This window comes from Aplidium turbinatum, chromosome 7 (assembly GCF_918807975.1).
Source record: "Aplidium turbinatum chromosome 7, kaAplTurb1.1, whole genome shotgun sequence".
In the NCBI taxonomy this organism is placed as follows: Eukaryota; Metazoa; Chordata; class Ascidiacea; order Aplousobranchia; family Polyclinidae; genus Aplidium; species Aplidium turbinatum.
The window spans coordinates 18121227-18180189 of record NC_137478.1 but is presented as its reverse complement, the minus strand read 5'-3'; the positions used below and the strand labels follow the sequence as shown (position 1 = coordinate 18180189).

General features: G+C 38.1%; 1 protein-coding gene across 1 annotated transcript; it reads left to right on the top strand.

Annotated features, from left to right (window-relative positions):
- Positions 1 to 2245: 2245 nt before the first annotated feature.
- Positions 2246 to 49541, top strand: LOC145774800 (POU domain, class 2, transcription factor 3S-like). The gene is made up of 8 exons (XM_082586113.1): positions 2246 to 2475; positions 26277 to 26338; positions 26711 to 26770; positions 27233 to 27399; positions 30779 to 30861; positions 40823 to 40953; positions 44007 to 44144; positions 45374 to 49541. Exons 1-8 carry the CDS (start codon positions 2457 to 2459, stop codon positions 45653 to 45655), a joined length of 942 nt encoding a protein of 313 aa, XP_082442239.1. The 5' UTR covers positions 2246 to 2456; the 3' UTR covers positions 45656 to 49541.
- The last annotated feature ends 9422 nt before the right edge of the window (positions 49542 to 58963 follow it).

Below are 58963 nucleotides of genomic sequence, written 5' to 3'. Positions count from 1 at the left end.
ATGGGTTAAGGTTAGGGCAAAGGAATAGTCATTTCGATTGCGTGGGTTCGATTCCCACCCTCTGCTAATGTTCTTTTTTCTTCTGCAACTGAACTGAGTGCAAGAAGGATGTTAATGACTGTACATAATCAATTGAGTTTATAAGGAAAATTGTCCTACCTTTCTTAACCAATGCGCCGCGGCGCAATGGTGGTAGCTGGTTCGCACGGAAAACTGTCCTATGTTAAAGTGCCTACCCAGCAATTTTGTGAAAAGAGAACATATACAGAGATGCCAGGTTGGCATTTTTAATAATTTGGCTTTTTTTATGTTGTTTGGCATGAAAAAATCCTGTTTGGCATTTTTTCAGAACTTTTTTTTCTGAAGAATACGACACTCTCTCTCAAGAATGAAGATAGCTAGTTTGTGCAATAGCAGAAAGTGTAGACTGAGCTTTGTTGCAGTTTTATCCATTTTTTACTAAATCCATTACTTAATATTAAAGAAACCTTCGATTTTGCAGCGTTTTGCCTATGGCATTTTTTTAGGTCATTTGGCATTTTTTGACCAGTTGTTTGGCATTTTTTCCATAAATGGACCTGGCAACCCTAAACATATAATATACATAAAACAATACAAACTATTAATACCGTACTACAAAAAGTGCTCAACGTTAAGCAAAAAAGCAAAGCAGAGCAAATTCTATTTGAATAAGATACTTCTGATCATCCGTTAAAGGTGAAACAGGCTGTTAAGGAATCAGATAGTAATAACTATATTTGATTTAATATACATAAAATACATTTTGGGCAGAAGAAACGCTAAGATATTGGCAGTGGCTATTCGACCGGCTCCGGTGTTTGAATCTGAAACACTATTTGACCGGTCATGACTGAGATGAAACATTTAATAACCAATTGAGGCTTTTATTCACTGAAATATATAAATACAAAACAATAAGAACTAAAGACAAACTGATAGCATTAGCTAACGTAGTAGGCATACAGCACAAACTTCTACTGTAACATATAGTTTCAAACATAAGACTGCGACGCTCTGGCAAAGCAGTTGAAAGGAAAGGTTGCTTGTGGTGCCAGAGGCGTCGCGCTTCTCAAGCAGCAGATGGCATAACTACCAAACACAAATTGCAGACGTTGTCAAGACGTAAATACCACAATGACGTTTATTTTTTCTTTTTCTTTTTTAAAGCAAAAGACGAGAGGAAAAACAAAAAGTGCCTATATAAGTTCTAAATTCAACAATTTTATTCAACTGAGTTCATGGTGCGTGCAATTTTTCTCGGGCTGGTGTTCACGAGTGATCGGGTTCGATACCATCCCAAAGCGTCTTTTTTTTTTTAAATTAAATTTTGACCCAAAGTGAGCTCAATCGTTAGGCTGCTGCATTTTTGTAGTCAATTTTTAATTCGAGTAGCTTTTTTACGTCTTTTCAAATATAAGTAATAAAGTTAGAGTATTTTTAATTTGCTGAATTTGAGAATTTCTCTGGGTAAGTTTCCGTTCATCGTAAGAGGATGTGACCGTGTTTGCCGAAAGGCGCATTACATTTTTGCTCTCAACAGGTTAGTTTGGTGGCTGTAAAAAGTAATTACTTGAAGTTTAAGAGCAAAAACCAAACTAACTTGTTGAGAGCAAAAATGTAATACGTAGTTCGGCAAACAGTCACATCTTCTTACGACGAACGGAAACTTACCCAGAGAAATTCTCAAATTCAGCAAATTAAAAATACTCTAACTTTATTACTTCAATTCAATTGAATATTACTTATATTGGAAAAGACGTAAAAAAGCTACTCGAATTAAAAATTGACAACAAAAATGCAGCAGCCTAACGATTGAGTTCACTTCGGGTCAAAACTTAATTTAAAAAAAAAGGGCGCTTCGGGATAGTATCGAACTCATTCACTCGTGAACACCAGCCCAAGAAAAATCGCACATGCCACGGACTCAGTTGAATGAAATTGTTGAATTTAGAACTTATATAGGCACTTTTTTCTTCTCCTCTCGTCTTTTACTTTGAAAAAGAAAAAAGAAACATCATGACCGGTCAAATAGTGTTTCAGATTCAAAGACTAGAACCGGTCAAATAGCCATTGCCTAAATGTTTAAACTGTAGAAATTAATGTAGAATATCCCTGATTATTATGATGCGTGACTTCTCTTCTTTACGTTGCTTGTAGTGCTTAAATGAGGTTGTTGTTGCTTCATGGATACAACTACAATTGTCTTTCAGGTTTATATGAGATTTCTCATGTGTTAAATTATTTGATTTTCACATTATTATAGGCTACTTGTTCAATTATCTTCAGCAACATGTTGCTGTCAAACAAGCTATCACCCAAGTTAGCTCTATGAAATTGTCACTTGTATTTGATGGGTGAAAAGAGTTAGTATTTCTTTTATTTCTGGTGTACTATTTTCCACAAATAGATAAAATCCAAGTGTACTTTCAACCAACATGATGGAGCACAAGATTGGTAAGTTAATTTTGTTATTTGTGTACTATTGTAGTGATATAATTATCTAAAGTAGGGGTTTTTAAACTTTTTGGGCTGTGTCCTTTCTTGATGTTACTTGTAAAACTTTGTACCCCATTTTTCATCTACCTTACAAATAAAAGCTAAACTGGATAAATTTTTGTTTAAGATTTGAAGACAAAGTTTATTTTTTGTTGTACAAAAGTCAAAATATTGAACAGATCACAATCTACTTTTCCTTGCTTTAATGAGAAAGATCTGCTTTTTTGAAACCAGTTTAAATTGTGGCTTGCTAGTTGAACACAATTCACATTGCATGTCAGGTTCAGTCAAGTTTGTTGTAATAAACTTGTGGCTTCATTTGCAAGTGCATGAGAAATTAAAGCGGATATATACAATAGCATGGCTTACCACTACAACCATAGGCGCCGGGTTTTGAAAATTGCCGGGGGGCAAACTTTCTAGCCGACTGATTGCTTACATTCAAAATGCTGATGTTTGTTTGTCGGCATTGATGTTTGTTTGCGTCTATCTGCCATTGTATATCGCCAAGCTTTATAATGTAGGCTCAGGCCTCGAAATTCACGGCGGACATGTCCGTCGTCACAGCATGTGATGTCTGCGGGAAGTACCATCTAGATCGGTCATATTTGTCCGGCGTCCGCTGAGAAATAACACAGGAACTAGCGATACAAATCGTCATTGCATAGCACGAACAATTGTTGCAATATTATATTTTCCAGAGCATTGTAGCGCGCATCTTGAAAATTTGAATACTGTATTCCTTAGCTTCCATTCAAGGAGGAAAACTTTCGATTTTTACGTTGCTTCAATGATTGATGACGTTGAATCAGCGTAACAAAGGTGAATTCTTTGCTAAGAATCGATAGGAGTACAGGTGCTTCTACACTAATCACGCGCAATTTAGTTCAAGTTTTACGTCACAATGTCTGGCTTTGATCTCAGAGTGATAATGATACAGCAAGGTTGGTTACTAAATTAGATTATACAAGTCACAGCAAGATGCAGCAAAATTTGTTAAGTTTTGCTATTACAGTAAGAAAGAAAAGACCCAAGGAAAATTTACTTTTGCTCACATGACACTCAAAAATAAACTTAAAGAAAAAAGCCTGTGAAACTTTGCACAGCAGAAAATAGTAGCGTTGATGTAGAAATTTTCCGACTCCTGCCCAGAGTATTGTGACGCAATAAGCCACACGACCTTGTTCGGGGGAAGTTAATCAGTTATGTGACGTATTGACCAGCTACACGGCGCTTTGACTCTTCAAGCGCAAGTCGTTGGTCTGATGAAAGCCTTTCAGAGTGACTTTACTGATTTTTTAAAAAGCCTTCTAAAACCGTAGTTATAGTTCTGAAATGGCAAAGAATTATTATTAAGATAAAGTGATTAAGCATGACGATCGACGGCTAAAACTGGTGTGTTCGCCGTGAGACTTGATTTGTCCGCCGAGATAGCTGCTCAGACCGGACATGTTTGTCCGCCGTCGACAAAAACGAATTTCGAGGCCTGTAGGCTACTTCGAATTATATGCTAGTCACTTTGAACTTTAGTTCTTAATACGCGTAGATACTAAACTGAGCAAACTGCACCTCGTTATTGACACTCCCAAGAAAAAACAAAGCAGTAGAAATCAAGAAAAACGTTTTTCAATCATTGTTACTATGCTTCAACGGCACCATGCTGGCGTTTATCATCTTCCGTACTTCTGTTTCTTTTGTTATCTTAGGAGCAGCGCTCTTGTTGCAACGAGTAGGCTAGATCTATTAATTGAGATCGATCCGCAATGAAGGTCAAACTAACGCAAATTTGAACTTACAAACATTTTCTTTAGAATTTTTTAAAAATAATTTGCGGGGTGCAGCCACCCCGAGCTAAATTCACGGGGTGACGCCGCCCCTCTGCCCCCCCGGAGTCGGCGCCTATGACTACAACAGCATCATTTTTATGCCCCCCCCCTAAAGAATCTTCAGTACCCCCAAGGGGAGCGAGTCTCCCATTTTAAGAACCACTGGTCTAAAGCAACAACTCGCTCACTAAAATTACTTCTCTCAAATAGTTGTAGCCTGACACTGAAGTTGTCATATAAAATTCTGGGTTTTCTTTTTCGCTGAGACTTTTCGGTCATTTATCCAAAATGACTTGAAAAAATTTGGTCATTTTTTATTTATTTCGGTCATTTTTAGTCATTTTTGGTCATATATAGTCTTTTGACTATATATTTTTTCGGTCATTTTGACCGAATTGACTATATTTTTTTCGGACATTTTTCTAAAAAATTGGTCAATGACCGATGAATGACCGAAAAAAAAACCCAGGATATAAATACAGTAGCAAAAATACCAAATGTGATGAAACAAAATTCTTTTGACACTTTCATCAGGCGATCATTCATTGTTTATTAAATCCCTTTGGTGTGACTGTGCCCATAGGCGCCGGGTTTTGAAAATTGCCGGGGGGGCAAACTTTCTAGCCAACTGATTGCTTACATTCAAAATGCTGATGTTTGTTTGTTGGCATTGATGTTTGTTTGCGTCTATCTGCCATTGTATATCGCCAAGCTTTATAATGTAGGTTCAGGCCTCGAAATTCACGGCGGACATGTCCGTCGTCACAGCATGTGATGTCCGCGGGAAGTACCATCTGGATCGGTCATATTTGTCCGCCGAGAAATAACACAGGAACTAGCGATACAAATCGTCATTGCATAGCACAAACAATATTTGTTGCAATAATATATTTTCCAGCGCATTCTAGCGCGCATCTAGAAAATGTGAATACTGTATCCCTTAGCTTCCATTCAAGGAGGAAAACTTTCGATTTTTACGTTGCTTCAACGATTGATGACATCGAATCAGCGTAACAAAGGTGAATTCTTCGCTAAGAATCGATAGGAGTACAGGTACTTCTACACTAATCACCCGCAATTTATTTAAGTTTTACGTCACAATGTTTGGCTTTGATCTCCGAGTAATATAATGATACGGCAAGGTTGGTTACTAAATTAGATTATACGAGTAGGCTATTACAGCAAGATGCAACAAAATTTGTTAAGTTTTGCTATTACAGTAAGAAAGAAAAGACCCAAGGAAAATTCACTTTCGCTCACATGACACGCAAAAATAAACTTAAAGAAAAAAGCCTGTGAAACTTTGCACAGCAGAAAATAGTAGCGTTGATGTAGAAATTTTCCGACTCCTGCCCAGAGTATTGTGACGCACCTCGTTATTGACACTCCCAAGAAAAAACAAAGCAGTAGAAATCAAGAAAAACGTTTTTCAATCATTGTTACTATGCTTCAACGGCACCATGCTGGCGTTTATCAGCTTCCGTACTTCTGTTTCTTTTGTTATCTTAGGAGCAGCGCTCTTGTTGCAAAAAGTAGATCTTTTAATTGAGATCGATCCGCTATGAAGGTCAAACTAACGCAAATTTGAACTTACAAACATTTTCTTTAGGATTTTTTTAAAAATAATTTGCGGGGGGTCAGCCACCCCGAGCTAAATTCACGAGGGGGCGCCGCCCCCCTGGAGTCGGCGCCAATGACTGTGCCAGTGTGCCTTTTTGATGACTCACACCAGGGTTTTAATAGTGGAAGCAGGAATTTTTGTGCTTTAATGACTTCTTCAGTTTCTTGCATCTTGGTATAACAAAGAAAAATTTTAGAGTTTCGAGAGTTGTCTAATTTTAGCACTAACATTAAGATGTTTTTGCAAAGAGAATGGTTATTATTTTTGCTAGCAAACATTGTAAGAATAAAACTTAAAATAAACCCCAAGGTCACTGTTCATTGATCATTTATACCATAGGCGCCGAGTTTTCAAAATAGCTTGGCGGGCGAACACATACTGTCACGTCATAAAGGTTATTTTGTGCGTTTTTCAAAAGGGCGATTTTGCTGGGTTGTTGGGCTAGCCTAGTTTTACATTTAAGTTCATGTCTCCTCTAACACGATTTGGAAACAAGTAATAAATGTAATTGCAGGTTTCGATCTTAGCGGTAGTCCGCTAGCCAATGGCTAGTGAAAATTTGCGCAGACTAGTAAAAATGTTGCAGTACTAGTCCGATTGGCTAGTGAAAATATTCGCCGGGTGAAAAGTTTTGGTTTACAAAATGGCAATTGGCGACCTCACTCTAAAATACTGCAAAAATTTGCTTGCCAGAGGCGAAATTGCACGAAGAAGGCTGCAAAGTCGATCAACTGAGCACGTGACTACTTTTTTCTTGCATTTTCGATAGACACGACACATGTTCTGGGGTTTTTTTTTTCGGTCATTTATCGGTCAATGACCGATTTTTTAGCAAAATGTCCGAAAAAAATATAGTCAATTCGGTCAAAATGTCTGAAAAAATATATAGTCAATTCGGTCAAGGTGACAATTGGCGGAAAGTTTTAACCCTTTGCGGTCGTCTACAAATTTCCCTATGTGCGTTTGTTAGTCGTTTTCGAAATAACTAGCAAATAACTCGATTATTGCATATTTGAAGTACAAAAGTACATAATGACTGTAAGCAAATGATATGAGCCAGGTTCGGAAACTTGTGTAATTTATTGATCAAGTTTTCACCACAATAAAAACGGCTTCTTCAGTTTCTTATTCAAATAGAATTCAAATAACTCGATTATTGCATATGTGAAGTAGCCTATATACAAAAGTACATAATGACTGTAAGCAAATGATATGAGCCAGGTTTGATAACTTGTGTAATAATTTATTGATCAAGTTTTCACCACAATAAAAACGGCTTCTTCAGTTTCTTATTCAAATACAATTTATTAGTTTCAAAGAGAGTCATTTGTATTTTTTTCTGTGTGGTATTTTTTGAAGCATTTTTCTGGATGTAACCCAGGTTGTCTCGAACATGTTTCACAGTGGTAGCCGGTCTGAATTTGTTTCGTCTTTCTATCACTGCACAATCCTTTTGCTCTTCCATTGGGAATTTTTGCAATAAAATGCCGCCCAGAAAGTCGTTCAGTTTTCTGCTCGTCGAAATGCTTTCCGTGTCTTCTTGAATTTTTGTTTCGGACACTTCCTACCAGCTGTGTAACAAGGTTTTTACGGAAAGTCTGGTGTCTTGCAGCATTCAAACCTTGCTGTTCCTTGTTGATGTTATACAATAAAAAGCCATTGGCAATAGGCTACCCACTTTAAGTAACCAAAAAAACATCTTACGCCACCACTTAGCTGATTTTCTCAAAAACGCATAAACTTCCACAGTAGTGATCGGCTCTGTCCACTCCACCCATATATTTTGTGTACTGTGATATTACCACCGGTTTTGAAATTGTTGTTGAATTTTCATTGCCCAAGATTCGTTGCACATTCTGTATTATATACGGATGATAACATTGTCATGAGGATGCGCATTGACATGGTGCGCGAAACGTCGGTGAAGCAATAAACCATGCTGTTTGGTGTTCCTTTTACTTTCAATTTCATCAGATGAACGTTGCAACTAGTGCTAGAAACGAAACGTAATTCAATGAGTATTCCAAGTTGTGCTAAAGCTACAATGACCGTCTTCAGCCTGAACAAGTAGCCACAATATGTTTGTGCAAGCTTGCAGCAGCCTACCCCAGGCCCGGATTTAGGGGGAGCAGGTGCCCCGCCCCGCCCCCCCCGACTTTTGAAGGCCCCCCTACGTGAAAAAATGTGATTTTGTGTTATTTTTTCTTCCTTTCAGCCTTTGAAGTTTCTGCAAAATGCTGTGCATTGTGCAGAGGTAGTTTTTCTCGCCGTAGGCGCGAAAAAACTTTTTGCAGGGGGGCCTCCAATCTAAAAGTGCCCCGGGCCCCCCATCAGCTAAATCCGGCCCTGGCCTACCCTACGGTATGCCACTGCCAACTAAGGCACACGTGGTTTCCACTTTATTCAGTTTCGCAGCCTAACAATGCCTTGTTATCACGTGGTATTACGCAACGTGAAATTCTGCACAGTTATCACTTTCAACACAACTAGGTTTTCTGACAACTAGATTTGCTTGGTTGACCAACCACAACTACTTTTATTTCGCATGCTTTGATCCTCTAAGAGAAGTAATAGCAACATATTTTCATAGCAAGTATGCTTGTTTGCCGAAAATTTACGTTTGGCAAGAAACGGTCGCCTTACGAGTGTGCAAAGTGGAATTTTAGGAAAAGGCGAGCTATACTCGCCTTACGACTAAATCGGCAATTTTGAAAAGGCGAGCCAGACTCGCCTGTTGACCGCAAAGGGTTAACAATAGCTGCGAAGCGTCGCATAGATTGGCCAAGTTTGGCAGCTAACGCTAATGCTTTGCTGACTTCTAATGCAGAGAATGCAACCGTACAACGTGAATTCAGTTTGCTATCTCGGTTGCGAATTCCAACAAGAAATCGCTTGCGTTGTTCAACTGCAGATAAACTTATGCATTTGAGGTTAAATGCTGCATCATACAAAACATTCAATTATGACGTGGCATACGCGCACTGGCACATTAACGCGAAGCGAGCACGCTACAACGTGAGCGGTGAAATCATTGAGGAGTTAAATCACTTTGTAATTGCGAACCATTAGAGCGTAACGTGCTTTTTTTATTTGGTCATTCCTACTTCTTTTTATTCCTTTTCGTTGTACTGTATTTTTGTTTTGCATTATTTTTGAACCTGTGTTAGTGTGCAATAAAAGATGTCTGCGGCCGGGCGTTGCAAGGTTGAGTTTCGCTGATGAACGTTGAAGAAACGTTTGTCTGTTCTAACTTTTCTGAGATAAAACACAACAAAGTTTCTCAGCGAAACTTAATGTTGTAGCTAGTCAGGAAGTGCAAATTTTGGTTTGTACCAGCTACTTGAAAGGAAATATTTTCATTAGAAAAAATGACCGAAATAAATAAAAAATGACATAATATTTTCAAATCATTTCGGACAAATGACCGAAAAGTCTCAGCAAAAAAAAAAACAGCATGGTAGTAGTGAGCACGCCAGCACGGAGAAGCCAGCATCCCAGCAAGCTTTTGATTTTGACATGTCTTCTGATTCTGACAGCGAAGAAGAGCTTGTTGTTACTGTGTAATATTAATACGTCCCCAAGCCTGAACATTTTTACAAACAATATTTTATTTGACTTTTATTTCGTTTTTTTCCCTCTTCTTTGGATTGCTACCTTGTTGTAGTTGAAGAACTCGTGTGCCTCCATGACCCAGAAGGTGTTTTTGTGCGTATTGTTGCTCTCTTGTGCGTACTGAAATCTGAAAGCCTTTAGTTAGTTTCAGTCAAAGCCAAAACACTTATCTTAATACGTCATCAGACAAGTGAAAAGTCAGTAAACTGGTCAGAATAGTGAAAAATCGTGCGGGCTAGTGAAAACGGGGAGCAACTAGTCCGGTGGGCTAGTGAAAACAAAAGTTAAAATCGACCCCTGAATTGGTACGCAACAACGTCTGGTCCTGGTAATTCAGTTCAGCATATTTTTGTGATTGGTATGTGCAGGTTGCGGGACGAAAACTGCAATACTGTATAGTTCCATAATTACATTACTATTGTTAATACAACACGATAACACACACACACAATACATTGGTGGGTTCATACGATAAGTCGCTCCTAGCGTGCGCACAGATAAGATACAAGATGCAGTAATGCAACGCAGAAGTAATTTTACGGCAATTCAGCTCCCGAGAAGCCATCTACCGATAAACTGCGCTATTGAACCGAGTTTACATTGAATCTACAATTAGAACAATTATAAAACGAAGGAGCTGAATTGCAACTAATGACAACCAATAGTTTCATCCGGCCAATCTAACAGGTACACAGTTTAATATCAGTGACGTAACAAACGAAACTGTGATGATTGAGACGACAAAATAGAGCATTTTGGCAGCAGAGTTAATTGATAACCTCGTTTGAGAGAAAATTACTCCTTTGAAAACAATGCTACAGTTTTTACACTGATTTAACATCTGGCGATGTTAATTTAACATCGCCAGATTTAACATCTGGCGATATTAAAACGATGTAAAAGCAGTGGAAATTGCGGTCAGACTTTTGCCACGAATGAAGTTCCTCACAGGTTTGCGCAATTTACTTGATTTATAGCACTGGGCTACGAGTGGCAGAGTGGAGACAAACGGCTGGACACTTTTGCTCGCTTAACAGCGAATCAATGTTGTTTAACGTTGCATGAATGTAACAATGGCAATAATTGACGAAAACGAATCCCTTAATTAGTAGGTCTAGTAGGGCCTATCATATGGCGACAAAACCCTGCGAAAAATGTAAGTAGGCTGGTATCAGAAGGTGGCACAGATGGTTACAGAAATTTTGAGACTTAAAATTGCATTAAATTTTTTTTTTTAATTCCTGAAATGTCCGGCGGGCGTGGCCCGCCCGCCCGCCTGGGACTCGGCGCCGGTGATTTATACTGTTGTCTTTGTGTAGCCAAATGGTTCTTAACCCCTAGGTCGTGACTAGAGATGTAAATGTTTTTTTTTATTCATTTTTTTTTTTATGATTTTCTGGAAAAGTTGCAAATTTTTTACAATTTGCAGCTTAGTTTCATTATAGTGCTCTTAAAAAACATTAAACTAGTAAAAATGGTTTTGTAGTTGTGCTGAAATTCCTAAGTGTTTGTGCTTGGCAGCAGCATATGAAGAGCTTGTTTCCAAAACCGCTTTCATCCACTTTCGGTGATTTCGAGAAAACCACGAAAAACGTTTATGACAGTTTCGCTTGGTAAATGTAATGCGCTTTTGATTTCTGACGATGTATAACTACCTACTGAATTGAGCCATGACGTTTGTCCAGATCTAAGGAATATTAGAATGCTTAGAATCGCCTTTTTATAAAATTAGAAATGTGGATATAAGCGGTTTTGGAAATAAACTGGAGAATAAAAATTGCCAGAATGAAAGAAACCAATTTTTGAAACCATTTTTCCAAGCTGACCACCACTAATTCATCACCACAACCCAAATCCACTTTAAACAAAGCAAAAAAACACAGTTATAAAGCTCAAGTAGGCTACTAAGCACCGTTGGTAACTGCAACAATAGGCTGCAAGCCTACAACACTGCTTATCAGTGTTGCCAGATAGTAGATGCTTCAAACTACCAAACACATTTCTAATTTTTCCAAACTGACCAGAGACTGACTGTCAACTCACCAAAAATGTTTTCCAAAATTCTGCCAACTCAAAATTTTACTGCCAAACAACGTAAAATTCTGCCAAATCTCGAATTTGGTAGTGAAATTTACCAAATGGTAACACTGCTGCTTATCACGAAACGATGACGAAAACGGTTTAACAATCAGCGATATGTCACGTGATACAATGGCTTAATATGATTGGTTAATTGTGGATACAAGTGGTTTTGGAAACAAAGTGTGATGGCGCGTAAGCGGTTTTGGAAGAAAACGCAATATTTAGTGTCGAATTTGAAGCAGAAAGAGAAGGTTTTGGAAAAAAAGGAATGGATAGTAGGTACCTATGGTAATACTCTACCTAATGACACTCTAAACTCAATTTTGGTAAAAGTGGCGCCTAAGCGGTTTTGGAACTGGGCTCTTCATATGTCTTTTGCATAGTCCTACGTTGTTTCGCTTTGTTCTTCATTCTCAGACATGTTTGTGGCAGGAGACCTGACAAACATTGAATTAATGCGATTTGATACATGACATAATGTAGAATTGTCGATGAGTTAATTTCTTTTTCCTTTTATGGAAGTTAGCCTATGATGTTAGTATACCGGGACTGGTTATTCTTGTACACACTCAATGGGTTGACAAAATTTTGGTAAAAACAAGATGGCAGTATTCAGAACACACATTACCTTGTTAGTGGTAATTTACTAATGCAAGCTATTGCCAATAGCTTGTTTAAACATGTTTTTTAACTGATAGCTTAACAACGATGTATAATTGTATATGCTTTATAAATGTTGAAACAGAAGTATATATTTATTTCGTGTGTTGTAACTTGTAAGGTCTTATACGCTTTGTCATTGATACTTCTTGCAGATCATTTGTGACATAATGCAAAAGATCTTATCACTGATATTTTTCGGAATGGCCCGTTTCGGTGAGTCCGATTCGGTGAGTCCGATCCCTTAACGGGGGATTTTTTCAATTTTTTTTTAAATGATGATGATGATGGCGTATGAGCGATCTTTCCAGGCTATATTGGAGGGCAGGAAATCTTCAGCCACTCAGCAGTCTCGTCGTCCAGGACCCTCAGACCATGCGCACCGTGAGGAGGCCGGTGGGTTAGGCAGTGGTGGATGACATGGTCTGCGGTCTGTTCCGTGGCACCACACTCGCATTCTGACGAAGGAACCAGGCCCCACTTGTGCATGTCCGAACAAAAGCGGCCGACGCCAGTTCGCAGGCGGTTTAGCCTGACCCATGCAAGCCTTGCGAGGGACATCCCTGGTGGACGGAGGTGTGATTTTGCCACTTCGTGTTCCACATGTGGTTTGTCCAGTATGCCGCACTTAAACCAAGTTCTTCTGCGTTCTTAAGGAGTTGTTGTGCGGCAGGCACAAAGGGGCGTCTTGATTTCAGCCGCTGCTTTATAGGTGGTGGTCTCTTGAATGTTGCATGGAGGAGATGGTCGGGGTCCAAAGCGCGGCGAGCGAGAGAAATCGTGGCTCCTTTACGGCGTAGTTCAGCGGGTTGGATGCCTGCTAGGATGGGTAGGCAGTCCGTTGGAGTGGGACGCAGGCATCCAGTCACAGTACGCAGTGCGTCGTTGATGGCGGTATCAATCTGGTGGGTGTGAGAACTATGACACCAGACCGGCGCGCAGTCTCAGCGGTGGAATGAACAAGGGCTAGGGTACCTGTACGAAGAGTTTTAGCACCAGCTCCCCAGCCGGAACCCGCCAATCGCCTCAAAAGTGCGACGCGTGTAGATAGTTTTTTGCGCAGTGACTTCAAGTGCCGGCGGTACGTGAGTGACCTGTCCAGGGTTATGCCGAGGTATGTATGTTCGGCACAGTAGGGCAGGCGTTCCCCATCAATCTTGATGTTTATCTCACGCTGTGCCTCCTGGTTGTTAAGGTGGAAGGCCGCCGACACTGTCTTTGACTTGCTGAGCTGTAGCTTCCATTTCTGGAGGTATGCTGATAGTGTTTGCATGTCTTGGCTGAGGTTCCTCTCCACTGACTGCCAGTTTCCTGCTGAGTGCAGGAGTGCCAGGTCGTCTGCGTAAGCATATTTCCTGGAGATGGTGGGGGGCAAGTCGTAGGTGTATATATTGAACAGGAGAGGAGCCAAGACTGAGCCCTGTGAGACGCCGTTTTTAAGCCGGCGTAGTCTGCTTCGACGACCGCTACCGGTTGTGAGGGTAAAACTGCGGTTTTGCACAAGTTCCATCATCATATGGACCATGTGTCTGTCAGGGAGCAGATGGAGTAACTTACTGGTAAGGCCGCTATGCCATACGGTATCATAGGCAGCCGTGAGATCAACAAACACGGCGCCAGCCTTCTTTTTAGCCGAGAAGCTGTCCTCAATGTCTTGGGTCATAAGTGTGACCTGATCTACGGTTGATCGTCCGTGTCGGAAACCAGCTTGTTCACGGGGGAGCTGCAGATCTATTATTGGTTCGACACGGGCGTAGATGAGTCCCTCGAGGATCTTGAAGGGGATGCAGAGCAGTGAGATTGGACGGTAACTCTTCGAGTCCCCTGGGGGCTTCTTCGGCTTAGGAACTGCAACCACAAGGGCTCTTCTCCAGATTCTGGGAATTTTCAGGTGGCGCGAACAGCAGGAAAGGAAGTCTTTTAACCAGGACTTTAAGGAGGCAGAAGCATGGAGTATCAACTTCGGACATAGGTGGTCAGGGCCCGGGGCTTTACCTGGCTTTATGTGCGATAATTTAAAAAAAAAAGATTCAAAAAAATCACTGAATAGGGATCAGACTCACCGAAACAGGCCATTCTGGGCACTACAGATTCAGTTACAATCTTTAGTATAGTTAACTATTTCAAAATTTGCTGAAGTCTACTTAGGACGGCATTTTCAACGAAAGCCAGGGGTAGCAGCATATGCTCCTACGCCACTTACTACCAACCCTGAATGAAGAAATTTTCCCTTTAAAGTGGAGTTTTTCAGCACTGCTAAGTATCCACATAGTGAATAAATGCTTCGTAATACTTTTCTTGACAAGTATAAAGTTTTACCCATATTCCCGCAATGCAGGATAAAAATACAAAACACAGATCAAAGATGAAAACTTATTTTATTTGGGAACTAGGCTTACTACTTTTTGAGATAAAAAGAAATTGACCTCTTGTCGTTACGCACTGATAAAACCATTTGTTTTCTTCTTCATTTGAACCTTCTTCGCCACTTCAAGGGTCGAGGGGCTCTGCCTTTTACCACCCTTGGGCAGTGGCGGCGACGCGGCCTAGATGTTTGGGCAGGTGTCGAGCAGCCATTTAATTAACCCTTTCAGTGCGTGTACCCGGTGTTACCGGGTATAGCAACATGTCGGTGAAATGCGTGTACCCGGTAATACCGGGTAGTCAGTTAAAACCTTGTTAAAGCTAGTTATTGACTTGCATGCGCCAGCTTGGCTTGTTTCTATGCACTAGAAGTTATTTATAGCTGTTTAAAAACGTCAAACTTTAAAATGTCGGGGAATAATGTGCAAGGTAGTCGATTCAATACGGAGGAAGCGGTAGGTCAGATTTTTGCTGACACAGACAGCGAGGACAATTTTGATATTGCTGATAGAGCAGTTTCGTTTCCGCATGTTGACTATGACAGCCCGGGGAGCAACTTTCCAAAAGGTACCATTAAAAAATCCCCTTTGAAGTTTGTTTGGTAATTACAGAAGAAAAAAGAGCAATAGCAATGGTGGAAATCACACCCACGTCAATGAAATGACTAGCCTATCACCGCCCTAACCCTCTGCGCCAAGTCAGCCGATGGAAAACAGATGACTTAATACTATGATTTGCGTTTTTCTTTTGTTTCTCAAAGGGGATTTTTTAATGGTACCTTTTGAAAAGTTGCGCCGGGGAGTGATTGGGAATGTGAGTTGAATGATTTTTATCATTAGCTTGGCGATAGATCCATGGATGTATCTCCCGATTATGATGAAAAGGGTGATCGACTGATCGTCGTCGTCGTGTGAGCCTCTGGGGCCGAGGGTTTATCCTTCTACCACCCCAGATTAACGATGTTCCCGGACTACACTGGAAGGCTACTAGAGAGCAGCCAGTCTTTGGTTTCATCATCCATGACACGAAGATGGAACAGTCATTGATGATGTGGTCTGCGGTCTGTTCCTCGGCACCACAGTCACAGGAGGAGGAAGATGCCATTCCCCGTTGGTGCATGGTTGAGCGGAAAAGCCCGATGCCCGTACGAAGACGGTTGAGCGAAAAAGCCCGATGCCCGTACGAAGACGGTTGAGGCGCACCCATGCCTGTCTTGGTAGCCTTAAGCCGATGGGGCGTGTGTTGGCGTCGGGGCTGAAAGAATAGAGTCTGGTGGCGCTTGACTTCCATTCAGAACTCCATTTATGGTCCGCCCAAGTAGCCGCATTTATGGTCCGCCCAAGTTTGCCCTGACTGTCCAAGCCATCCAGGCCTGCATGCAGATAAAGATTGTTTTAGGGTTTACCACATAAAATTGGATTATTCTGTAGCTGCACCCAGAGCCGGATTTAGCTAATGGGGGGCCGGGGGCACTTTTAGATCTGGGGCCCTCAGTGCAAAAATTTTTTTAGCTGCGTCAGCGCGAAAAACCACCTCTACGTGTACAGTAGCAGTAATCTAGCACTGCACAGCATTTTGCAGAAACTTCAAAGGCCGAAAAAAAAAATAATAACACAAAATTACATTTTTTCTACTTCGGGGGTCCCTTCAAAAGGGGAGCCCGGCACCCTCTGCCCCTCCATCAATCCAGGCCTGGCTGCACCTGATGAAAAAAACAGAGATTCATTAGACGTATAGCCTACGAGTAAATGTCCAAATTATGCTCTCACCAAACTCAACAGCCTGAAGTTTGTACTGTGAAAGAAAGCAAAAACATTTATTGAAAAGCATTGGCCTATGTGATAGAAGACTACCATCACTATGTAGCCTACAAACTATAACTATTTTTCAATGTATCTTTCATTTTTTACCTGGTATTCTATGGTTCTTTTTGTCCGTTTTGTGTATTTCTATCCATTTTCATTAAACGACAAGACATTCCAACAACATTTTACTAGAAAAAAACTTTTTTTTACAGATTTTCTAAAAATTGAAGCATCTAAAATGGCTGCCACGAAGTCACGTGACAATCTAGCTGAGTAGAATTTTAAAATTTTCCTTTTTTTATTAGTTCAACCTTTTTTTAAATCTAAAACACAAAAGAAATTTTCAAAAAGCTCTAATAGGAGCTTATTTTTTTCAGATTCATTATGAAATGCATATTTTTTTCTTTTAATTTATTACTTTTTTTACCAGTTTTATTTTTTAAATGTTATTCAGTAATTGATTTTGTTCGTTTTGTGTATCTTTATCCATATTTAGTAAGCAAAAAGACTTTCTAACTACATTTCATTACAAAAAAAACGTTTTCTTCACAAATTTCACAAAAATGAAAAAATCCAAAATGGCTGCCATGACGTCACGTGACAATCTAACTGCGCAAAACTCTAAAATTTTGCCTGTTTTTATTAGTCCAACCTTTTTTAAAATCTAATACGCAAAAGAAATTTTCAAAAAAGCTCTTGTAGTACTTGTTGCACATTCATTTGAAAATGCATATTTTTTCTTAAAAATGGGCTTAGCACAAGGACTAGACATACCTATAGCAGCAAAAGGGTTAATTGATTGATTTTTAATTAAATAATAAAACCATGATGCGTAACTTTAAAAAAAAAAATTTTGTAATTGGGTAGAGGAAAGATTGATGAAAAGTTTGGCAAAATCAGTCTAGTGCTAAAGTCCCAACATTTAGCCCAAATCACATTTAAATGTAGTGAAAGATAGAAACATTTTGATGTTTTTTATTTTCCCTGAAGAGGTTCAATACTCCTTTGTGATGTCATAGTCATGTTTGTTTTCTCTTAAAGGCCTACTAAATGAAATTTTCAAACAGGAATTAAGCATTTCAAAATGCGTAAACTGAACATTCAAGAATACATTTTAAAAAAATTACCGAATAAAAGTTGTTTTCAATGGCACTGGCAAGGCCTAAAGTCCAATGTTTTATTTATTTTTCATTTTTTCAAAACGACCAAAAAATGGAAAACTGCTCGAGAATACGTCACTATCGACAGCAATGACAAAAGCCACGTTACCACATCTGATGTTTTAACATCAGATTTGATGTTTTTTGAGTAAACTGTGTGATGTTTTGATGTTGAAATCTGATGTTTTGACGTACAGTTACATAGCCTACAGTTAAATCGCCCGCAGTAACAACTATTGTACGATCAGCTGATTGCCAGTCTATAGTGACATCGACTGTACAGTCGACTGTACGGTTGCAGTCGACATCGACTGTACGACTGTACAGCCAAAACTTGTTTTAATGTTCATAAACAGATAGCCAACCCAGAAAACATAGGGGTACAGCTAAAAATTATCCAAATATGTTGAGCGGTTTTTGAGATATTGCCGTTTTTCTATTGCTACTTATGAAGCCACCTAGTGGGTAAGGTTATCTCACTTATCTAGCTCGAGAAGCGCTTGTGTGGTTTTCATCAAGTATCAACTGGAACAACCTTTTGACGTTGTACTGGAAAAAGTGTGGTGTGCTGGTCAAAAGTGCCTTTGTGAAGCAGAGAAACAGGACACTGGCCACCTGGTCCTAACATGCCCATTAACCAAAATTACAGTGTGGTTTCGAAACTGTACATGAGTGTGGTACGCTACTGCATTTAACAACTGGCTGGACCAAATTACAGACAATACTGGAGATGTGCCAACCATAGGACACTGTTACTACTATTTGAGACGATGAGAAATCTTTATGGCTCGTATGTTGAGACTTGAGATCTACAAAACTGCAATGAAACAATATACCAGACATATAGTGTGATTTGAAATAAGTTATGCGAGTTATGAGACTGTTTGAGTGTTTGTTTGTTAAAGAGACGCTATTACAATGAGTTTACCCTAATTGCTGCATATTGTGACATTTAATGTCAAAATAGGTAAAAAAAAAAAAAAAAAAACGAGCTCGTTTTTTGTAAAAACAAAAAAAAAACGTTTTTTTTACATCTCTAGTCGTGACTCTTCAAAAATGGGTCACTAATGGGTTCTGGAAACGATCTCTGTTTCTACATCTGTGAAATTTCACAACTTTGTGCTCGTCATGTTCGCTTAGTCCAATTTAGTTAATCAAGTCGGTTCCATTGGGTATGAAGGGTTTTCGAAGTGAATTAAAGGGGAAGAAATTTTTATGTGCCTCTTAAGAACTAATGTAATATGTATTCCGAAATAAACACATTGCTTACTCAACGAGTCAAACAATTATATTTGCCTGTTTCAGTATATATATGAGTTGAGGTAAAATGTGCCTTATACATTAGGCTAGTGTATGAGGAAAGTTGGGGCCATATCGTCAATTTTTTTTCAAAAGTACGCAACACTATAGTATACATACAATTACAAACCTTCAACAAATATTACACTGGGGAACAATTTTGAAATTTTTTTTTGTTGACTTTGATTTTGCACTTGATTTAGGCTAATTCCGGCGTGCTGATTTCAAAAATGCCACCAGTTTTCTTCTATCACGTCAAGTTTTTGCTCTACAGTATACATCCAAAATATGCAACTTTTCACGAGTTTAGCCGTGTTGCTTTTCCATACGTAATAGGAATGCACAAGCTAATCATATAGTAAGTTATATACAAGTAGGGTCAACTGAATTATTAAGTAAAAAAGGCACATGCATCGATTTAGGTGGATGCTAGGCTATTTCCCCCATTTTTGGTAGGAGGATGCAATCATTCAACGAAACTAGATTACCATGGTAAAATTGAAGTTAGTTGCTTTCCACTTTCAACCATGTATGTACTACAATCTACATGTTTGTTTGTTAGAATACTATCTTGTCTGCGTCTGCTGTTTCTCGTCGTCAGTGTCCAAATAATCCGGATTCCTTTTGCTATATTTGCGGCAGTTTTACTATTCCTGGCCAAAGAAAATACGTCAGTGCATTTGTCAAACAAGCCTACTTTGCATATTTTAAAATAAAACTTGGTGATCAAAATAAGTCTTGGGCACCCCACAAGGTATGCAAGCAGTGTATCGAGAGTTTGCGGATGTAGACCAAGGGAACACGTGACAAATTTGTATTCGGTAGACCCATGGTTTGGCAAGAGCCCAAAGATCATTAGGCTACACAGTTACTTTTGCTTGGTGCAAACTTCAGGGTATAAAAAGAAAAACAAACGTAAAATTGAGTATTCAAGTCTTCCATCAGCTATATGTCCAGTGCCTCATTCAGCTGAAATCCTAGTTCCAGTTTTCGTTCAAACACCTACGCTCGAAGATTCTGATCATGATGAATGTTTTACTGATGAATCAATCATTCTTTATTACAAAAATATATGGAAAATCAGCAGAGCCCAATTGGCATATGCATTTCGCTCTAACTGTAGAGCATCATTATTCATTAGTGCCTTATTCAAATAGAAACTAAACTGTAACTGTAACTAATACAATATAAACAATAAATAATTTCATAATAATAATATGTAATAGAAACTAAACTAAACTCTAACTGTAGAGCATCATTAGTGCCTTATTCAAATAGAATCTATTTGAATAAGGCACTAATGATGTTCTACAGTTAGAGCGAAATGTATATGCCAATAGGGCTCTGCTGATTTTCCATGTATTTTTGTAATAAAGAATGATTAATTGATACTTGATAGAGAATCGCTGGCCTGCTGCTTCTTAGTCAGGAGATCCCCTAGCCCAGCGTTTCTTAACCGGGGGTGCTAGCACCCCTTGGGGGTGCTGGAATAGTCTGTAGGGGGTGCTAAATGCATGCAGTATAATATCAAAAATGCCATTTTACTTTTCTGCATTTTTTTGTCTTTCTGCCAGTATCAGCAGTTGTCATATCAATGGTTGCTGTTTCGAAGTAGCCTACATGATTTGCTGTTATTGTAGTCACTAGTCATCTCCCAGTCAAGTACGCAAATTGATCGTGACTAGTTTGTGCGACTGGTGGGTGCTTTGTTGTAATATTGTTGCTCACTTCTCGCTTCTAGAAACCACCATGGCAAAATACGTTCCCACAAATCACTCATATCCACTATCCAGAGTGGATACAGCAGCCCTTCTTGGCAGACATGAGTGATCTTCTTCGTCGTATGAGCTTTCTTCCGGACTATATGTTTGGGCATGAGGTCATCAGCCACTCGACTCTCATCATCCAGGGCCTTCAGTCCAAGCGTTCCATGTGGTGGTTGATGGATTGGGCAGTCATGGACGACATGGTCTACTGTCTGGTCTGTGGCACCACACCCGCATCCCGGTGAGGGAGCCAGGCCCCATCTGCACATGTCTGAACGAAAGCGACCGACGCCGGTTCGTAGGCGGTTAAGTCGGATCCACGTAAGTCTTGCGAGGGACATTCCATGCGAGTGATGATAATATATTAAAGGAGGAGCTGATTGACATCCAGGTGAATCAGAGTTGTCGGACAAAATTTCGTCCTTCCGCTTGCTGATTTCTGGTGTAATCAGTTGACAGCATATCCTGCATTGGCACGGGCAGCATTGGAATTGATCGTTCCATTTCCGACTACCTGCCTGTGTGAAAAGGCGTTCTCCACCATGCACCAAATCAAAACAATTGGCCGGAACCGCCTTCAACATGGGTTGCTCCACGATATGAGAGTGGCTTTGACCAACACGAAGCCTCGAATAGAGACATTGGTCACATATAAGCAACAACAGAAATCACATTGATTCATGTGTAACTAGTTACCCAGCTGAGTAACTTAAGTGTGCTAAAGTTTGCCCATGTTATTTCACTATTCTCTGGTTTTCCTACTTCTTTTATCACCAATGACAACAGTAGTTTTGAAGAATAAACAAAATGATCAATTTGTACATGGCTTTCCTTTCAATAGTGTAGGCCAAAGTTTAATGGCGGCGCTGAAATGTTGACATGCTTTTTGATCACTGGCGGTATATTTTGTATTTTTTGTCGCCTAACAAACTGTGCTGTTGTTTTAAGAGAGTTGATTCGCTTGCATATGGTTATAATTGAATTTCTGTTGGTGAATGAAAGTAAAATACCAAATCCTGAATCAAATTCGTTAAAACAACTGCACAGTTTGTTAAACAAGAGACTTCAATTCACTTCATTACAAAATATATTGCCAGCTATCTGAAGGCATGTCAAAATTTCGGCCTCTAGTAAACTTTTATCGGCACTATAGTAGTCGTATGTCAACGATAGTTAGGGGGTGCTAGACTGTTCACGCCTGTTTACAGGGGTGCTAGAGTCAGAAAAGGTTAAGAAACGCTGCGGCCTAGCCTATCCTAAATGGAAATGAATATATGTATTGCTTTAGTGATGGCAGGCCTAATGATGAAGATTTTGAAACTGAAGACGATTCAGAACGTGGTGTATTCCATCAACATGAGTTGAATGATTTGGCACGAGATTTAGAACTAGGAAAAAAGCTTTGGAACTCTTAGCATCCAGATTAAGTTAAATGAGAAAAATTTACTTTGAAAAAGAGCGAAGGTATCATACTTTCGATCGAAAGAAAGTGCGTTTTTACCGTACTTTCAAAGTGACAGCAGCTTTGTTACCGAGATCTGACCTTAAACCTGGTGATCTCAATATTCTACATGAGCCACTTGTTGACAGAGAGAAAATTATTTTCCCACCTTTCCATGTAAAGCTCGGCCTAATGAAGCGATTCGTTAAAGCATTGCCAACTGAAAGTGAAAGCAACTGTTTCAATTACCTCGTTTTGGCTTTTCCTGGCCTGTCAACACAAAAAATTAAGACTGGTGTATTTGATGGTCCACAAATTCGGCAACTGATCAAAGATGAACGTTTCAGTGGTTCAATGTCAGAATTGGAAGAAAATGCGTGGTTATCATTTAAAAACTTTGCCAAGGGATTTCTTGGGAATACACAAACACACAAATTATTCAGAAGCTATTGGAAAGCTACAAAGAACTCGGCTACAACATGAGCATCAAGATGCATTTTTTGCATAGCCATCTTGCTAATTTCCCGGAAAACCTTGGTGCGGTCAGCGATGGGCAAGGAAAAAGATTCCACCAAGATCTGAAGGTGATGGAGGAAAGATATCAGGAAAGATGAAACTTGCATATGCTGGCTGACTATTGCTGGAGTATTAAGCGAGACTGCCCATAGCTTGAACATGCCAGGAAAAGCTACAAGCGTAAATTTTGCCCTAAAACTCGCTCTTTATTTGTCCTGCAGAAGCAATATCCGTTTTAAGAAATAGAATATAGCTGTACAAATGTTTATTTGAAAACCATGGAGTTGCTTTCGGTTGCTTGTAGTTCTTAAAACGTTTTATACAATACACGCAGATGTCTTAAATGTTGTACTTTTTGTGGGTTATGAGACAAAGTAGTGGGTGCTTAGCTTAAAAACTTGACGTGATAGAAAAAAACTGATGTCATTTTTGGATTCAGCGCCCAAAAGTTAGTCAAAAACAATTGTTAGATCGAAGTCAACAAAAATTGTGTTCCCTTGTGTTATTATTGAAATCCTTCTGCTGTCATAAAATACAATAATTTAAAACGCAATTTCATTATTAAACCAAAACTTGTAACTCAACTTTTATGAAAGTACAGATTTGATCAATTTGGTCTAATACAAACTGTAGGTTTTCATCAAAAGACATACCTAGTTACATCTAAAAATGCACAAAAAAACTACCTAAACAAGTTTAATAAAAGTTAACAGTAACTTGTCAAGTACATGTAGCTCTACACAAAGTGAAAATTTCATGACTTTTGTCAGTTTTTTTATTTTATTAAAAATGAAGTCTAAAAAAGCATTGTTAACTACAAACAGCCAATGTTGTTAACTACAGACAGCCAATGTTTTTATCCTGTGGATCTATGTAGTGAAAACAGTTCAGAGTATTGAAATGAAAGTAATGAGACGTCTTGAAGTTTGAGATGAGATGATGGTTTCTAAGAGTGATTAACAAGACCAACGAGAATTAATTTAATGTTTAATTTCGGACTACAACAAAATGTGATTTTCCTGCCAATTAGAAAATATGATTTTTTTGAGAAAAGGTTGTGCTGACAAATGACTTGAATTTGTTAAAAATAAAACCTTTGAATAAACACAGGCACTTGTCTCTAAGCTAGAACATAGCAATCATCTGAGATGGATTCAAAATACAAGAAATACAACAAAGTAACCTGCTTGTTGCCACAAAAACAGGCTAGGAACCACTGGTTTAGCTTACTAAGTGTTTCCCACATTAGGAAAAAAATTTTTTTTAAAAGATTTATAAAAAATCCAAAAAATCAAAGCATCATTCCAAATTCTTTGCAACCATAGGGTATATTACATTGGTACCGCATCCTGTCTTGACCGGCCTATGCTTGGATGCACATTGCAAAAAAACGTAACATGCCCTTGAAACCTTATCAATGAACTGTCAAAAGAGTTTGGTTTCATCTTTGTGGATCTTTTCTTCAATTTTCCAGACGAAAATAATCATGAGCTAAATATTTTACAAAAATACTCAAAAAACACACTTTTTCAATTTTATGCCACAAAAACACGAGTTAGCTGCATGGTGTCAGTTTTGTACTTGTAGGCATTATTTTCACAGATCTTCCACTTAATGACAATATTTTTGACTAATATTTTTTGTACATTTCTATAAAGAGGGTGTATCAAATTACCTTCCCTTCCCATACTTGTCGAATAGTTTTTATATCACAAGAAGCGTAAAATTTACATTCGCTTTGATGTGGGCCGCATGATTGGAGGTCACCATGGACTGGGGTATTGCAGCGGATGACATCACAATAAAATAAATAGTTGAAGTTGAAATCATATAATTGCACTTTAAGAAGTTATGCTACGTTTCTTAATAATAAATGGGCTTGAAAGCACAGTTATTGTGTCATCAAATTGAAATCATAAAACCTTTCAAAACTTGTTGAAACTATGCAACAACCATTTAAATAGACTGCAAATTTAAAACCAAAATAGAAGCTGGTGATGGATGTGATTGGTGATGTAGAGCAACCAAAAGTCAATCAAGTCAAAGTTTTTCTGCCTTGTTCAAAGTTTATCAAACGTCCATAAACTAAATTCAGGCTGACAGGACCAGAGGTTTCAAAGTTATTAAGTAAAAAAAAAGTCAAATTTCATGGTTAGGTCAAAATTTTCTTTTAACGTAGTTTTTCTTCTCTATTGATATTAAACCTGCACAGACACTGATTTTTTGTTGCAATTTCTGTTGCTATTTTGACGTAATAATCGATTTGTTGCAATTTCTGAGGTAATAATCTTGTTTCGCCCACTACTGACGATTGAATATTAGCCAACTACCCTGCTGTTGATGAGTTGGTTGCCAGGGTAAAAGCAGGGATCATTAAAAACAGGTTACAAAGAGCTAGTTTTACTTCCATTGGCCAACCTCCACAGCCACTAACTAGATGGGACACTTGGGTGAAAGCTGCTTTCTATTATTCAAGAAGTCTACCAGAAGTAAGAAATATTGTGGAAGGCTTCCATGATGGTGATGTCTTGCTACGGCCTACTCAAAATGCTGTAAAAGCTCCCAATTTAGCTACTCAGTGAGTAGTACTCACCTTGTAGAAATAGAGGAGCTGTACAGTGCACTGTTTGATATAATTCAGAAGATGGAAGACAGCCGTTACACCATTCAAGAAGCTTACCAGAAAATGACGTCTTTTGACTTTGGTGTTGGTGGCTGCCAAATTGGAAAATATATTCAAGCAAGAATCTCAAGGAATGACATCAAATGCAATTGTGAAAATGAGACGAGATGATATTTCACTACATTTATATACGAGAGCCTACTGAGGAACTCCCAAGCAACTTTTGTATCAGCAGAGAGAAGCTTCTCCATTTTAGGAAAAATTTTAGCGAGAGACAGGAACTTCAAAGGCGATAATGTGAAACATTAAGATGTTTAAGTATAATACTGCAGAACCCTCTCAGTAATTTTGGGATATTTCAAGACACTCCATATTTATCTTTTGTAGTTTTTCGAGTGACTTTCATTACCTGTTCGTTAGCTGTGGTGTCATTGAGTCTTTCACATTTTTCTTTTTTTTCGTTATAAAAAGAAGATATTCTTACATAACGGTTTAATTTCTAATATGCTTGGTCAAAATTTGTAAATTATAAAACCAAAATTTCAAGTTTTTAGGTCAAAAAATTGGTTGCCCTACTCCTAGTGATAAGAGTAACTAAAAGGAAAACTGAAACGAAATATTTATTGAAAATCCATCAGTACAATAATTTATTTTTGAAGAATACTTTGATGATCTGTAGTGGTACGGTATCGGGATGAATTAGAACCTTGCACTTGCTACTACCTTTTTTGTCACAGCATCAATTTTTTTTTATTGCGTCTACATTGGTCGGTTGTCGAGCAACAGGCCGGCCTATACAGGATGTCCTGTTTTGCAACCCTTTTAAAGATTTCTATGGCTAGAATTACATAATAACATTTGCAATATCTTACAATGGTTTAACTTACTTATACCAAAAGAACATACCTGACTTAATCGTAGATATCTTTTTGCGTTAAATTTTTGGTATTGAAATCATAACCTATTTCTATCATTTGCGCTTAGAAAAGGAGACACCACTTCAAGCACTTCTTGCCAGTGACCCTGCTCTGGGATTACCAGAAGAGGTTGGTGAAAATGAATCACAAGCTCTGATGTTTATTACTGCTGTTATGAGTTTTTCTGGGGGAATAGGTGTAAAATGTGAAATTTTCCATGGAATTTGACATTAATTGTGTATAATATTATCGCATTCCTAACACCACTGTTAACTCTTTAAAACATAGATTTTTGGTTTGCATGCATTGAACTTGGTTGTGCTTCTTCATAAACTCTAGTTTCCCTGGGAGATTAAGCTGGAATATAGAAAAGAAAGTTGATCATTTGAGGAATTAGCAACTTCTATTGGAAATGCTATCACTATAAAAAGACTAACCGGGTGAAAAAATAACCCGCTGATGTGCTAAAATATTACTGGATATCTGTGTACTGCATTTCAGAATTTCACTGGGATTATGCAACAATATACTGTGGACGGACACGGACAGGCATACGAAATTGTAAGCAAACCAGCTTAATTATATTATTAAGAAACTACATACGGGTAATGGTATCATACTGTTTATTTTAGTTGTTTCCATATAGTGATTAGATGTTGTTCTCATAAGCGAACAGAATTACTTGCTTGTTTTGTTTATGACATTTTATGTCTGCACTAAAGTAGGCTACCAATTATCACATTTTTGTCTTTCTGATATGCAGAATTTTATATACGGTATGATACTGTAATTTCCTTTCAATATAAAGGCACATTGCACATGTCGACCAAGGCTTCCAAACTGTATCATAACGAAAACAAACCACTTTTGAAAAATACTAAATGTGTTACGGCACGTACTAATATTTAAAATATTGCATCTTGAGACCGAAGGTACAGCTAAAGAACATAACATCTGACAACGACCATGGCATCTGTTGTAAGCGTGAGGTATATATATAAACGTTTTGCTTTATTTTTTTAGGATGAAGCCAACCAGTTGGAAACTTTAGAAAGTTTTGCTAAAGAATTTAAGCAAAAGCGAATAAAGTTGGGCTTTACCCAAGGTGATGTTGGCATCGCTATAGGAAAGCTTTGTAACAATGATTTCAGCCAAACAACTATTTCAAGATTTGAAGCTTTAAATTTAAGGTTTGTTTTTTTTGGGGATTGGTTCATGCTATTTATTGTGATAAAGCTGTCCTACAGAGTTTGTCTTGTTAAACCATAGGCACACGAAACCGAGTAACGTAATCAGATTTAACACATTATCACATTCCCACTTGGTCAAGGCTAGGGTTGGGACCCCGGGAAATCCCGGGATTTTAGCCCATTTTTCCGATCCCGATCCCGGGATTAATATTATTAAAATCTCGGGATTTCCTGAAAACATTTACTAAAGCTGATGTAGCGCCTTATCGCTTGCCGCTTATATTATTTTGGTTGTAAAGCAGCTCTACAATATCAACTGGTTGTCTTGAACACTCAACATTAGTGTGATAATAATACCAACTATGGCAAAACAATGAACTACGCAATCGCTTCAGTCGTAGCATTAGTGCAACTGGGTATCGTTTCAGGCCTTAAAACTCGAGTTTTTCTCCGGCAGCCATCGTGGCCTACCAAGAGCTCCTTCTCGGCGGCCAAATCTGCATGCTTGGAGGCCAAAATACAAATAAGTATAACGATAACACAAGTAAATAGAATTAAACTTACAACAATGCTAAAATGATCACATAGCGTTGTTGAAGTCTGGGCGACGTCCTGCAACAGAATCGGTGTACCACGCAATAACTGCTTTATCGGGATTGTAATCCGGTATTGCGGGACCATCTAACGACACTAAATTGTTTCAACTATTTGCTGCTCAGTAAATTATTTCAACTGCATACCGCCTTTTATAAAACCTGACCATTTTTAACGTTATGATGTCACCATTGAGAGTGTGAAGTCACTAGCCCATAGCGGAAACATTTCTCAACTATGAAGACACGTGTTTTCCCCTCGGATTTCAACTAACCTAGTTCTCTTTTTTCAACTAGTTCTTAACAATTCAATGTTCGACAACATTGAATCGACGTAGAAACGACAATATTGCCACCGATATAAATTAGCACTATGGATTAACACTTCTGTTAAAATAAAGGTCGGGAATTACAAACAAGACTTACAGCGCTGGTGATCGCAGCTGGATATATTCTATATATACAATAGCAAATGTTCCGCACAACAGTGGTGATTATGACGCGCTGACCTAATTCTGTGTCACTCTTCGATACTACGTATTTTCAACAGTTAATCCACGATCATTCTATTGCAAAATTAAATAATTGGCTAGAAGAAACCGGCGGCCAAACTTGGCCGACTGAGGAGGTAACACCGGCGGTCATTCAAGCACTACTTAGCGGCCATGGCCGCCGGCTGCTTTAAGGTTTGTCGTTTGTAGCATTAGAAATACGGTTGTGCCATTGTGCTATCAGTACAGTTTCTGCTACTTCTGCCCTAGCTCTTTGTAAAGGAGAAATTAAAATATTTGTGTCAAATTAGGATTTGCCTTTGCGTAAAATTTTAAATGAGTCAGTAGAGAATTTTCGATCTGTGCAAAAAGAACAATCCATGATATGGTCTTTGAAAGGCACTTTTCTTTTCCGTTTGTGGAAAAAAAATCCAAAACGTTTGCTCGAAAAATCGGACAGTTTATGAAAAGTAAATTTGATGTGGACGTTTTTCTTATTTATAAAACATTTAAAATTAGTTTGTGTTTTCAACTAAAGTCCCAGACGCCTTCGTCTCTCTGCTCAAATGTCGTACATACAGTTTTACATGTCCGTGTGATTCCGCATTGACGTACATCGGTATGTCCACCAGACATTTGACCACGAGAGTACAGGAGCATCTGAACTTTAGAGACTTAAAGAAAAATGCCATCAAAGACCATCATGGATTGTTCTTGTGACACAGATCGAAAATTCTCTACTAACTCATTTAAAATTTTACACAAAGGCAAATCCCAATTTGACACAAAAATTCAGGAAGTGCTGTTAATCAATCACTATCATACAACCCAAATTAAAATTTAGCTCAAAATGGCGAATTTTGAAGATGTAAGTTCAAAGAGAAAATCTGAGGTGTGGCAAAACTTTTTGTATTGTAAATCTACAGAAAAAGCAAAATGTAACTTATGTCAAGCCGTTTTGAAAGCTTCATGCTCCAGTACAAAGGGACTAATAACTAAACTCGAAAATTAGCAAAACAAGCTTGGTTTCGAATCGACGAACGTCGGAATGTCCAACTGGTTCACCAGTTCACCTTTTTAGGTACCGGTACCTCAAGAAACCTTCCTACATTGATCAACCGCAGGATCAGCTTGGTCATAAAATAAAGCGTCAGAAAATCGCTGTTCTGGCCACGAACGTTCTTGAATTGAAATATTGTTCCCAAGCTCAATTGTTGAATTGGAGCGAGGCTCTACTAAACAGCATGAAGAGGCCAGTACAGAAAATAGTAGCCATGACACTGAAATAACTTATAGCTCAAAAGCAGGGATATCTATAACTACTATAGATATATAACTACTGTAGTTATAGATATCCCTGGCTCAAAAGCTGCATGCTTTCGTAGCAGAAGATGAAAGTGAAGAAGCACAAAACTGTGATGTCGGCGCTCAAATAATGCAAAAAGAAATGCTGCTATATGAAGCAAGCAAAAAAGGCCAGAAAACCTGAACGATTTATATGTAGCATTGTAAAGTATTAAGCCAACATCTGTTGAGGCTAAACGCGCATTTTCAGCTCTTGGATATTTTCCAGCAAAATCAGAAATCGTTTTTAACGATGATGCTCTCATGTTTTTGCGTCAGTATTACAATAAATAAATGTGGTTTGAGTAGCTTGCATGTGTATTTTCCTACTTTGCTCCCGATAAATCCCGGGATTAAGGAGTAAACATCCCGGGAAATCCCGATTTCAGGATTTCAAATTTGATCCCGAAATCCCAACCCTAGTCAAGGCCTTGTAGTTTCAATTTTAAACCTACTACAAATTTACTTTGTTGCTGATATGTTGCTAATGCTGATATCGAACACTTCAAACTGATAATTTGGAGTAAAGTACATTTTAAGAAACATCAAAGTGGTTTAAAACATCTTACTCTGCAAAAAATCTTATTTCAGAGATCAAAGAAGCTGTACATACCACACTTTTTGAAAAAAATAACAGAAGCCCCAAAGTGAACAAAACTGACTTCACTGACTGCATTTATTGTTATTGGTGGACTTGTATTTTGGTCTTTTTATTATGGAATCTCAACGCGCACCTGACTTTTCACTGCTTTAGGAAAATACCATGAATTAGTTTCATATCAAACTCAATTTCCTACAAAACTTCCATTTTGCCAATTTTTCTGCACAATTATATATATCAGCTTCAGGCATTCTTGGCAATGTGGTGTGCCGATTAATTGGGCCACTGTAGTTCAGCTTGCTTGATGTCAACCAAGTAAGTAAAACTATAATATCTTTATGTTCTTTCAGCTTTAAAAACATGTGTAAACTGCGACCATTGCTTGAAATGTGGTTGAATTATGCGCGTCGGATTGTGGAGCATGCAAACGATGGTGAGACTTGTTCGTAATTGTAGATCTATATTATATTGATGCTTAAGAATTCCTCATCAGTCCGTCACTAAAAAGCACAGGCTTCAGTTCCATAGTTGTCTACATCAACAGTACAATAGTAAAAATATCAGCAATCAACCGATATTGGAGATAAAATTTTAAGATTAGTTGTCTACATTGCTTTAAACCAGTGATTCTCAACCTTTTTGGCCCATGGACCATAGTTTTAAAAATAATATCCGATGGACCACTTTGCTATGTTGACGCCTCAAGAACGCCACTAGTCGAAACTGTACGGTATTGCACATAGGTCAGAAAACTCAAGGGTGTGTTCAGTCTTAGTCCGTAATAAAATAATACGTAATTAACTAATTTAGCAAACCCTCTTAATTTGCGGAATGGCCAGTTTCGGTGAGTCCGATTTGGTGAGTGAACTCCCTATTCGGTGAGAGCCTTTTTCGGAGAGTTTCCGCGCTTCTTCATGGTACAAAGTTTCTTTAGGGTAAGTAGAGCTATTCGCTGTTTCACTGAATGTTAATTTTAAAAATTATTTTATGAATGTCACATGTTATAGTTTTTCAAACGCTAAATCAAGTACTGTATTCCGCAGTGCTTTCAAATTAACAAAATGTCAGAAGCTCCTGTTGCTAAGAAGGCAAAACTGAGACATTACCATAACATTGCCATTCTATTGAAACAATATGTGCATGATGTTTTGTTAGAATAAAATTTGAAATTAAAATTATGTATATTCAAGTTGTTAAGGGTGAGTGTGCAAATTAAGGGGTCTGCTACTATTCGGTGAGTCCGATTTGGTGAGTTTCCTATTCGGTGAGAACCTTTTTTGAAGAGTTCCCTATTCGGCAATTTTTTGAATTTTTTTTTGAAAATTATTGGGTACCGTAGCCTAATTATCATTGCCGCTTTTACATCGTTTTAACGTCGCTAAACGTTGAAATCGTGCAGAAAAAAATAGAAAGAAAATGTTTGAACAATTAAATGAAAATTCGTCATGTCAGTTCAGTTGAGTTGTTTTAATTTGTGACCATCATATCAAAAACAATACACGTCAACATAGCAAAGTGGTAATGATTTATTGATTAGGCCTGCCAGCACTTCACTTATGCCTTGAACAGTTCATTTACCTACTCATCAACTAGTAAAATAGGCCTAAGTTAAAAAACTGCTGAGCTTATGCTTATCTAGCACTTCCAGAAAAATCGATCAAAAGTCACGAAGGAGGCTAAACAATGTAAACATGATTATTACTTCACGCTGACATACAATCATACATGGTACATAATTTTCTTTCACCTGTATGCAGTCCTTACATAATAATTTACTGTAGTAAATGATACAATTTTGAAGAACGTTTTATCAAGGATTTATAGAACTTTCTGTGGACCAACAGAAATTCCAGGTGGACCACCAGTCCACCACACCGGCAGTCGTTGAGAATCACTGCTTTAAACAAGCAGTTGTTCACAAGGCACAGCAAAACGAAAACACAAAGCTTTAAACCACGTGATGTAGATGGTGATCTGTGTTTGACTGCATCTTGATTGCTACTGATATGAGAATTTGTAAATTACAGGTGGATAGACATATGATGTTAAAACAATGTTCTGCTATCCGCTTTTTCTTATATATATGCTGATTGCTGAGCTAAATTTGTCTTCCAACTCTCTTTTGCAACTGTTATATCATGTCGTTGTAACGTTTCGCAACATCGAAACGATGTCAAAATAAAGTTTATCAACTTAAAGCAGTACTTTGAACATTTCTATGGTTTTCATTATAAACCGAGTAACAAAGCAATATCATTGAAACATTTGTAAAATTTGGAAAGTAAAACTCAAACATGTCATTCCCTTGTTATTGCATTTAGAGCATATCAACAAAAAACAACTCAAAACTGATCGTTCAGAATTTGAAATAGAAGTTTTTATTTTTACAGAAACGATGTCTGGTGTTTTACTACTTTTGTAGCAGTAATTTAAAGTTCCAAAGGTGAAACATGTCTAATTAAAATTGTGTGGAGTCAAGTTGATGGATAAAATTCCGCCAGAAGTACTCAAAGCAAGGCAACTTGTGCAGGCGATGAAAAAGATCATCGATTCAATCTGGATATCGGGAGGATGGCCGAATGAATGGACAGTTTCTGAACAAATTACTCTGCCCAAAACTCCTGTAACTCAAGACTGCACAAAGTTCAAAACGATAAGCTTGATAAGTAATGTTTCCAAAATATTGTTGGCAATAATCAAAAGACTACAGCAATTTCTAATACCGGAAATTGCAGAAGATCAGTTTGGGTTTACTCCAGGGAAGGGAGCACCAGATGCCATTCTCGCTATCAGAAACATAATTCAGAAAACAACAAAGAAGCAGGAGAATGAAGAACTGTGGCTGCTTTTGATTATTCAAAAGCATTCGATTCAGTTTTTCATTATAAACTATGGTCCACATTAGCGAAGTGGAGTGTCCTTCAACACTCAATCTGGCTTCCCAAAAAGCTGTATAACTAGGCAACAGGGATAGTGCGAGTTGATGATCAAAGAACAAAGTCCTTTCATTTCCAAAAGGGTGTCAGACAAGGCTGCTTGAATTGATATCACCGCTTTTCAATGCCATTGGAGAAGCGATGATGAGAAAGGTGCATCTCATTCTGGGTGAGAGGAGTGGAAAGGTAATAGGAGGAAGAACAGTTTGGAATGTGAGGGTCGCTGATGACACAACGCTCGTAACGAACAGCAGAGAAAAGATTGAGGTGATGGCAAAGAGTCTTAGACAAGTCAGCCAAGAGATGAGTCTTTCAATTAATAATGCCAAGACAGCTATAATGACAATTCATGGAAGTGGAGAAGTAAAGATTGGTGGTCAGAAAATTAAAAAGGTGGAAAAATTCGAGTACCTGGGATCGTATCACACCAGATGGATACAAACATCAAAACAAGACTGTCGGCTGCATAGCTGAGTGGTGAGAGCAGTGGCACTACGCTCGAAAGGGCGCCGGTTCGACCCCGCTCAAGAGCATGCAGCTGTGTCCTTGGCAGTACACTAAAAGGCATGCCTGAAGGTGGATGCAAAGATTGGCTTCCTTGGCTTCCCGTCCACTTAATCAAAATCTTCAACCAGTGGGCGAAAGTCTGGATACGACGACGAAAACAAGACTAAGACAAGCACGGAACATCGCAAATACAAGGTCATCAATAATTAACGTTATAATTTCAAACAACTGTATTTAACAAATGGTAGACAATTTTTGAGTAATAGACATATAATATTATTGTGAAATAAATAAATATTTAGGAAAACAAGTTTTACTCAGTGCGTCCACCATTTGCGTAATAACAAGTCGGAGACGCTTCAAAAAGGACCTGCAAGAGTCACGAATAACTTTTTGAGGTATTTTGGACCATTCTATTTTCAGATTAGCTTTCAGCGCTGCCAAATTTGGTGTTTAGTCGAAACCTTGCTCTCCAGGTAAGACCAGATGCCGAATCAATTCAGATCGCTACATCAACAATATGTTGGTTCCAGCCCTTCCTTGAAGAGACAAAGAAACACTACAACGACCAGCTCTTCACATTCTATCAAGATGGTGCACCATCCCACCCCTCAAGAAACTCAGGACTGGTGCTCAGTGCTCACATCAACTTCCAAGATTCTGGAACAAGGAAATGGGGCCTTCCTCATTGCCTGATTTTCATCTCATGGACTTTTGTGTGTGGTCGTTATTGGAGGCAAAGACCTGTTCCGTTGCTCACCCAAGTGTTGGTGCTCTGAAGCAATCACTCCTGCGTGAATGGGCCAAAATACCCAAGGATGAGCTACGTGCCTCCGTCATAATCCTCCAACAAAGAATTGAGAGAGTTATCCAAGTGAAGGGCGGTCACATTGCAAATAAATAAAGAAATTTACTCCTAGTATAGTAAACTTTTATTGTGATACCTTTGTGAAGGAATTTTATTATTTTTCTACTAATAAATCGTTTGCAAGTTAGTCCAAGGACTTTCTGTTTACCCTGTAGTTGCTTTGTGTGAATTATATTGGACGAAAAACGACTCAACAAAATTGTCGTCCAAGTCCCCATGCTGAGAGAACCAAGAACACTTTTCTTGGCTTACAGGCTCTGATGCATATTTATTTTGTGAAGACCATAAGCTTTACAATGTCTCCATGTGCAATTCCTACAAAAGATAAAATGTTTAAGGTAGATTTTGATCACATTCCATGGGGGATATTAACTTCACATTGTAGCACATTTTAGAATAGGCAATTTCATAATCCAATCTTTTTCCAACAACTTTCAATTGAACACTGAACAGTATACAAAAAATCGGTAGCCTGTAATTTATCTACAACGATGGTCGATGGTGCCTTCATTGAACTAACACGTATTTCTTAATTTTTCTTTAAAACAGTATTTGATGAAAGCTAATTAAGCATAAATTAAATTGTTGGTTCATTAATTTAGGTTATACTATTTCGTCATGTTAAGTCATTTTTTGATGTCCCGATGCCTCTTCTAAAATCTGTTTGTAAAATTTTAACTGAGAAGCAACATGACCAACAAATTAGTTCTGCAGAGGTTGAATCAACAACGATTGATTTGCTGGATGAGAAATAACCTAATAAATAACCTTCAAACCAAAATTTAGCCCATGTTATGTGCTAATGGTTATTTCAGCGCGTTCTTTGAAAAGCTTCTTTGAAAGATTTTAAAACGTTTTAATTAAAAATCTGCATCAAATTTTGATGTCATATATTTCCATAACTCTGTTTCCATACCTTTTCTAAGTAAAGAATCACTTGTATATGCGAAAAACTTATTGAAACTCTTTAAACATAAATTTAATATTGACGTTGTCCCCCTATAGGGCCTATACAAAGTACACCTTTAAGATTAGTAGATCTAGACATTTTTAACTAAAGTCTCTCGTTCCCCAGTTTCTTCGTTCCAACATTGTTTATCAATTCACTTGTTCGTGTAACATGAAATTGACATACATAGGTATTAGGGCGTGTCAATTATGGCAATAATTTTTTTATTGTATTTTTTTTTAGATGCTGGGGTCTGAAAACTTGTGTATGCTTGTAGTAAGATAGAATATGCAATTTTTTCAATAAATTTTAGTTGTTTAGCTTGGTAAATTAACAAAAAATTAAAATATTCTCAAAAAAACATTTTTTTTCAATTTATTTTAAGTTGATTCTTTCCCAGTTTAAAATATTCTTCGTCACTTTATTCTGTATTATATTTTTTGACATAGGCAACAATTATTTGTTCAATTTTTGTTCTTTCAAGTAAGAAAAACAAGTTTGTTTAGAAGAAATCTTGAAAATTTAGTGAAAAAATGCCTAAACCACCTAAGTTATATTTGCCAAAAATTGTGTATATTTTTCAAACTTTGCACATAAGAGGAAACAATTTACACTTTGCAAAATTGTCTGAAATGCTGTTCACAAATACAAAAATAGTTTTAAAAAGTTGCAGGCATTGTCATTGGAGCTAAACCCTGTTTCGATTCATTTTTACTCATAATTTGTCGACTCGCTTGTTGAACTCTAACAAAGCTATCTCTCTTTTCGTGGGTGTAAACTCGGCTTGCAGCTTCTGTCACCATCTTTACACATCTTTCTACAGCTTGGCCGTGGCAGGGCCATTCAGGGTCTTTCATTGACGTATCAACAAACTTTTTGATTTCTTCCAATGGTAGCATTACAGTTAAAGGAGGCTCATAGACTTCTGTTGACCAATCGATCAATTCAATCAAAGAAGTTGCATTAATGTTAATTGTGGGAGTCTTTCTAGGACGAACAGGGTCATCACCTAAACTGGATACTCTGTCACCGCCTCTTATTGCTGTTATTTTTTCCAGACCTTTTTTCCTCTCTTCCATATCTTCTGAGGACAACATAGTTTGAATTATCATCTCGCTAAATGCATACCACGCTGATCGTTTGATTGTCGGCAAAACTGCTTGTATGACAGATTTGTTTTGCTGTTGAAGTAGACGAAGCTGAAACAAAATATGCCGTGGTTCTTCAATCCAATTGTGCTTCACTTTAATTTGAAACCAACTAGGGTAATAGACACCAACAATATATTCAACAATCAATTTCAAATTTTTGAGATTTTTTTCCTTTTAGATTGTGCTTCGAAACGCGTATTCGACAATATCTGTTTGCTGTGGTCAACCCACTAGCATGATTAACAGGGCCAATGTGTAAGAGAGCCAAATCCGAGGGAAGATTTCCAGTTTTGATTGCCTGTGTCATCCTGAAACCATATGCTTGGTCAGTCGAAAGATTATCTACAACACTATCTTCAAGTTAAATAAGTGCTTCTCCAATAGATATCTTGGAAACGGATTGATGTATTTCCAAGCCAGTTGCGCTCTCCAGCATTTTCCCAAGGTTTCCAGCCCATTTGTTGTTAGATAAAGTTTTTCCATCCAAGCAGGTTATCAAATGCCGGAGTGGCAATTCGTTTGTGTGAAGTGCACAACTGCACAAACTAACCGGTTTAGTTTTCGACCAAGCTTAACTTCAACCCAGTGCATTGAACCCCCCTCCCAACCAGTACTGACATTTGTAGAGTCACCACCAGTTGCTTGCAGGGTTTTGTCACTTCCAGTCTCCTTCAAAAAATTAACCAGATGATCAGCAATAACTTCGGCATGTTTTTTTGTATAAATTTTTACTGGGGTAAAATGGCAGACATAGTTTCCACCAGGCTCATTGCATACCGTATAATGCTCTTCTTTGATCATACTGGAAAATCGTCGATTCGAGTTGTCGGCATGCAACATAATCTTTGTTATATCTTGTCTACCATCATATAAAATGCATTCAATTGAGCGAACTGCCGATGCGTCGTGAAGTGTCCGGCTCATGAAATCGGATACTCTTTCTTGAGCCCTTTTGACTTTATTATGATCCACAACAAAAGTGTGATCATTCCCAGTAACTAAACCAGCATCAATATATGCTGCTGTAGTAATAGCAGCTGTTGCGCGCAAGCCAACTCCGTACCGAATACTTTGCATAGCAACGTGAGGAATTTCTAGTCGATTATACTGTAATCGTTGTGGTTGTTGAGCAGCAGATGAAGACATTCTTGGTGCCTGCATTTCAATATCGTAGCTTGGATCTTTTTCAACGCATGCATCACTTTGAAAGTCTTCTGTGACTGCTACTTTCATCACTGAAGATTGTGGTTTCAATCTTCATTTCTTGCTGTTTGCTAAACTTAAATAGATTATTTTTATCCTCTTCTTGTCGTTTTAGTTTTTTTATTAGTCTGCTATGCTCCGGATAATCTGGTAAGCCAATTTGATATAGTCCCAAAGATCCATTTTTTTCTCTTTGACTTTTGATAAATGCAAGTTCTTTGACAGGGATTTTTACATCTTTGTTACACTTGCAGTGTATGTGAATTTTTTTTTTTGCAAATACCATTGACACTATGCTGTGATTATGGGTGAGGCAGGGGTGCATTGTATGGGTGCACTGTCAAATTGACAGTGCACCCATAATCAGAGCATAACACAATTCGGCATTTGCAAGTAAGAATGTCAAACAGCTTGTCCAATTTGTTAATAAATGCTTCTTTCTGATGTAGTTTTCCTCTCCCTAAAGATATTTTTTTGGCTTGCTCCCAATTTTCTTGAATCTTCTGTGTAATGTTTACCCTAGAGTTTATTACTGGGGGTATGAAACAACAGTTAGCAAGCTTCCATTTGTCAATCACTTTTGAGTAGATATCTTTAGCAAGGCTTGTTGATGGATAGTTTCTAACATCTTCACTACACTCTTCTCTCAGCAGAATGCCACACCTCAACACATCACGTAGAGTAGGCAATTCAGATGGCAGCAGCTCTCTTCCAGTTCCAATCAGATTGTTGATATGTGTAAATGTACTACTCCTGGTTTTTCGCTTTAAATCCATATCAATCACCGTTTGAAATTACAGTAAATCAAATCACACAAAAGATTTTGATATCATAATTAGCTCTAGATGTTAATCAGAAAATATATTTCGCACTTGCTAATGCATCTTCAGTTCTGATCTGAAGATGCACTAACAAGTGCGAAATATATTTTCTGATTAACATCTACTGTTAACTGATAGTTTGGCATGCGTTGAAATAAAAATTGTCATACAGCAATAGTATTTACTGTTACAAAAGTTAGTTGATCAACAACTACTGGTACTAAGTTTAATTGATTCTAAGTTTAGTTTACTTACAGTAATTGAATTAAATCGAATTAACCTACTTTAATTGCAGTCATCGCAGGCAAAAGTTGCTGGTTAATGAGAGTTTTTTTCCTAGCATTTTCGCACTTTATGATATCATAGTACTTCATTTGATATCTCACACCTCCTTAGCAAGCTTCAAAAGGAAGCAAACTATGACGTCACAGAACCTACAAGTTGTAAATGAAAATTTCTAGAGGTCGGTAAAATTAAAAAAATTGTCAAAGATTTGAATTTTTAGGGAAGGATTTACCAAGCAAGACGTCCCTTATTTTTGAAAAAAAATATATTTAGCAAAGTTTCTAGTCCAACTACAACTTTTTAACACCCGTCATTTTGAATTAAAAAATTTTGAGTAAATTGACACGCCCTAAGTATGCCCACAAGACATTTGGCTACAAGAATAAAAGAACAGCCGTGGCCGAGTGGTTAGCGCGTTGGGCTCGCAGTCGAGAGCCTGCATGTTCGACTCCAGCCACTCGCACTTGCTGTTGTTTCTCTGTGCAAGAAACTTTACGATAATTGCCTCTACCTAGTGATCGATTTCGAGTAATGGTTAGTGCCAAATTGAAGTCATAAGTAAAGTAGACAACCGGAAACAGACATTGCTGTCGGCTGCAGCGTGGGTCAGGTGTATGTCGGAAGGCGTACACCGGTGCATAGCGCTCAAGTCCGCTTTCCCGCAATGCAGGATAAAAATAAACAAACAAACAAAAACACCTTAATTTGGAAGATATCCATAATAAACCGGGATGGCCCGTTTCGGTGAGTCCGATAAACACAGTGACACAGTGCAATTAAAGACCATATATATGACTGCAGTATTTGTTGCGACGTCAATTTTACATCGGATTCTGAGATTCATTTGAAGTAATTCAAAACTGCCAATCAGAATTTGAAACCAAAATTCACGAGGCACTTCAAATAAAACAACGCAACCCTAAGCTCAACAACTAGTTATTCACTGGAGGGGCATCTTTCCTACTGACTTTATAATAAATTACGTTTGCTTCAAGTTGATTTGTCTTTAATTGCCGATCGCTTTCTTGTCCTTTGATTACACTCAGAATACGTATCAGCAAAATGATCACCTTTCGTATCTGTTCTTCAGTTGTTACGTTGTACTTAGCTCAGTGCATATTGCAGTTATTCATTTCAGTCACTTATCACTACCATTGTTTACAGTTATTTGTTTTGTTTTTGTTGATGCACTGTATTAGGTATTTCATAAAGAGGGCAAAAAGTTCTTGCCGAAAACGTTTGAGTTTATTATGTTTTTATTTTATTAGTAGAGAAAACTTCCCTTTCTCTATGGTTCAACAAAGCAAACTCTCTACCAAAGCTTTATTTTATTAGTGTATTGTAATTGTTTGGAATAATACTATTCAATCTCACTAAGTTACTGTCAGTCATCTGTCAATGGTATTGTTATTTATGTGAAGTAGACTTCACTAAGGTCGGATGTTCCGGCAGAAGGTGCAAATCTCTAGCCAGAACATCCGGCTTTCGGCAAGATCTTACCTGCGCTGCATGATAATAATGTGTACAGTTGTACGAATTTCAAAAAAGGAATACTCCGTGCAATGTCTGGAAACTTACAAAAAACTTTAAAAGCATTGTGCGGTACAGATTGCACACATGAGAAACTACATGTAAATAATGTATCATCAATCATCATCAGCGTTTACCTTGCAGATGGGGCAGACACCGGAGTGCTTCCCTTTGCATCTTACCTCGAACCGGACTCAAATCACAGTCGTAAGCGGAAAAAAAGAACGAGCATTGACCAGACACGGACGAAGCTTCTCAATGAAATATTTACAAAGGTGACGCGAGGTGTTCATGCTTGATGCAGAATTGTAGGTGTTGCTCTGTTACTGTGCTAATCATATTTAATGCCTTGAATCATATACTGAGTTGTTTTTCCAGTCGCAAAACCAGGCATTCCCAAATTTTTTGCTCGTGAACTTTTTTAGTCTTCTAAAAAAAATTGCGACCATTTCCGATTAAAATAATAAACAGTGCGAAATATGCATTTGTGATATTTATTGAAAGGCTTAATTTGAACGAAAACTAAAAACAAGTTACCGGTACTCGAATCGAAGCCATTACTTTACGCGTAACCTACTGGAAACAAAACAAAATAGCAAACAAAAAAGCAATTCAGTGTGATGGGTGCGACTGCTTTCTGCCACAAAGCAAGTGGCAGCCGTGACTCAATGTTTCTTGTTTGAATGCCGTTTCAATGTTGCATAGGCTGGAACGGTAGGCCTATTTTGTTTTGGTTGCCGTCAACATTGAAACCGGTGACTCGCATGATACTTCGATACAAACCGCAGGAGTGCAGCTACTGCTGAGTTAGATAATGATGGATATTTCACTTCAATGTTCAGCCCAAAAAGTGTGCATAGTGCTTTTTTTTCAGAAAATTCCAGCCGTTACTTAGTTAAAAGATAGATCAGCAAGTTCTTGTGATTTAAGAGAGAGGTGCTTGGTAGGTCTACTTGGTTTTGCATTGCAAATATGCTTTGAATCCAATCTAATTTGGTATCATCCAATTCTGGAGGAAAATACTTTTGAAACTGTTTCAACACATTTGACAAATGGTCGATAACCAGAGGTTAAACAACGTTTGATTCCGCATCATTGTTAAGAAAATAAATCAATAGCTTTTTTTCTCAAGTCTGAACCTTAAACCATTTGACCAGGCTAACACTCACAATAGTATGTCAATCAATATTTTCCAGTTAGTGTTTCCCACTTTTCATCATTGTTAACGTTAGCCAAAAACATTTTTAGTGAGCCGAATGAGAGCATGAGAGCATTTCAAATCAATCATTTTGATCTTTTTGTTTGCAGATGTTTAAGTTTTTGATGAATGCACCAACTTTAGATTTCAATGCAAAACATTGATGTTTTATCTTAGGAGGGACAAATTAAATCCGTTCAGTTTTTCAAGCAAATCTGACATTTGACATAATTTCAAAAGCTAGATCTCATTGCGAAAATAGACCAAGTCTAAAGTTTATTGCGTTGGAAAACTCACGACTTGATTTTTCACCATATTGCGGGCGGTAGCCTATTGTGCTCGACTCTGAATAAAGTTAATAACTTTCACAACATCTGGCACAGAAGTGTTTATGCAGTAACCTACTTCGTGTCAAACGTATATACTCTCTACGACCCTGGGGAAGCCCTGAGCTATACGAACTTTCCAATGGTCTATTTTCTGGACAGCTGGACATTAAACAATTTGTCGTAAACTCTCACAGTATAATGTAGGCGATATTTCTTCGCAGGCAGTAATGTGAGAGGAGTCTTGTTTTTGACGTGTTTGTCATGACCGCCTGTAGGACTAGATACATCCTCATTTATTGCATATATTACAGTTGGTTGCTAACACTCTAACTCAAGGGTTTACAACCTTTCTTATCCTGTTTAGTCGGTATTCAAATCTAAATCATCCCCCCCTACAAATTTAGTTTGAAAAACTTGTTTACTTTAATAAGATCATATTTTAATGTAAGTCAAAGAAGAGAAACTTAGTGGGGAATTGTTGCTGTAATTGGGTGTGCTTTGTTATGGTCAATAGGTCTTCTATTTTCATGTGGTCAAGTAGCTTTTTGTTGGACAAGCTTCTCATGATGTGATTTTGGAAATTTGTCAGTTTTTTCATTGTTACGAAGATCCAATTTACACATTCTAGAGTCTAGAGTCTAGACTGTATAATTGATTGATTGATTGGCGTTTATTTTGTTGCGAGTATAAATGGACACATTCATTAAGCAAAGTCAAATAATACCAACGATCACGTAGAACAGTGGTTCTCAACCTTTTTGTCTTGGTGGACCCCTTTTGGTGTCTTCGAAGCGGTCGCGGACCCCTAAAAATTTCAATTTGAAATTTTGGTATATCGCGTTTCCTTATGGAATCATATGTTACATAAGTTTCAAAGCAACACACTTAAAAGAATTTGCTGAATTCGCAACGCACTTGACGATTTATGAGATTGACGAAATTATGTTATGACTTATGAGCTATATGTTGGCACACAGGATCAAACATCGGTAAGCTATATGCTCATTTGATGTTTTTCTATAACTTTTATCAAAAGTTAATAGAATACTTGCGACTGTTACAAAGAATTTCTCCCTTTTTTCATTTGAAATCAATATTAATTCGTTATAATCACAGTCATTGCAAAACCGTGAGTGGTGATAGACTGCTGACTAACGTTTGTATTTCTAAATTAATCATTGATCAACAATCTGTTGTCTTAAAAGAATTTAGTTGAACATAGCCAACATAGCCTTATTAAAAGGTTTAAGTAATTTATATGATATTTTAGTTAAGAAACCAAACCTTTGTGCAATGTCCTTTGCAATTTCAAACGACGCACCAGTGCGTTGCGACTTACAGTTTAAGAATCACTGTAGGCTAATACATAAACAAAGCACAAACAATTTTTAAATTTCTTAATTTATCCGTCATGTTGAAAACTCGGAAACTTTCGCGGACCCCCGGAAATCGCTTCACGGACCCCTTGGGGTCCGCGGACCCCCGGTTGAGAACCACTGAGTCGTAGAATGTGTGGATACTACAACTACAAGGGTATAGCACGACTGGTAAAACGTAACTGTTGAAATTTTTTGATTTTAGTTTGATGGAGGTTAAAATATTTTTATTCGTAAAGCTTGGATACGACTAACTAACTAACTGCCTGAAGATGTCATAACCCGTTGGGTCACCTGAAGGAGGAAGGCAATGAAGGATGAGCAAATATGATTCTTGATCTTCAAAACATGGTAAACCAGCCCGTCTTTGTAGATAGCTATTTATTCACCTAAAATGCAATCGATATTTCGCTGTCTTGTTACAGAACCCCAAGCCAACTTCTGACGACCTCCACAGCATAGCCGAGCAATGTAAACTTGAGAGGGAAGTGATCAGGGTTTGGTTTTGCAACAGAAGACAGAAAGAAAAGCGCATTCAAACTCACGAACAACAAGCACTTGAAGTGAGTGCTACAAGACTAAGTCAGTTCGATAGGATGTTCATGAATTGAATTATTTTCTGTATTATTTGAGCGTTGTTCTAAAAACATTTTATTTATATGCTTTTGGTTTAACAACTGCGCTTGGCATTTTCACAATTCATGTCATGCTGACAATCGAGAAGAAATGTTTTAATGCTTCTGACATCGGGGTAGGGTTGCGAAACTGTAAAATTTTTGAAATCTCGGCATTGAAACTTTTTTTGGCCATCAAACCCAAGACTATGCCTTAATTCCGGGAAACCTTTGCAGTTAAGTAATAACTAACTTCAGCAAGATGTAAAAAACAATGTTAGTTCTGAGCGTTTTAGCTATTGATGGAACATCCTCCGGCTTCGAGCCTGAGGTGATAGCCTGTTTTTTTTTCGCTGATACTTTTCGGTCATTTGTCCGAAATGACTTGAAAAAATGCGGTCATTTTATATTTATCTCGGTCATTTTTTGTGATGAAAATATTTCCTTTCAAGTAGCTGATACAAACCAAAATTTGCACTTCCTGACTAGCTACAACATTAAGTTTCGCTGAGAAACGTTGTTTTTTTCGGACATTTTGACCGAATTGACTATATTTTTTTCGGACATTTTGCTAAAAAATTGCTTAATGACCGATATATGACCGAAAAAAAAAACAGGCCGGAGCCATCACACACATGCCGTGTGTGTGGCTGTAGTCACGTTCATAACCGTAGGAAAATCTAATCATTTGTATCGTAGTAATGCCAGAATTACGTTGCTACCCCGTTAGGTTAACAATTCCTGATGAGTGTGGTAACTAATTTTAAATTTCTCATTTTGCCCTCAAATCCCAACCCTAACTAGCCACATATTTTAGTTTTTAGACGGTATTTGTGTACTGCCCCATTCAGTTTTAAGGTAGCTAAGCTTTCCTTAAACAATGTTTGTTTTCAAAGTTCTGCATTTTTAGAGTATGAAGTTGCATTTTACATTAAACACCAGAGAATTTTCAGTGTCCACCAATGTGAGCAGAGCATTTACTATTTTATTTTTGAATCATCATCATCATCAACCAATTTTGATTATAGGCTACAGGCCATGAATTAATCCTCATGTCGAAGGTGTGGCCTGTTTGTCGAGAACGACTGAATGTGTTGAAATACTATATTTTCATCATACAGTTTTATTTATCGTGAATGTATTGTTAGAAGTGTAATTCAGTTTCCTTTATATTTCAGGAAAATCCATCTGACTCTTTCACTGCCAACGTTGTGCCCAGTAGTGATACCGATTTCTCTTCTGTCACTCCTGTACACCCCCATGGTAGCATTGTACTTCCACAACCTTTAGGTGGAGGTGCAACTTCTGTCACATCTAACTCCTTGGAAGGCCATACGGTTTCACGGAAAAAGAAGAAGTTGCAGGAAGGAAAAGCAAAACTTCTACATTCACAATCGGGAGAAGTTCAAAAGGTGTATGCCCGAGCTAATTATTTTCTTCCTTCATCGGAGTACCCTTAAACCTCTCTGAAGCAATCAACAATAACCTGACTCACACATTGTTACGTTCTGCACGCGCAGAACTCAAAGGTCACTCTTTGCGCCGCATTCGGTTATGGACAGCGTAGAGTGCTCGTCATCATCGACCGTCGGCAATAAGAACAACTTCACGTGCATGTCTCCAACGAACATATGCTCCAGATCAGCCCAATCAGATGCCTCAGGAAACCTCTCTTTATCTGCGCTTCCTGGTGCGACCACAAACTCTTAACAGAATTACTTTTTACGTCGCTTAATCCGAACCCCCGACACTTCAGGCAGCAACACTTTCAGATGACTGCACGCTGTGTGGCGTCTGCTTAATCCAGCGACCATATCAGAGCAAGCTAAAGATGTGATGTGTTTGTACGGCATCATGTGATATTCATACCTCCCCCACGCGGTTTGTTCGGTTTCATGCTGTGATGCTAAAGAAGCCAATGTTTGTCTAACATGCAATCATTTGGTGCAAAAGATTCTATTTTTTGTGTGTTGTCGTAAACGCACAATTATCAAAAAATCTGCCCCGTTTGCTTGCACTGATACCCACTGTGCTCGATTAGCTTTATGCAAACCGCCTGCAAATTAAACGGAGGTTTTGTGTCGTCGATCTGGTGATCCACCGTGATTCATTGTAATGGAATCATTGATCATATCTAGTCGCTTTCAATTTTTTTTCCAATCCGGCTAATGTGTACACTAGGGTGTTTCATTTTTTCACCATTTTTGAAATTCAAAATGCCTGGGGTCCCATTTGGGGTAAAAAGTTTACACCCCAATTTTTTTTCAATTATGACGTCATATTGAGGTGGTCCACGCGGTTTGAAGTTTTTGGGCCTCAAAATCTCGAAATTTGGCCGTATCTCCGGAACCGCTCATCATAGATCGACAAAATTAGTATCAAAATGCGCAGAAGGGTCGGTTTCCTATACCTGATGTAGAGAATATTAAGGTCTATTTGCTTCAAAAAAAAAGTTATTTCAAAAATTCTGATTTTCGGTTTATTTTCTCCTGAAGAACAGAAATCAGGTGATTAAGATAAAAGTTTTTCTGTATTTTTCCACTCTTGGAAGCTGTTATTGCATAATAATAGTTGGTGTAAAGGTTTCAGTACTGGGCTTGTCTAGTCTTGCTATCTGGTTAAGCATATTGCTCCGGGACCCTTCTTGGCGCCGTCCATTAAAGAAATGACATGGAAAAGATATATTTCGTTTATGTGGAACATGCATTTGAGGGTATGAATATCATGACCAACTTCATCATTAAAATAATTGACCAGTCGAGTATTGACTCCGGACTTTTTTCCTGTGTTGAGAGCAGTCGTATCAGCCATGACTGAATATACTTGGGAAAGGTGAACTCTGCAAGCCTCCTGGATGATGGTGACAAAAATCAGTTCTGCAGTGACCGACACACTTTTGGGAAAACATTTAACAGCAAGCACACTTTCGTGCTTCCTGCCATTATCATCAACAAGTTGGCCCAAGAAAACGTATCGATCTATTTTATCGACAATGCGCCCATCATAACATAACTGCATGGCAGAAGCTGAGTTGAGAGGGTTCTCACTTTCCATCAGAGATTTTCTGTTTGCTAAGCACTGGAAAACCAGCTTTGTTCCATATGCCAATAACATCTTTCAGCAGTTCATCTTTGAAATGGGGTATATTCTTCAAAAACTTAGGATTAGTTTCGGCTACTTTCTTCCTCAAGTAAAAATAGTGACTGACTATATCTGAATTAAGGGGAAGTACATTTCTCTCCAATCCTTGAAGTTTTGCATCGACTTACTAATACCTGACCTTAATGCCATTATGACACTTAATCTAAAGCAGGTGAGCAGCATACCTCTTCCTCAACGGTTACATTAATATTATAATACTGTAGTAATACTTTCAAATTACCATTTCATCTCTTGCAAAACGAACAAGGACTATTACTACGCAATAGCAGCTTCCAAGATGGAAAAATACAGAAAAACTCATTATCTTGATCACCTGATCTTTGTTCATCATGAAAAAATAGACCAAAAATCAGAATTTTTGAAATAACTTTTTTTTTGAAGCAGGTAGACCTTAATATTCTTTACATCAGATATAGGAAACCGACCCTTCTGCGCATTTTGATACTAATTTTGTCGATCTATGATAAGTGGTTCCGGAGATACGGCCAAATTTCGAGATTTTGAGGCCCAAAAATTTCAAACCGCGTGGACCACCTCAATATGACGTCATAATTGAAAAAAAAATTGGGGTGTAAACTTTTTACCCCAAATACCACCAGATGGGACCCCAGGCATTTTGAATTTCAAAAATGGTGAAAAAATGAAACACCCTAGTGTACACTGTACATTGTGTACAAACATGATTTAAAAATAGTATTTTTCATCAAAGTTGTGCTTACATGACCAGATATCCGAAATGACAGACATTTGTTGTTACTTTTCCTGCTGCCCGGATTAGGTTAGAAGCTGCACAGATTGAAAAATGAGTTTTCTGGCTGAGTGTAGCCTACATTGTACAATGGTTTGTAGCTGTGTTTCTATACAGATTAGGATACATTCTGAATGCGACATGCTTGAAGATTATTTGAAGTTTAAGGCAAAAACACTACATGTGCGTTATATTATTAAATGTACCTAGCAGCTACAAGTTAGTAAATGGATGTATTATTTTCGACCTCAACTGCTTGTTCTAACATGTAATTGCTTTGATAATGTAATTAACTAATTATGTGCCTATTTTGGCATCCACACTGTTCTTGCTGATTGACCAAATACCTCACTTTCTAAGAAGTATTTTTTGCAAAATGCTCGTTTCAAAATGACCATGTAGAAATAGGAATCGTTTTACTTAGTATTGATTTAACGCAGCATTCTAACTTGCATTTGCCACAGAAACGATTCCTAGGTTTAGTTAGATGAAATATCTGTGAATGAGTTGGTTCAAATTAGTAGCGTTGCTTACTTGACGGTACATGAAGTATTGCACTTCCGATGTTTAACTTGGCGTTCACCGTTAGTCGGTAGTTGTGTTGTCACTTTGGCGCGTCCGCCACACAGCATGGGTCGACGTCATGTGCCTTTTTAGTGTTTGTTTACAACATTAAGCTCTAAAGATGTATATTTTTGATAAATAACTAAGGTTTAAAAGCTTTGTTTTTTTGGAAAGCTTAGACAACTATTCTTTGCAATCAAGTAAACCACCCCACAGCAAAGAACTACGTGTGAAGCCTGTCATTGTCAAATTTTATGATTTGTAAACTGAATATATGCCCTCTTATAGTTTGTTGTTGAATATACTATTTTGGTTCTGAGTGAACAAGGTAAATCAATCCTGTTCAAACAGTTTGTTGTGGCTCGTTTTCAGAGAGGCGTCTTTACAAAGCCTTCACCAATCAATCAATCAACCAGATGCGGTATTGGAGGTGACATAAACCAAACTTTACTTCATAAACTCTGTTGCACGATTGTGAGCTCTAAACCGCTTTCCCTTATTGAGCCATTGCAAAACTCAGTTATGGAAAGCAAGATGTTAGCAAGCGCAACGTCACCTCAATTTATGTACGTTAAAGAGATAGAGAAACTTTTATTTTATTTGTTGCGAGAATAGTACGATGCAATATTATAAACAATAGAGCAGTGATTCCCAACCTTTTTGTTGTCACGGACCCCTTTAGACAAATTATTAATTCTGCGGACCCCTACCTAAATTTTGCCTGAAACTCAATCAACATACTATTGACTATTGTAATAATTATGCTACTCAACTACTGTACTGTGTCATATTGCATTGCCGCTATGACTCCTGAGGCAAATATCAGGTTAAACAGTTGCTCAAATAAGAAAATGAATAAATTGTTCAAGAAATGTCAGCAGTATTTGAATAATAAGGTACCCAAAGTGCCATGCCGAAACTTTTTCAACGTAAGCAAATTTAATGAGAGGGCTGTTGTTGCCTTTCCTGAACTAAACGACTGAACTGCGGTTGAGTTTTTGACAATACAACACGCAATCACGCATGTCATCTTTAACGTCCAGGCGATTTCGATGTTTAGTTTTTATTGTAACAAGAGCTGAGAATCTTGCCTCGCAAAGGTAAGTGGTTATGAATGGTAACAAAACAATAATCGCCTGCTTTGCCAAGAATGGGTAGGTTTGCAGTTGTGAGCACCAAAATTTTTCCACAGTTTTTGAATGAAATTCAATGCGTAATAACTCTTTTGATCTCAAATCAATTAGGTCATCTTTATTGAGATCGTCATCGCTAATGTTGTTCAAGTCAAAAAGAAAAGGATTTCGAATCCATGTTTCAACTTCGTTCGGCAGGTGTTTTAAATAAAAATAACGATGAAATGAGATTTGCAGGGTTTCCAAGTGTGCGCAAGATTTTTCTCAGAGATCAAAAGAGTGCATTCTCTTTGAGTTTCATCCATCAAGATAAGATTTTCTAACATTGGAAAGTTTACATAATTGCCTGCTTCCAATCTGCGTTTTCAAACCGGCAACTTGGGTAAAAACGCTTTCAGTTTTTCAGCTGTATCAATTTGTCACACCTAGTCCTTAAATGCCACTTAGACCGAAAATATCGGCTAAGTAGGCTATGCCGTATAGAAAACTTTTACTCTCAAATAATTTAGAGAGGGGACTTTCTTTTGCTTTTAAAAGAGTTGATACCTCACTTTGTTTAAAGAGAGAAATGAAAGTAAAAAGATCGCTTTTCGTTTTTTCCAAAATTCATGAAGGTAATCACGGACTCCCAAATGCTTTCTCACGGACCCCCAAGGGTCCGCGGACCCCAGGTTAGGAACCACTGCAATAGAGCTTCGGTAGAGAGTTTGTCTTGTTGAACCATAGGCATACGAAGCCGAGCGTTGTTATCAAGTTTATTACATTTACAGAAACACAACACTTGTGTTTCTGTAAATGGCTCTACGAGAGTTTCTGTCATGTTAAACTTAGTAACGTTGCTCGGCTTCGTATGCCTATGGTTCAATTATAAACACTACAAATAAAATAGCGCCATAGCAATCTAGATAAGCTACCACAAAAGATAAGAAGCAGCCAAAGACCATATCAGTCATCGAGCTGGTTCCCAAGTTTAACACAGAGCTTCGTTTAAGTCTGTTCAAATATTTGACGCCTGTAACTTTTTTTAAACTTTAGAAAAGAAATTGATTCTGGTCACTCTAAAAGTAAGATTTTTCGAATCGATTAAAAATTAACCCTAACCCTACTTTTTTGAAAAGCTTTTGTGCACCACAAAAATGAATGTAAAGAAAAAAGATTGACTTCGATGGGCGTCGAACCGTTGTTCTCACGAACATTAGGCACAAGATGAAACCACCGAACTAAACATGCCTACGAAAAAGGTACCACGACAATTTATCGAACGACTGTTTATCGAAACGACTGTTCACCGAACGACAGTTAATCTAAAACCTAACCCCTACCCCCAACCCCTGATAGTCCAGTCGCTGAACTGAAAAAAATGGTCAAACCCGGAAAAAAATAATAGCCTACCAAGCTGAAACTTTGTCAGGAGATTCGATTGGTGATGTGGAGCAACCAAAAAAAAAGCCCCATGATTCCCCCTTGGGAATTGCGAGTTTTGGCCATTTTTCCATAATGGCCGCAGCCCCCATAAGCCAAAATTTCGAAATCGTCTAAAATTGATGTTTTATACCTCATTCGAAAGATAATTTCATACTGAATCACTTTTACAAAAGAACTATGGTCAAAAAATACACACATTTGAAGTTATTAGCCATTAAATGCGGACTATAAGGCAGAATCCACCATTAGGCTTTAGCCTGGTGCTTTCCGCACTAGATATAAAGTCAAGTGAACAGTAGCCTACATACATATGGCCATGGGTGACTCCAGACGCAAGCGCGACTATGATGATTATGTAATGTTTAGAGATTGGCTTGAACAACGCAATCCATTTACTTTTTCTGATGAGCATCTACATTCCTTGACATCCGGCTGGGCTTCTATATCTGGAGAAGATTTGGTTAATTGTGAGAGATCAGAGGAGATAGGAGCAATCATTCAAAAAACATTGGATGGTCAAAATTTAGCAACTGCAACTATTCAACACAAAACCTGCATTAAACCACTTGAGGTACTTAAAATTTTTGTAAAGATAGACAAGGAACACGTAAATGTCATTCCAATCATTTATTTTACAAGACTGGCCGCTATTGCAGAACGTGAAGACGATGTTGAGAAGTAGCCTACTTTTCATTCAAAATGATACCATATCCTCCTTCACTGTTGAAGGCAGTGGCGTAGGAGCATATGCTGCCGCCCCTGGCTTTCGTTGAAAATGCCGCCCTAAGTAGACTGCAGAAAATTTTGTAATAGTTTCATGGTCAAGCAATCTTTTCAATAAAAATAATTACAAATAATGTGCCGCGTCTCAGAAGTTCTATATTGCTTGAGAAAGAAGCCTCACTGTCTCAGCGTTAAGGCCAAAAATAAAAGACAAAAAATGGACAACAAATGTATTAGGCAAATAAAAGATCAATAGCCGCCTCAAAATTGAACTTTTCGAGCTTTCGCCAAAGCAAAATCAGCGATAGGCCTAATATCTTCAAAATCAAGTTTTTGAACGTAGTCTCTTTCTATAGAAAGAATCCATAGAGCTGGTAGCCGATCATCATTCATGGTAGAACGTAAATACGAAATGAGAAACTCTTCTCACAGCTCGCAATTGAAACACCAATGGTAAGAAAAAGTTTCAGACACAAGCATAAATATGGTGTCGAATCAAGTAGGTGTGATTTAGCTAACCACCGTAAAACATCAAACGCTGTTGCATTACGATCAAACGTGGTTTCACTTTGATTGTTTTTAATTGTTTCACAGGCTACAGCTATCCAACATCACGCAAGAAGCAACTCGAGATTTTTAGCTGTTGTTCTATCCTTAAATTTTTTAAGGTGTGCTAGCTGTCTCTTTGTAAATCATTTTCTTGTTGTACTTTTTATTTATTTTTGCATTACTTCATTTCTCGTGCTGTGTGCACTGTGCAGCCTCATTTTGCCGCTTCCTTGCAGCCTTGCGCAGAGCCAGAACCGCCAGGGGGCTGTTACGCCACTGGTTGAAGGATGGGCTTATGAGGAAAGCTGATAAAGTTGCTTTGAGAACAGCACTAATGAATGATACAGAAGCTGTTAGTAATTGGACCAGATTGTATGTTGTTGATGGAAGTGCCCTACTTCACAGAGTCAGATGGTTGAAAGACTCAACATTCGCTGAATTGGCTCAACTCTATGTATCTTATGTTAGAAGACACTATGGTTCTGCTCATGTTATCTTTGATGGATATAAATACGCTTCTACTGTACAACGTCATATGAACATATTTGACAAACTGCTAGTAAAAAGTGTTCAAATGTTGAAGTGGCGTCTATCAATTCTGTACCAGCTACACAAGATTGTTTTCTTTCGAATGAACACAACAAAGCTCTATTTATTGAACTGATTTCTGAGAGTTTGAAGAAAGATGGACAGCAAGTAACTACGGTAACTGTGATGGTGATGCTGACACTGAAATTGTGGAAACAGCAATCAGTCTTTCTGCAAGCAGACGAAATCCTATTGTTGTTGTAGCCGACGACACAGACATCATTGTTATGTTACTTTATCATTGGAAGGGAGATTTTCAAGATGTTGTATTTTTCCAAGAAAGGGCTCAGAAGGGATGGAACATGAAAACTGTACCACCTCCACTGGAGACAATCAGAGAGCAACCTTTGTTTGCATGGTCCGGCTGTGATACTGTTGCATGGTTCCGGGTTCCGGCTGTGATGCATGGTCCGGCTGTGATACTGTTTCGGCTCCATTTGGGAAAGGAAAAGTAAGCTTTCTCAAGCTTGTGAAAAAATCTGATGAACTGAAAGATTTATCCATAAAAATGAGCGATGTTTGGGAAGACCTAGCTCAAATTGCAATGTTAGCAGAACCAACCTTTGTAGCAATGTATGGTGGAAAGAAATTTGAAACCTTAACGAATCTCAGGTTAGTTTTAATAGTATTGGCTCAGTCAGTTATTGTTTGTGTATACATATGTATTTCTCACTGAAGAGCACTTTATATTACCCTAGCAGCCTATAGAAAATTAAAGAACCACATAACAAATCAGCATTTTATCACGAATCTCAAAGACATTGCATTTGTGAATAAGGGTGCAACATTTTAAGTAATTAACGCAGAAGAGAGGCAATTTAAGATAATTTCCTTGATCTTTTAACACTTTCATGCCTGGGCTAGGGCATCTCATGCCTTACGAATTTTTAAACGCTGAAAACCATACGATAAAACTATTCTAAAAAGCTGAAATTTCATGACTTTGTCACAAAGTTCATACGGATATTGGAGATGCTAATCAAAAATTTGTATCTCAGATACTATTTGAAATACAACGTGGTTTATGACACCTTGTCACAAACAATTTTGCGGTTTGCTCTTTTTAGGAGCAGAAATTTTCTCCTGTTGTTTCTTTATTCACTGGTGATACGCGCCGGCGCATAGCACGTGCCCAACTTGCAAAATTGAATCTTTTATAGAAACATCACCCTATTTGCATTGATTCAACGCCAGTAGACGTCAAATTATTATGAACATCTACTTTCGTTTCTCGCCTTGCGTTAGCTTGTGCAGCTGTAACCAAAATAATCGCGCTGCTTTTACAAGACATACACAACATCAACAGACGTCGAACGTATGTAACTAATCTACTCTACCATAATATAATCTACCATATAATTTGTTTGCTCAAATATCAAGCAGCGAAAGGTCAACTCTGGTTTGCCGTTCTTGCCCTGACCTAATTCTCATCGTAGAGAAATAAGCACAGCTTGATATGTCCTATCGTGTCATTGCGAGTGCTAACAGCTTATAGATACTTTGCTTATGTCGATACAACGTTCAGCGGTGTTGCGATACAACCTAAGAAAATCATGAGTTTGTTTCAAATTGCATTCCTCTTGAATGAATGCTTTTTTGTTACGCAAAACTTTCGCAGGAAATATCGGCCGCTTTACAGCAGTTCACCATCGTCAGACGTTGAAACAGTACAAACATTTGATCTGTGAAAGTAATGCCTATCAGCGAAAATGGAAACACATAATGTCATCCAGGCACTGTTTATTGAAAATGAAAACATGCAGCTCGTCATTGCATTGAGAAAAACTGACTTATCAAACTATTTCGAAGACAAGAAATTCCAGTCACAAAAAAAATATGACTTGTGCGAAATATTGTAGGCTACAAAGCAGACCGTATTGCAAGTGTAGTAAATTAGCATCGTCAAGTATAATGGTAATGAAATTGAACCGCACAGCTTTATAAGTAATATTTCGATCAATTAATAGATAGAAAAATACCCCGCTTTTGAATAAAACGGTGATGACCAAATCATCATCATCATCGGCCATGCCTGAATAAGGCGTCGGCTACCGTGAGTCTCCACAACGATCGATTGTCCATACTTCTAATTAGATTTTCAAAATTTTGGTTTGTCCACGTTGAAAGATTTTTGAAGATTTCCAAACGTGGACGCTCCTGGTGTCTCTGACCAGGAAATCGCCCCATCATTGCCGAGTGTTCAATTCCGCGTTTGCGGTAGACATGCCCGATAAATGTCATTTGCCTTTTTTTGATAGTTGTGATGAGGACGCCAGGGGTGCACCCAGAGCGTCTCCACACTTCTTCTTTAGTGATTTTATCCATCCAGTTAATTCCCATCATTCTACGAATGAACCAAATTTCAGCACTGTTGATCTTCTTTACTATCTTCGGGCATACAGTCCAGGATTCACAGCCATATAGCAGAAATGACCAAATACTGTGATTAAAATATCTAATCTCATAATCAACGATAACATGATAAGAACAAATCTTATGATAGCCCGCTATTTCATTATGAAAACCACTGGTAATAACAAATTTGAGTTTGCTGTTAATCCATGGTTTCGTCCCAAAAATGTTGACATTGCATGGCGGAGTGACCCACGTAAAATAGGTACATCATCCGATCGTCTAGACATGTGTGGTTTGACTAATGACATGGCTAGCTGCCACCCCTCCACAAAACTTTCGTCTCCCTTGGCTTGTGAAAAGGACAACTCGCGGTTCAAGTAACTAATGGTCATCGCATTGACCTGCGCAACGTCTAAAATGTAAGAAAATGCAGACACAGTCCATTTTGCTGATTTCGGCTTGACGCTATAATATGCCATCTTCTGGTCGACGACATCAGTCCCACCCTTGGTAAAATCGTAGAGCTTGATTATTGCAGGTTTTTCCTTTCCGTCATCTTTGGTTACTCCAAGGATTGGCTGCATAGTTGATAAGACCAGAACATTGCGTTTACCGGTAGATTTTGGTGTGACTGCGTACGACGTAACGGTAATGTGGTTTCTCGACTCCTCCCAGTAAATTTTGGTACTGATGGCTTCCCAATCAGTGAGAGATTTTAACTCGCTAACCCCTTTTCTATTGCTTTGCCATTTTCCAACTAAAGTTATGTTTTTGTTCCAAAGCCATTCTGCCTAATCAAGTGAAGTGTAAAAGCGATCAAGGGATATGTTTCGTCCTTGAAGCGAAGAAACTCTGTCCAAATTGTGTACCAACGTTTCCACATATTCCATAGTGGAAGTCAGATAGTGTGGTCCTGGTACACCTACTGGCTTACCCGCATAAGCTATGGCGGTATAGGTGAATGACATACGCGCACTATTTATGCTTCTTAGCAAAAAATCATATTTAGCAGGCTTATTTTTTGCCTGAAGCTTATTGCCTGAAGGACACACCAACGCGGGATGGAAACAAAGTCTCATCCAGTGAAAGGAAGTCTTCTGGTATTAAAATCTTTTCACAATTTCCAGTAAAATATTGGAAAAGTTCTCTGATTGCTGTAAATCGGTCACTTTGCCAGCGATTGGCCCTAGTGCTTTTATCATCAAAACGAATATTTGCAGACAGAAATTTGAATCGGTTCAACGACATTGTCGCACTAAATATAGGATGTCCATATAAATGGGAAAAGCAATCTTAATTCGGTGAAATGTTCGCTTGAGTAGTCCTCTAATACACCACAATCCAATGAATGCTTCTAGTTCCATGGCATCAGTTTGCTGAAAATGTGAAGCATGCCAAGAAGTTCGTTGAGCCTCCGATATTCGCGATATCCTCTCTCGTATACATGTGCTGGTGCTTGAAACAATGATGTAGATCATCTCTGCTGTAAATAAGAAACGCCATGCATCATACGACGTCGTTGCATATTGATAATCGCGCTTTACTCCTGGTAAACTGTGCACCACATTAGCAGAGTTTTGTCTTCCTCTTATTGATGGTTGCTTGGTACTCCAAACAACTTTCACTCTACTTCTTTAGTCAACAACCACCGACATTCGCTCCTCTTCCTGGTCAGGCAATGTATGGTAATTTTCCTCATCCAAGGCGCTATCTAATGATTTGACGTCATGACTCCTACGACGTTGGGACTGCCTATGTCTGACGGTCACGACCTCATCTTCGTTACTCTTGTCAGATGTTAGCGGACCACCTTCACCATCAGATAAAGGCAAATCAACATCACTATCCGAAAAATTTGCATCTCTTTCATCTTCGGTTGCTAATAAATTTGCCGTTTGCTTTGCATCATAATACACATTCGAAACCATAATTTTGAACTGTGGTATAAATTACACACGGGCCACTTGCTGAAACAAAATGACTTCATTTTGCAAGAAAAATAAATCCAATATAGGGTGTGAGAAGATTTTTGTCTTCAACTGTTCATGTTTTGAGCAATTAAGAAGTTAAATTTAATAATACAATAATTGGAGGAAAGAGCAGACATTCGTTACAATAATTATTCAGACGCTATACTATCCCTTGCTGGCAGAGTCAGCCATTTGCATTGATTCAACGTTGGCAGATGTTGAATCGTTGTTGAGTGATTGATTTTGATAGCCGAGGTGACTCAACTACTGTATCGCATTTTTCGCTCGATTTTGCCATTGTAAAAACATAGCTTCATTCTTACTTTTGACTGACGATGAAAACAGCAGTTATCGAAACGTTTGAATAATATGTTCGCTAATGTGTTAGCTTTGATATTCATAGTCCGAATTTTCTCTAAATCCTACGGTTATGCTCCGAAGTTTATTACTTTACTTCTGGTCTTTTCAATATCAAATTAATTGGGCCATAAAACATATTTTTTCATATAGCCTAATGATGTAACCTGACTTGTAATATCGCCATGGTTTTATGTGCATTTCTACATTACTCCTGTACGCAACGTTGGTCTTTAGCATACTAACATATCGTAGATGTCGTTTTATTTGGACAGTTGCTCATAGTACTCCCAGAGCAAAATATACTACCTGTTGCAGATAATCTATATCGCACCTTTAGAAGAATTCATCAGTACGATTTTACATAATTCAAGAGTTTGCCGCAATAATCAGGAATGCTTTGTGTCTTATTCAAAGTATTCTTCATCTCATAAATAACAAAGTGCCATGAGACATCAAAATGACGTAGAATAGCTGTAAAGTTTATAAGTTTTGCGCAAAGAAATTAAAATGAGCCAGGATACTTTGTTTTCTGTCCGATATAAACTCATCTATATTTGTCTAAATAGGTTGAATGGCAGTAAATTAGCATAATTTGACTGTTACAACCGATTACACAAATATGTGAAACGTATAATGATTTTTAGCAATGATGGGACCGCTTGAAGTACCTCTCATTCTTCATTGTAGGGATGCTATGAACTCATAACGAAAATCAATGACCTAGAATTAATTACACCGTGGTGCTGACAAAACACGTTATGTATGTAGCATGACAGGTGTTATATTATATTGTATCGACGCTCTACGAGATAAATACAAGTGAATATACTTGCAAGAATCTAGGGTACGATAAGGCGTTGTGAAATCAATAATCGAGCAATTTTGTTATTATTATGGGAATACAACATGCATCAAAAAGAATCAAATCAAAAATAATTAAATTTGGGCTTCAGCATCTTCTAAGAAACAAGCGTATTTACGACTTCGGCAATGTCGTCGAACAAGGGTAGAGCACATAAAAAGAAAAAATCGTAATGTTTGATTTGTAGTTTGTGCGATAGGCTACAATCAAAGTAAGCAACATATTGTTACAATAATGATCAAGCATTTTACGTTGATTCAACGTAGAAATGCATCGACGAAACATCAGGGACAGACTTTCTGTAACGGAATAAAACTTGTTTATTCTAT

Bases quoted from the DNA above. Each gene is read 5' to 3' on its own strand.
- LOC145774800 (XM_082586113.1), top strand. The intron at 26,339-26,710 runs GTTGGTGAAAAT...ACTGCATTTCAG, and splicing joins CTCTGGGATTACCAGAAGAG to AATTTCACTGGGATTATGCA. The intron at 44,145-45,373 runs GTGAGTGCTACA...TTTATATTTCAG, and splicing joins ACGAACAACAAGCACTTGAA to GAAAATCCATCTGACTCTTT.